This window comes from Lactuca virosa, chromosome 5 (genome assembly GCF_052849685.1).
Source record: "Lactuca virosa cultivar CGN04683 chromosome 5, Lactuca_virosa_CGN04683_v6, whole genome shotgun sequence".
Lineage (NCBI taxonomy): Eukaryota > Viridiplantae > Streptophyta > Magnoliopsida > Asterales > Asteraceae > Lactuca > Lactuca virosa.
The window spans coordinates 124751927-124824015 of NC_136430.1; the positions used below are offsets into that span (position 1 = coordinate 124751927).

The 72089-nt window shown below is 41.6% G+C and overlaps 1 protein-coding gene and 1 pseudogene across 1 annotated transcript; both read left to right on the forward strand.

Annotated features, from left to right (window-relative positions):
• The first annotated feature begins 26157 nt into the window (after nucleotides 1-26157).
• Nucleotides 26158-30028, forward strand: LOC145115383 (Cytochrome C oxidase subunit II-like, transmembrane domain-containing protein). Its single transcript, XM_079051673.1, is given in 3 exon segments — nucleotides 26158-26545; nucleotides 27873-28190; nucleotides 29613-30028. Coding segments are annotated over 3 exon segments (783 nt in total). The 5' UTR covers nucleotides 26158-26163; the 3' UTR covers nucleotides 29696-30028.
• Nucleotides 30029-30151: 123 nt separating this feature from the next.
• LOC145111714 (NADH-ubiquinone oxidoreductase chain 6 pseudogene) lies at nucleotides 30152-31307 on the forward strand (annotated as a pseudogene).
• The last annotated feature ends 40782 nt before the right edge of the window (nucleotides 31308-72089 follow it).

The following is a 72089-nucleotide window of genomic DNA, read 5'->3' on the forward strand; positions in this document are numbered from 1 at the left end:
ATATAGTCCAGGATTGTTAGAATGTTCTCTATGTCATACAATACTGGGCGATCACTAGCTGAGGCAACCCAGCCTATACTACAGATCAAACGGATAAAACATTCCATGTTATGAAACCTATCTTTCCAGAACTCAAAGCACAGTTTTGCAATCTGAAAGCACTCCTTCGGTGTCAGGAATCTAGAGAGACTCTCCTTTATATCGTGAGCTGTGCTCATAACCGTCTTCCCATCGATTATAGGCATGAAGATCGATTTCACTATCTTTCTATCGAGTACCTCGATAAGGGTTTTGGAGAGATTTCTATCTTCTACTTTTTTCACTATATGAATTTGCAGTTCATTTAGGATAGATATATAAATATCTTCTATTTCACCTTTAGGAGATTGAATTAGATTCGTCTTCCTCGCCATCCATTCATCTAGCAAGAAATAAGACATGATTTGATACGCACTGGCTGAAGCATCTTGGGTAATAGGTATGTGCATAATAGATTCTATATTACAATAATAGACAGGGAGAAAACTAGATAAGAACTGAAAGGGATGTTTAGCCTTAACAGCATGCTTGATAAAACACTTCGCACTATCTGAATCCGATAGTATGAAATCTCTTCGGGAGACACAATCCTCCTGCATTAGTGCGGTGGTTTTGTCCTTAAACCAACTCAATGCACCCTTGTCAAACATGAAGGACTGAAATTGGAAGCATGCAGCAACTACTGCAACCCTGTAGTCTAACTCTTGTGATTCCACAAATTGGATCAGGCTTTTAGAAAAATCACACTCGTGGAAGTGTAAGACTCCACAACGGTAGATTCTACCCCGGAAATCCAGAAAGGCTGGTAAATAAAATGAATAACCTCCGTACGCTAACGCCAAGTCAAATATCATTTTCTCATAACGAGCACGCTGAATATCTATTTGTAATGTTTGTAACAACTCATTGAACGTAAAGTTCTCTTTTATATACGCATCGCTCATGTATAATGAACGAAGTTTTCCTGATACTTCCAGTATATTAATATATCCCACAAACTCAGGCGTGAGCAATCCAAAGTCTTCAAAGTGACTTTGGTGTGTTATTAAATATAAAAGCCATTCTTTATTTATTTGAAAAGCTTGACTTTGTAGACAGTTCATTATCTCGCAGAGATTCTTGGGATTATTAAGCTCTATATATAAATTCCCCGGGTTACTTGAACTTAAAAGCCTGTAACGATCATACATTTCACTTGTAGGGCTACTTAGGTAACCACCTGTTAGATCTGACAGACTTACTGCTTTTTCTGTAGTACATTTCCAGTCTAAACTCTATAGCTCAACAGTCTAGTGCAGCTAATGTACGAAGGAAGCAAGAAGTCAGCTAAAAAGTATGAGAATCTCCACTATTCAATCAACAACAACAGGGAGGGATGTCCCCGAGGGCATCCCGATCTATTCAATCAACAAAGCAAGTGTTGTGAGCCCACCGGCGAGTGAGGGCTAAACAATATTTATAGATTGAAACTAGAAAACCTTAATTCATGAACTAGCCTCATGAACAAGCCAGTCTCAACTTTCCTGTTCAACTTTCTAGTGCGTCTATCTATGGATAGATCTCGGTATCTGTGGAGAGGAAAAGAATGAATCCTACTAATACGTCAAAATCTAAAAAACATTTATCTGTATTCCCCTTTCTTTATAGGTCTCGTGTTCCCCTATTGAACGAAATGCAAAAACCACATACCCACAAACTTGTCAATAAAGAATTCTATGTTCAATTTGACTACAAACAATTCTATGTTCCACTTGACTCCTACCCATATCGTGTTCAATTTGTATAGTTCTCATACCGTGTTCAGTTGTACAACTACCAATTCAATCTTGAGATTTAGTAAGAATAGCAGACGGTATACTAGTTAGGACTCTTCTTTTCTACGAACAAGTCAGTACTCGCACTATTGGGAGAACATGCGTCAAAGAAGGTCGTTTTCTTTTCCGTCCTCGCACTATTGTACGAATTTATCCCTGTACCTAAAAAAATCTTTATTTCACGCTGGAGCATTTGTAAGCGACGGGATCTTAGCAGCTTCTTCCCGAGTTGCATTAGATAAAGTGGATCGACGATCACGGGAACTAATCAATCGGTCTGTTCTGCCCCATAAGCATCTGGATGGTTTACGATCAGTGCAATTCGTACACCCTATGCCTGATTTCGCAACTTCAACCCTTTCCCGCTGTAACTGCGGCTTATTGGCTTCTTTTCAGGCTTGAACAAGCAAGTACGCAAACAGCCTTCGGTTCCTAACAAGCTAAGCACCTACCCCGCTGGCCTGGGGAACTACGAACTACTAGTTTAGCCTATCTGGCCTAACTAGCTTGTTAAAACAACTTGATCAGGACCTCTACCACTCTTGTAGATCACTGAACTATGCGCCTATCTTCGCTTTTCGATCATCTGTTGCTCCCCGTTCACTTAGCCTACGAACTCCGGCTTACTTCCAGCTTGGATCACTTCTGGCTCGCTTAGCCCTAGCTCGAAACAGCCAACTCACTTCGCCTACACAACGAAGAGAAGTAGTTTACTTGCTTAGCTCGAACATGCCAACAACATTCCGTTCACTTACGCAAGATTCACTCGTTTACTTGTTAGCTAGCGCTATTCCACATCTTAGCTTTCAGGGAAGCCCACGGAGCGGTTCTGAAAGAACGTAGTGGTGAACGAAGTTGACTTTGACTTATAGCATTTCTCCTTCTCTTAGCTGAAGGCTTATCCATGAATCCAGACTTGAAGAACTTGAGGGTATAGGATTCAATCCAGCCACAGGTTCTCCCTATGGCTACCTTGTTGCGAACGAAAGACCGGATCTCTATTCTTCCAGCAATCATCTTTTGATGATAAAAAAGAAAGAAGAGAAAGAACTGGGAGTTGGCGCCTACATAACTGCTTGCTTGCTTACCAAGCCATCCTGGCAAGCTCCTCCAGTTCGATTATGATTCTTGACTTGACTTATTATAAAAACAACTCACTATCCAAATGAAAGACGATCGATTATCTACCCAAGAAGATAGAGAGTCCCACATACGAGAAAAGGTCACAAATAGAGTTGAACCAAGTAACATTGCAAAGGCATAATGATAGTAGGGTCGGGATATCCCCGCCCTCCGAACCGGACGTGAGGGTCTCCCCTTATCCCGCTCTCTGCAGGGGAATCTCCACTCACTGCTTCCCCTAATATCCTCCCTTTACCACATCATGCGGGTTTACACGAGATCCCAGAGGCTCGCTCGGAAAGGCTGCTATACCATACCTTTTGACTTAACTCTACTCTAGTAGTCACTAGACTCACTATAGTAGTCCGTCCGGCTTCTCTTGCTGAAATCATTACTCTTCATTCTCCCGTGCTCTAGCAATTGCGCTCTCTAGACCACTACCATGTAGTTAGGTAGGGACAATCAATCCGGGAATCTAGGAATGAATGGGGATCCCTATCAATATCAAAATGAAGAAAATAGAATGAAATAGATTACCTTTCTCTCACTCAATAGCTGTATCTGGTCTGATACGGTATAGTACAATATGAGACAATGGAATGCAATAGGATAGATGGTAGAGGGCTGCCCGCGCCCAAAAGCGATGATTCACTTGTCCCCTTGTCCATAGGGACCTCGTGGCATACAACCGAAACGACTCCCGCTAGATAGCCGCCCCTTTCTCTCTTTTTACAACCTCGTGGACGGACGAAAGAAGGTAAGTTACAGAACGGGGCAGTGAAGGCTCGCGAAGTAGACAGCAAGCAAGAGCTTCCCAGCCCCCTATTCTCTTAGTCAAGCGCTAGCGTGCCCCTCTCTCTAAAGGGGCGTAAGCACTTTACTCGCTAGGGGATGGGATTCATTCACTTGCATTCCTGCTAGCACTACAAAAAGCTCCGGTCTTAACGCCCCTACTACTGCTGTGCAGCCTTTCCTCGGATTCATAGAGTCGGGTTTCCCGTTTACACACAACGGAGGAGCCGCCCCCACCAGGCAGGCGGCCACGGGTCATAACGCACTCTTCGCACAACAAATCCACTTTGAAGTTGACTTATTCGCTCGACCAATCGTCGGAATGTGTACGAGATATCATAAGGGCCCAATATCTCAATAGCACCTTTGTCTAAAGCTTCGAATGAAACTTCATATCCGAAACGCAGGAACGATCTGACTAGAAAGTCATTAAAAACTTGATCGAAGAACCAGCGTTTATTGAAGAAGCTATAGAGTCGATTAAAAAAAGTACTAGTTTGAAAGGCTCGTTGGAATTGATCCGCTACTGGATTTACATTATACGCAATAGAAGCACCTAAAGTACTAAACGGAATAGGTATTAGTTTGGTAATGGTTGGAGCAGCAAACTCGGATTCGGCAAGAATCTCATTTTTTGGTAGTACGAAGGGGGAATTGTCTCAAAAATTGGATAGGGGTCAAGACGCTGTCGGGCGCCGGCGGCTGACTCAAGTGCCCCCCGAACCGCGCGAAATGGTCGCCTATTACACGGCTCACTAACTCTGCCTGGAGTGGTGGTACCTATTATTCGTCGGCGGGGGTGATCCGGCGATACGTATATGACTTTTGGCTGGTACAACCACTCGATTGTCCACTTCTAATAAACGTAATTGTGCCAATTCCAGTTTTGAACTACCGCAGACTTGTTTCATAGTTTTCAACTGAGCGGCAGACCCAACACGACTGACAGATAAGCCGACGTTAATTAAACTAGGAGTCTAATTTGGTAATGGGCGGTTCATTTTTCTAGTTGATTTTAGGATCGCAACTTCCTGCGCAGTCCGTGCCAGTAGTGATATCCTAATTCGGCTACCTCTCCCACTCATCAAGGCAGAACATTAGAAAGGTAAACTATTGCCAAGAGAGACCGGGGAACGCTCTGCCCCTTCACCTGCAAAAGGATCCGTTACCGGAGTGTTGCGCTTCTCAGGGCCGTCTGAGTCAGAGGAACCCCGCCCGGGCGATCCAGTTACCCCGTTCACTATTATTCTAAAACCATTGAACCGTAGTAGCTTCGTTACAGACTTGATACTGAACTGTTCACCGTCCGAACATTCGCTAGCTGGCACCACAACTTTCACCACCCAAAAAAAGATCTCAAGTGATTAGGCAGGGACAGGATTCGAACCTGTAGTCTTCAGATCATGAGCCTGATGAGTTGACCATTCCTCCACCCCGCTTGATGAATTCCCATTCAAAAAAGGTCAATTAGCTAAGATCAATCAGAAGGTGTGTTAAGCATATAGTCATTGTGGTTACAGACGGGTTCAGTTTGCGATTAGACTAAGAACCTTCTCCGTCTAAGAAAGCTGCTTCACTTCTCCCCCCTGTCATGTATTGGCTCTCTCTCTTTCCGCTGATAGAGGAGTTAGCTAGTTTGCATTCCTCTATCTTCATCTCTAATACTAATTGGCGACAATCACCAACCTCATCACTACCTTCTTGTGACACATCGATTGTGTTCCCACCCAGTTCACTATTTCAGAGCTCTATCCCTTTCTGGGTCTAGTTTTCCTCTCACTCGGAAGGTGGCTAACTCCTTGGTCTTACGATCCGCTTCCGCTAACTCAAGCAGGTACCGGGAGGGACATCTTAGGCAGTAGAATCGAGCGGTGCCGTTCATTGACTACATACGAGTTTATGAATAAATGAAATGGCCTCATCTATTGTAGCGATACGAACTAAGAAGCAATAGTAAAAGAAGCAATCATATCCGGGGAGTAAGATGATAGTCTAGACAGGTTCTTGGAGGCCTCTAAATAGCACAGGTCGAAGCTTGATTGATTGATTCTTTTCAAAGAAGCTCCTGTAACCAATCTAAGCATTAGCATTTTCACCATTCTAATGGTAACACAATTCATTGGATTCAAGCCCTTCTTGAAAGAAGTCCTCTAACTAGATCATCAAAGTAGGTAGCATCGCTCAATTGATTCTATAACTCACCATAGCAAGGTAAGCAGCTATGTCTGAGTCGTTACTAACAACCGAGAAGCCAGTATCTCAGCTGATAGCTCATCGGATCATGCAGCTGCTGATCAGGTCATAGAAAAAAGGAAGTCCGAACTCAAAGCCAGTGTTTGAGCCAGTTGTCCTTAGTAGACTGGAAGCCAGATAAGGAAGTATGGTCTAGCTCTCGAAAGTGGAAGGCGGAAAAAGGATAGCTGAAAGTGGGGAAAGTAGGGCTACTCACATTGATTTACAACCAAAAATCCTATCTTGAAAATGACATCTTCGTGAAATAGAGAAAGCCGCCCCGTCTCCAACTGAGGTCTTCTCGCCCGCTGCCAGGAAGATTCGATCCCAACGACCGCCTCGCAAGACCTCTGTACTTTTTTCTTGCCTTTCCTTATTTTCATTTAAGGAAATCCACTTCTTTACTAGAGAGAACTCGATTTGAAGCTTTCATTCCTCGTCGGGTGGTTTGCTTTCTCTTTATTTAGCTATTGAGCAAAAAGAGTTCGCTACCTTTCTGCGTCAATCTTGTTTTTGGGGGGTTCATAAGCTGCAAGAAAGGAGGGAGAGGCAGGCTATCTCTTTTTTGAAGTCAGTGCTTGTATTTGGTCGTCCAGTTCTTCTGGGAGGAAAGGGGCATTCTTCACTCCTTCGCGACGCCTCTATGTACTACATAAGGGGCGGACTAAGGACCCATTGGTTCTACCTTCTTTTCTTTGTCGGCGAAAAGGGATCTCTCAACCCCCGCTAAGCATCCATAGCTAAATGGTTCAACATTTGAAGTTTTTTCCAAATGGTTCAACATTTGAAGTTCTTTCCAAATGGTTCAACATTTGAAGTTCTTTCCTTGGTCTTCATTCAGTGAAAGGAGTGAAGCTTTCCGCAGCTGGAAAGCGGAGACCCACGAAGGCGAGATGATCCCAAAGCGAGAATGAAGCTAGAGACATTACTTGACCAAGAATGTGAGAGGATTGAACACACCTTCCCCGAACCGGGTGGATACACTTTTTGATCCTTCCTAGGATTGAACTACGGGATCGATCTCTTATTTACCCAGATATGAAAGCCACGAGCCACTTTCTTTCGATGTGCTGTCATGATCACATTCTCAGTTTCGTACGAGATTCCCAGTTTAGCTTACGGGGTCAAAGTCTTCTTTGGACTTTTCCAATTCTATTTCTTTTTCATCAATCGGGGCGAGAGGGAGCTGCTTCGAGGAGGCGACACCGACTCCCTAAAGCAGGTAGGTGAGAAGGGCTCGACTCCATGCAGGTGTTTCACCAACGGCTGGCACTGAATTAGCGCGATGCGAAAGAGTCCGGGCTTAGTCGGCGTGGATAAGATTCTATTCTCAGAGTCAGACTACTACTCCTATGCAAGGCTGTCGTCTCATGCTACTAGGGCAGCTCCCTTCTCTTTAACCAATTAGGGGTGGTAGGCGCCTGTAAAGAAGATCGCTTCTATTACTACACAAGTCGATAAGTCCGAAATCTAACAACTTCAAGGACTAGGAAGGCCCCTTTTTACTCATCCGAATTTCCCTTTCATATAGGTGCTCCAGAAAGAAGATTGGATTCGACAAGAGTCTCAGCGAGAATAGGCAGCTTTAGCATCAAGCACATCATCATACTGACAATCATCCGAACGAGAGTCTCCCATTTGAATTCCCTGAGCAAGCTCTCCTCTTCCACGTTGCTGGAAAGGGCTTAGCCGCCTTTGGACAAGGACCCTTGGAGCATTTACCCGGCCTCTCTATCCAGCTTTTTTCCTTCAATGACTCTAAGAAATAATGGTCTCGAACATAGGGGAATTCAGATGAAAGCTCCGGTCCTTGAATGAACGACTTAGCCCCTTGCACACTAAGGTGCCTTAGCCTATCCATACACAAGAACACCCAAAGGGGAGCGCCTGCCCAACTATCCGATCTTGTTTTCCCTTTCCGGGTAGATCTTCTCATTGACAACAATAGGTATCGGCCATAACGAAAGAAATTCTTTTTCAAAGGAGGTAATTCGTTCGCTCCAAACATGACTTGCTTGTAATTTATCCTTCAATCCCAAAAAAGCAAGAATGAATGACCAAACCCGACCTAATTTCCTTATTTTCTTATTCCCGCCAGGCGCTGTTAAGCCCTTCACCTCCTTCTGATGATCATTCCACCTCTTCGCCGCGGGAACATCTCTCTACTTAAAAGAGGGAACGAAGGCCCCGACCAATCATCATGAAGAGAACCAATAAGAGCCAAAGGAGGTGATGAAAAGACCTTCTCTCTGGCCCCCTTTTCTTGCAGCTTTCGGACTTGGCCGATCATGAAGAAGATCATCCTCGCTCGGTCACGGGTATATAAATAAAGGAAAAACCCTTCTCTGGAGCATGCTCATGACAAGATCCCGAAATCCTACTTTGAAGGTTGGCAGCTGCAAGACCCAAGTCAATGTCTTAAGCCGGGGCTTCGACGGCGGCATGGAAGAAAGGAAGTAGTTTTGTTCTAAAGTCGAGATTTTTAAACTATAGAAGACCATCTTCGCGAGAAAGGTCTCGATCCCTTCCCACCTTAGATCGAGCTGGCATGGCAGCCGGGGCTTCTTCCCTGGAAATCATTCCCATCCAACCGGACTTTGAAAGTCGATCTAGCGGTGCCTTTCCCTATCGCCTTCTTTTTAGATAGTCGTAAGCTAGAGCCCCTATGGTATGGTGGCATCAAAAGCTAACCATTAGGTTCGTATTGCCAATTTGAGTACTTTTTCCATTAAGCGAGAAGGGCCCTCAATCGGACGAGCGCAAATCACTCCTTTTCTCAAGTGGGAAAGACGCAAGTAGCATACTCGGATCAAGCAGCATCTCTTTTGGTTCAAAGCGAGTCCAGGAATATCTGACAGGTTGGGCGGACGGTCTCTCAAGAGATTCTTCCAATCTTTTGCATCTTGTGGTGAAGGGAAGCCCAGTTATTAGTAGCAAAAAGAGAAAGATGAAGGTTCTCGCTCCCAGATTGATCGATCAAGAAATGAATGAAAGGTTGGAAGATCCTGCCCAAGGGGAGAAGTCTCAATGGGATGCATGTGCAGAGAGAAAGAGAGATGCCGCTGCTACCAAAGGTGCACCCCGACAAAGCTACACTGCCTGAGGAATCATCCCATTTTCTCATATGAAGTCTATCAGCGGTGCTATTTACTATTCTTTCTAGTTCTGACTTGGGAAGCTGATCTCGATCTTAAGAGAAGCGTGACGATCATTCAAAAGGAGAAGGATCGGATAAAAGAAGGTGGTGACGACGGCCCGGGTGGATAGGATGGGATTCTGACCTCCACACCTGGACGGAGTGGTGACTTTGAGTGATAGAGAGATTTTAAGCCTCAGCAGAGATCTTTCTTCAAATTCTTGGTCTTGCAGGTTGCTGACCGATCAATCAGTCTCTACGACCGGATCCAGTCTGAGAGATGAGCTAGCTTTCTTTCGGGCATGAGTGGAGTAGAATGAGTCTGAATTAAGGGTGTGATTGCTTTGATGGAAAGAGTAGCACTCCCTATAAATCGATATCCGCAGGAAAGAAATCCATATCCCTCTAATAGTAGCAGACTGCGAAGTTGAAAATCGAAGGGGAACCAGAAATCTTGATCCATGGTCCCCCGACTTGAAGTTGAAGCAGACGTCCAGAGGTGCCTTTCTTGATGGAATGAAAGAAATGTCGACCTATAATTCCTGGTCATGAAGTAGAAAAGAAAGAAGTAGCATGGAAAGGAGGTGCGCTGGAAGTGGAAAGATTTTTTATTTCAAAATTTCGTATTAAGATGGATTTGATTTGAAGCCTTCTCTTTTCTTTGCTTTACAGAATTTATCTTTCTATCTATCAGTGAAGACTGAATTTAGGATTTGGCAATTATTGATGGAATTCCTTCCTTCTTTCTTGAAGTGACAGAATTCTTTATTTATTTCAGGAATTTCTTTCAGATATGACGGAATTGATATCGCCAAGAAATCTTTCTTTTTTTATTGCTTTCTTCTAAGTCCTTATGTATACTTCACTCGTTGGGTTCGGCTGTCAGTTTCAAATCTTGAACCAGAATTGATCGATAGAAGTGCTTAAGCTGGAGGTGGAAGCATGAGTTCAGAGTTAGCATTGAAGGATGAAAAAAGACCCCCGGTTGAAGTGCCATCAAATCCAAAGGGCACATGTAGCCATGCCATGAAATACAAAGGGCTAGCCAACAAATGATAGGAAGGGCACGCACGTGAAGCAAGGGGATGGAGGGCAGCCGTCCTGAGATTGAGGACCGCACATATCAAAGATAAAGAATATGAAAACCGAGACTATTTAAGTAGAACTCGTATATACTGACCGGGAGGCCGAGTTGAAAGTAAGGCTTTAAGCGAATTAAGATAGACAATACAATAGATGCTATCTAACTAAGATTTTCAGTCTTAAGCTAATCAGTATTGGTAAGACGGGTACGTAGACGCACAAGAGAGGTTTTCTAGTCTTTTAAATGAATATATGGGGCAGGGGAACCTAGTAAGAAAGAAAGATAAAAAGGATAGAAGTCTTACACGAATTCGATCCAGCCCCGTTTTGAGCATCTCCCTAGCCTACCTACTTTCGAAGCTATCCTATTGTCTCTCTGTCCTTGCTAACGAGAACCTGTGAGACGGCTAGTATACAAGAGTATTCACCACTAATATCTCAGGCACGGTTGTGCGAGATACGTGAATCGTAATGCTAGTCGTAAGAGATCATTTCTAGTTTAGCAAGGAGAAGGAAGCCACCGGAGAGATCTTCTTTTAAGGACAAGAACGAGCGTAGACAGAGGAGAGAGTTAGAGTGACTCGTTAAAGACAAGAGAAGAAGCAGTCAACGGTTACCAGTTCCGTTAGCCGATTAGCAAGCGGTACCCGAGGAACAGGCTTAGTCAGAGATTCAAAGAGTAGGGTTAGCGATCCTCCTTAACAGAGTCGGGAAAGGGATAGATAAACAGAGTCGGGGTCATAGTACTGAGCCGGTTTAGTTAGACCTTACCTTTAATTTACTCTTTGTCTTTTAGCTAATGGTAATAGTTTCAATGATAGACGTGTCACATAATCACAGAAATAAGGAAATAAAGTGAGTGAAGGAGTGACTCTCGGGGATAGGCACGACTGAACAGACGCAAATGCATAAGTATAATTTAGGAGTTCCTATGGAAAGACAATAAGGCGTCAACAGTGCCGTCTAGCACCTTTTAGGCTTAGTCACGTCTCCCCAGATAAGGAAGCAAAGCCATAGCACGAGAGAGAAGGCGTTCCTTCGCCGTTTTATTTCGAGGAAGCGCTCAAGTCGAGACTATTATATGTCAATAGAGAAAGCGGATTCAGAAAGAAATCGAGTCCTTTTAGTCTGTAATCTTGTAAAAGAGGGTTTCAACTAGACTATGGGTTGTTATTCTAGTAGACATAACCCGAAAGCCGCGCAAACCAGATCACTCTAGACTTTTTACACTTGCTCAATCTCTAAGGCTAATTCGGAAACTTTGGAATGGGAGTAAAGCCCGGCGAACCAATCTCGATAGTAAGCATTGGGCGGGCGATAGGGATGACGGTCTCTGGATTTCTTTCTGCTGGCAAGGCATAAGAGCCATTACCTATGGCCTGTCTGGTCTTGGAATTACCCAATGAATGTCTCCTAACACCGCGACGGGGACCGGTAGAAGCAGACACAAATTGACTCACTACATGAACTGCATAAGCGGACGAATAGCAGTAATATATACCAGACCCTTATTACCTCCGTAGAAGTCACATTCTAGGGAGGCTCGGCTTCTACCCAGGGCAGAAGGTGGAAAAGGCTGGGGCGTAGCTACTATACTAGGATAAAAGTATGACCTCTTTAAGATCTGGGATAGATCTTTCCGATGATATCCATGGCCCACCCTCGAAATGGCCAAGGCTTTATAATCGGGTATAACTCGGAAGCCGGCTTGTGCTGGATTCCTGCATACCTCTGGCAGGCATCGCAACTCTTAGCATGTGCTATGTAATCTGCAAGGACCGTAGGCCAGGAGTGGCCATGTCTCCGGATCTCTCGAATTTCCCTCAGCGCGCTCGATCTACCTATCTTTCTGAGTTTGATTGGTTTTCGCTCCAGCTGACCTTTCCATTTAATCACTGACAAAACCTACCTTTCCATTTTTCTTAGCCTATGAGCTTTCAACAAAGGACAGATTTCTTGGTCCATTGACATCGATCAACGAAATAGACCTCCTTCTTTCACTTTTGTCGTTGTCTTTGAATTCAAATAGCCCCATTAAGTGAGTGTTTCGCGAGAAAAGAGAGGCTGGCATCTGTTCTTATCTATCTATTTTCGTAAATGAAGAAGATAAGTGAGAGCTTACTGACTGCATCTTCTAAGAAGAGCTTGGAAGAAGAAATAGAATCTCCTTTCTGTTTCGAGAAAAGGCCCCATCCTTCAATATCATGATTGGTTCGACCAGGCCAGATCATGAGTGAAATATCATGATCAGGTCGACTAGGCCAGATCATGAGTGAATAGAAAATTGAAAATGTACATAGCAGTTCCATCTGAAATACTTGGAATAATTCTACCACTTCTACTAGGAGTAGCCTTTTTAGTGCTAGCTGAACGTAAAGTAATGGCTTTTGTGCAACGTCGAAAGGGTCCTGATGTAGTGGGATCATTTGGATTGTTACAACCTCTAGCAGATGGTTTTAAATTGATTATAAAAGAACCTATTTCACAAAGTAGTGCAAATTTCTCCCTTTTTAGAATGGCTCCAGTGGCTACATTTATGTTAAGTTTGGTCGCTCGGGCCGTTGTACCTTTTGATTATGGTATGGTATTGTCAGATCCGAACATAGGGCTACTTTATTTGTTTGCCATATCTTCGCTAGGTGTTTACGAAATTATTATAGCAGGTCGGTCTAGTAATTAGGGGGCGGCCGTTCGGTCGCCTATGATACTAGGACCAATAGGTCAAAATGGGTTTGTACCGCAGGTGTTGAACGATCCACTCTACACAGGTGTGGGCTTACAGGGCTCATAAAGCCTTTCATTCATCAATAGGGCCATGGTCTGTCACTTTTATGGGCCGGGATCGATAAGTGGAATGGAAGTCATAAAAAAAATATCTTGATCTTCGCACCTCAGATCAAGAGAAAGGGTAGCTTGTCAAGCTGGCCTAAAATTTTAATTATTATTAATTATTATATATATAAATATATATAATTAATATATAAATAAAAACGTTGTCTTTTAACCGGCTGTTCTTCTTTGTCAACGCTACTAAGGACCTATAGGTTCGCAATAATTCAAATTGGTTATTTTAAAAAGAAAAGGCGCTATTTAGCCCTACATTAGTAGAAGTAAGCGGCTGAGTTAGCCTAGCCTAGCCTAAAAGTGGTATAGTAGGGTATAGTAGGCGAGCGAGTTAGCGAAGACGCTTAGGCTAATAGAAAAGAGAGCGTCGGTGCGTAGCCTTCATCCTACTACGCTACGAAAAGGTTACGAAATCACTTAGCTCGGCGTTAGGATAGTCAAGGGGGAACGCCATACCTACATAGAAGAACCGCTGTTCGTTGACTTTCTAAGGTATAACCTTTCGCCCCCTACTGAAAAGGGGCAATTAGCTTTGCACCACTGATAGACTATTTAAGATTCAATTCAAAAGGCCCTACTTAGTTTCGCAAGCCTTTGTCATTGTCAATCTACTAAGTAGGGCCTGAGGCCCCCTGTGAATCCGTAAATCTGAGGAGCATGCCGCAACAAAAGGATGGTCCCCTATGCATTTCATTCTTTCCGGAAGGGAAAAAAAGAAGTACCCCCCATCATAGTGAACCCCTCCTTGTGATCGGGATGAGGTAGATGCCTCCCAGCCGGGGGGCGGATCGAATCAGAGTTTCCTTAGGTAGCCACCGACCTACAGTTATCCTTAAACTTTCGTGCTTGGTGGAGAAGAAGCGAACAAAGGTACGCTCGCTTGCTGTCTTGTTCTAAGTCGCGAACTGGGATCGCTCGCCAGCTAGGTCAGATTGGAGCAACATTGTATGAGAACATCTTACCCATATTCGGGGACAAGGGGCGAAACGACCTCTCGATCTACTTACTGCAGCCCAGGAAGAAAAACGTCGTCTAGGCGTTACTTGTTGCTCCGATCTCCCCTACGCCTAGGACGTTGTCTGGGCCCACCAAGAGCCATAGTTAGTTGCTGTTTCCATTTGGTAGTTTTTTTATCGTTGTTGATACCGGCAAGACCCAGCCAAATGATGTCTGCTGGTTGGTAGTGAGAGGACTCTTAGTACCTGCATACCCAAAAGGGGGCGCTGGTTCAAAAACAAGAATTTTTATCTTTCTTGCTCTCCCTTAGCAGCGGGAAAGGAGTCTATCTATCTGCCTAGCTTTGGTAGATTTCCCCCAACGCAATCCACAGAAATTCCACGAATCCCTTGGTGGATAAGTCCGACGACTCAGCAGCAGTGCAGAATTTTCTTTCTCGTTTGCTGGATCTGATCTATAGTTAGGGGGCAATACATACCAAAAGGTTCGAAGAAGGATAATGAGTGAAGATCTGCCCTAGCCAAGTCGTCGACCGCTGCGGTACCTGAACTGAATGCTCTGAGCTTGAAAGGCAAGGAGATAAGCAGATTCCTACCTATATTTTTCTTGTCTCGATTCGTCCACTGCTGCTACTGATAATGGAAAAGGTTATTAAGTTTACTTCTTTGCCTTCTTGAAGGTGGTTGGGCACTAACCAACACAACAGTGAAACCCGGTCCAACTTTTGCTCCCTCCGCTTCCTCAGGGCCCTCACTTCCTCACTCAACTCACTCAGATGCTCGCCTCACGTCACTTCGCTCGCCTTGGGAGGAAGGCTACTGACGGTAGCGAATATTAGAATACGAAGAAGATCAGAAAGGCCATCATAAGAGCAAAGAAGGCAATGGCTTCCGTGAGAGCAAAGCCTAAAATGGCATAACCAAACAATTTAGTATCCAATTCTGGACTCCGTGCTACTGAATGGATCAACGAACTGAATATCTTTCCAATTCCGACTGCTGCTCCAGGTAAAGCAATTGTAGCAGTTCCAGCACCGATTTGAAACCCTCCATAACATCTTTCAAAGTTTTCATTTCATTCTATTAATTGGAAGCAGTATTTTTCTTCTTGAAAGCGAGTTAAGTGGCTCTGAGGGGCACGAACGGTATAACAATAAGTACTGATTCGACTAGCTCGAACGTGGGGAACGAATGCTTGAATGTGAACAAATAGCTGACTCTTGCAAGTTTGTGGCCAACGATCACCCTCTAAGCTGCTTGATAACGAACTAAAGGGCTCGAAGCTATAGAAGCTCTACAAATAGCAGTGCTTATGAGTTTATGGCACAGTTCTTTAAGCTGGGTAAAGGTAAAGTAAACAGTAAACAGCAAAGACTCCCTATATCGAACCCCATTTTTTGATATGCCTTAGCCTAAAGAGCTGGCTTAGGACATATCCATAAATATATATTTTTGACTGCGGCATAGCTATCCCGTAGTTTTCCTTTTCATAAGATAAAGGATAGCCGTATAGGTATAGTATACGTAAGTTTACCTATATGTATGTATTTACCTTATATGCCTAAAATTGACAGATGAGTCGGGATCCTAATCTTACTATTACAATTAGAGGATCAGCTCTTATGTGGAATCTTCCTTAAAGAAAGTCTAAGGTAGTTGCAGGTCCATTTTACTTTTTTTATAATGTGCGGGATTCCTACTCTGAGTAGGCTTCTTCGTGCGTGCCATTCTAGGAGTCTTCATTTACTCCGGTATAAAAAGGGTTATATCAAGGTCAATAATTTCTTTCTGGTCCAGCAATAATTTTTTTTCATCTAAGGTTTATTTAAGTCCGCCACAGCATGCCTTTTCCGTCTATAGCGGATAGGTAATTTAGCTACCTCCGCAGCAACAATTGCTTCAGCGGGAGCTGTCGTCGTGGGATCCGTAATAGTGAGCATTGTAACTGATACCGGGAGTTTCATATCTAGTTTTTTCTTCTTACGAAATGCTTACGCTTACCAAAAGGACTAGGGCATCTTGTCAAAAGCAAAAACGAGCGGTGACTCTATCGGAATCTATAAAACTCGACTGGAAGCGGGTGGAACCCACAATTGAATCTGTCCTATCTAGAGGTCTACGCCCTTAACCACTGCGTGTTTACTGACACACTATCCCACCTTAGGGCAGCCCCCTTATTTCAAATAGAATACCTATCCTATTAGCTCTGAATAGCTCTAAAGCAGGAAAGATTCTTTGCTTTTCTACACTACATTTTGGACGGAAAGGAGATGGTTGTTGAACATCTTCCTAGGCCCCTTCCATTGTACTCTTCCATTCTTCTTCCCCTCCGACCTGTGCTATCCATTCTGCATGCAGTATTATAATATTAGTAGGTCTTGGGTCTAGGAAATGTCAATAGAGAAGCAAGTTGAACCACCATAAGCGGATCCTGAGCATGAATCAGTACGTCAACAATCATAAAAAAAAAACTCCATATAGCACATTTCCCGATATAAGGATTCTTTGTCAGGTCTTTCCAATGCCGGGGACAGCAGCAAACCACCTTTTTTATTCACAAATGATTGTGATTGTGGAGTTGAGGCAGGGAACGGTGCTAGACGACTCGGCGATTCTACCATACCTTTTTCCCAGGATTTGAATGCTGCTTGACGAGAAAAAACCGCATCTTTGGCTCTATATTCAGCTTTTTGGCTTAGTAAGCTCTTCTTTCTCTTTCAATCACTCTACCTCAACAAAGGACGCGATGAAGGAGTCACCATCTGTCACATGGGTGATCAGGGCGGACATTGTTCTTTCGTCAGTGCAGTCAGATTGTATCTGAGGCAGAATGGATAGATAGAGTCTGGTTTCGCCAGGCGCTCCTGTCCCTTTCCCGAGAGGAAGGCTCCCCCCTTGGGCTAACTCAATGACCCCACCCACTTATCGTTCCTACCCGACCTTACTTCTGAAGGCGAATAACTCATTGTCGATAAGAGAAATTCATGATCCGAGCATTAAGAGAGAGTAAAGCACACAAGCAACTTAGACAGAAGGAACTGGAACAAGGTTTACTCAACTCATCTCGACACGCATCTTGACTCAACCAGACTCGTGACAACCTATATAAATTTTTTTTAGGTTATTTAATGAAAAGAAATTATCTGATTCATTGAACGCTATCTCTTCGCCTGCGGTGCCACTTGTCGTTCAGGAAGTAAATTTCCTTTTCGGGGGAAGATAATTTGAGCTTCCTTTCCCTTTTTTCTCGAATGACAGCTTTAAAGTCAATTGTGATAGAGCTCTTTGAAAGGAGGTTAAGGTATCTGGATTAGGTGTAGGACTAAGGGACTGAATTGGCACCATCTTTTCAGCTATGTCAAAGAGTCATTTCCACGCCACGGATGCTGGAGTTGTCTAAGCCTGGGCTGTCTACTATGGAATGAAGCTAGCATTGGAAGCTTTCTTTTACCGAATAGATGTGGAGACAGGTAGTGCAATGTGGGAGTCGTGCTCCAACAAGACCCGAGCCTAGCATTGGACACATTGTGGATGATATTCAAGCTAGAATTTATTCTTTTTAAGTTTCTAATTGAATACGGATACTCATAAGAATGGTAAGAGGGCGGCACATCAATTAGCTAAACTATCCATTTAATCATCAGGGATGGGGAAAATATGGTTATAGGAGATTCCGGAATCTAATAAGCAGTCCTTCTGTGTAAAGTTAGCTAGTGTGGATTCGCGGAAACTCTTAATATTATCGGGCACAACAAACAACCAGAAGCCATATCTTTCGTCGCTTGCTGCCAAACAACCTATTGCTATTGACAAGAGTCGGTCAACGCCATTCAATGTCCAGCCAATAACCAATTGAGGAAGCAAGCCGAATCCTTATATACGAGAGAATAAAGGGATCATAGCGGTGAAGGAGGACGAGCGGAGAGAGAAGCTTACGAAAATAAGCTACTAAAAGCGACGAGGGCATCATGTCTTTATTGGGGAAAGCTGCCAAATCATTCATATTACCGGAAGCTCTTGTCAAAGGATTTTACCTCTGTTGGACCTAAAGCTTTCAAATCGGAACCTGAAAGGTAAGGCGCGTTGGTTAAGTATCTCATTCCACAAAAGTTGCACAAATCTCTTAAGAAATGAGAATAGGAAGGCGTATACCTTACGTACTTTTTATTAGCCGGTGTGTTGATGATCCTCGTGTTATAATTTCTATCTATTAGTTGATGATCGAGCTCTTTATGATTGAATGAAGTGAAAGATCAAACTCAAAGGGCTCTCCCTTTATCGTCATCGTCGCTATCATAGTTTCTATCATCGTCGCTAAAGCTCCTCCACTTTCCTCCTTCCTTTGCTAACGCTCCTCCCTTTGACCAAAAACACAAAAGACGGTGCATGAGGGAGAGAAAGATGTTGCTCTAATACCAGATGCTTTGAGCAAACTAGCTTATCTCTCGGCAGGATGGTGTGCCCAAACTGTCATTTCATTCGAGGCGAGATCGGAGTAGGGGGCGAAGTCTCGAGCATCGATACTCGCAGCCTTTAGGTTTAGGTAATCGTCAGATTTCCAAAGCCGACAGGCCTTCACGCCCCGACCCTCAGATGCGGGGTTCACTGAGCAAAGGAATCGGCAGATGTTACATTTTTTTAGACTCCACCTTCGCGAAACTACTAAAGACAAGGATAACAGTCTTTAGCGCAGCTTATTAGGGATTTCCCAACGGAAAGGCTTTGTCGAACCCTCTTACGTTAACCTACCTTCTTACCAGTGAAATAAAATTTGAGGTCGCGCATTCAATGACTGCTCTAGAGCCGACTAATTCGGGCATTTCCAACGTTGTGAATAGAAAGAGATTTTTACCCTTCTCTCTCCCCATATCTGTCTGTTTCGACCAAGCGAATAAAGCCGGTGGCTGCTGCTCTACTATATAAGTACCATGCGTGAGGAGAGGATCTCGCGTGGTAAAGCATCTCGACGCTCAATAGTCGTAGTTGACTATAGACCTTCACGAGTTACTTGTTATCACCCGGAAATCACAAATCTTTACCAAGTGCCAGAGATTGGTTTGGAACTTTCTTGAAGCATCAAGCCTGGCATCCCAAAGCCAGCGTAGTCCAGGCGAACTCAATAATCCGATTTTCAAAACTGTGCCCAGCCAGCCTATCCCAGATCGGGCACTTATCAACGATCGACGTGACATGAGTCAAAAGACAAGGCTTCTAGTTCCAAGCGCTTGCCCTCATGCCTGGTAAGGTCCTCCAAGGAAGAGGCACGAGCTAATCTTTTACTGGATGAAGGCCGGGGCGGTATAAAGGATATGCAAGTCCAGCTAGATTCTCTCAAGCTAAAAGGGTAATTTACCCGCATTGGCATTTGTAACAAAAAGAAAGACTTTGAAACCAGTTAAGACTTCAATGATTTATTTCTATATACAAAAAAGTAGGTGATAAATAAAAAGAAAGACTTACAGTATGAACTGTAAGAAAGGTTTAAACTATTGATTTATCCCACCTAAAGAAAGAAATTATAACACGAGGAAGAAAGCCTACGGACAGCCTAATCTTCATCTCTAGAGGTTTGGAAGGAGATGTCTATGCAGTGACTGGAGTTCAAGAAGGAAGGAGATTCTATTAAAGTAAAAAGAAGGGAAGCAAGATCATAAAGGCCAATGTCAGGTCTTTCTCGCCAACTCTGATTCGGATAGTTGATTCCCGATTGGTTAAGCTGTGGACATCCAAAGGAAGATGTGACATTAGAATCTTCCGTGGCAGAAGCCTATGGATGGAGATCACCTTCTCCGCTCTACGCTGACTTGGTCAAGGTACTAAAATAAAGTAAAGAAGATCATTGAAATCAGTGCCGTCTTCTAGGGTCAGAATTAAGGGAAGATAATTACTGAAGCTGGCTGGCTTGAAATTGAAAGAAAGGTCGCTTCAAGAAGCTATGCCGGATCCTTTCGTTGTTCTCTCGCCCCTCTCTCAGGACTGTAAATGGATTAGAAACCTTTGGCATTACATTCAAACTTGAAACAAGGCATGTGTAACCGAGTCAGGGTCGTAGCGATAGGACTAGTAAAGTCAAGCCTTACCTTACTCTTGCAAGTCTTTTCGTGTGCTTGGTTGTTCTCAGATGCTATATAACGGCTCCTATAGCAGAATAACCGCTATTAGTACGAATCCCCTGCTAGTATGCCATCCTTTCGTACCGATCGTCACTGTCTTTCCTTGATGACTCAAATCAATAAGACAAAGAGTTACTAATAGCTGTAGTTAGGGCCTTTGCCAAAGAAGAAAGACTAACTTCTCCGATTTCTATTCTAGAGCCGAGAGAAGAATGCACACTGCCTATCATGCTTGAAGATTGCGAGATTTGCATTTGCAATAGCAAGACCCTTATATTAAAGTAAAGATATTGGTTGTGTTTGTTTTGTTTGATAAGTCTCTCCTTACTAGACTCCTGACCCAGGAACTCCCCCTTAAGGTGCATTCATGGTGAGTAAGCCGAGTCCCTTTTTTTGGATAATCCTTTAGTGCACTATCAAGTAGTCGATCAAACAGTCCCTTTATGACTCCGCTTTCTGAGTCGTCCACTAATTCAACTAGATCAAGGCGTCTGAGTATAAGTTAACAATCCTAAGAACGTTCTAAAATCTTGATTTAGAAATTCCGTCAATTAATGGCTAGTTAAACTAAGAAAGAAAGCCTGAACCACCATGACTAGGACAAAAAAGACGAATGGAATCCTTGCCTTTTGCCTCTATGGCCATCCAACCCTCTCAAGAAGTCCATTAGTTAGAGTACTTTCTTTCTTTGTAGTTATCAGGCATGTGAAGATACAATCAACTTAGAAGGAAAGTTGTTGTTGCTCAACTTTAGAGCACCATCTCACCATGTCATAAGCTTTCCAGATGTCAGTCCAGTGCCAATTCAAAAGAAACGCTCTTGGCCGATTAGTTGGCTTAAAACGACCGATATGAGCTGAGATATCGGTCCTATGAATCTGTTCCCGAGGGTCGAGCTGTGTTAAGCTCTTATTCTCCGATTCTGTTAACGCCGTCAACGCAAACTGCCGATGCGGCTTTTGACCATGCTTTCTGCGGTCTTCGTTTCGACTCTTCCGCTGTGAAAAGAATAGGTTGTTCTCAGGTGTAAAGGAAGAGCTGCTAGTAACAAGTGAGGGAAGGAACCCCAAGGAAAGAAGAAATCAAAGCTCTCTAGCCGGGATATCAAGATTCACGTGCGAACGGACAAGCGAAAGGCTTCCTGGTATAAGAAAGAAAGTAGAGCTAGGCAAGGTCTTCTGTGAGTGAACGAGATGAGGATCGAGGCAGTTAAGTTCCACCAGGGTAGGTGCTTTCTTCACGAGTATGTCTCTTGATGGCGCAGTGTCCTATCTGCTCAAGGAAAGCTGCCCAACTCAATGTGTTACGCATTAGCGGCATTTGCTACATAATCTGCATCTGTTGTCAGATATTTTACTATAAGGTAAGTGAGGACTTCTTCCAAGAACGGATTCTTCTTTATCTTAATTAAGTTGATTTGTTGCTGCTGATTTCAATAGCCAATTCAAGCTTTCCAGCAGGCGAGACAGATGCCGATTCTACCTCCGTCAACTAGCTCTTTATTTTATATTTTGATCACTTTTTTTCTATCAACGATTGCCACGTGAAAGCTCTAAGTCAAGAAGTCAAGCCAGCAAGAAAGTCCGAAAGTGTGAAGGTACGGTTTCATCATCCTAAGCTACCTCACCTCACTAAGTCCAGTCTATGCGCCCTTATCCCAAGGATAGAGACAGGGCTAATGCTTTGGTCATACTAGATGACGAGGCTTACCGAACTACCTTTGCCGTAACTCAGAGAGAGAAGGCCGCTCAAGCAGAATCTGAATACGACTCTCGCTAAACAAGAGCTCTTTACTGCTAAGCTGACCACAACTTCATATTCAACAACAGCAAGAAGACGACTCTAGCCCGCTGAAAGCTTTGAACATTCGCTTTTCTCGGGTTCCTAGCCCAAAGGTTCTAGGGTTCGAGAGAGAAATTCCTACTATAAGGAAGGGAAGAAGGTAATCCAATTAGTAGAATGCTGCTTTCTATCGGTTGTTCACATTCAAGCATGAGTTAGTTCATAGTCGGCAAGGGGAATCAGAGAAAGGGCAGTTTAGTCAACAATCATGACCATGGGAACATTTGTTCGCTTTATAGGTACCCCCGAATCTACTAGTCATCGCCTTTGAGCTGGGAAAAGCATTTACCTAGAGTCGGCTATTCCTGATTCAGCAAAGGAAAGAAGCCTTGATCCCAAGACTAGCTGCGTCTTTTTCGACTAGTGAGTTGTTGCCTAGCCTTGGTCACTGAACTCGGTCACTGAAAGACCTTTCGAGTCGAACTATAGTGGATAAAATAGCTGCTTATTCTTCTTAAACGGATCCATCTTCTTTCGCTCCTAAATCAAGAAAAAAGCTTTTGTCGGCTCTGAGGCTGAGGAAAGCCGCTGACCAAAACCTAGCGTTCGCACCCCTTTTGAAGCGGACTAAAGGTAAAAGTGAGTTGCAAGTCGAGAAAGAGAGAGAGAACTGCCTAAAAGGAGAAGTAAAAAAAGGAGTCCTCGTAAAGCCTAAGGTAAGGAAGGCTATTCACCAGGTAAGGCCTCCCATCCAGTCGAGAAGAAAGGGATTCCTTTAAAAGAAAGGGGAGTATACGAAGCGAAAAGGGAAGGTGGGAGGGGGTAAGGTAAAGTTGAGATAGGATCGTAAACCGCCACCCTTCCGCATCCGGTTGAGCCGATTGATCGAATGGCCTCATCAACAATAAGGCGGACTTCAATTGACGCGATAAGGTGTTAGAAGCACCTTGACGGGCCAGGGTATGCCGATGGTTGGAGGGCTACTTAACATCATTCTCTAATAAATCAGCCCCATGAGATCATCCCGTTGCACCCCTCATGCAACGTTAGAGGGCTGGGTCCCCTCCCAAGTCAAGTTATAAGGTAAGCGTTGTGTTAAGTTTAGAAGTCCGTCTATGTCGATTCAGTTGCAGTTATTCGCCTTTCTTGCGAGCCAGAAGTTTGAGTTGTTTTTCTTTCATTCACCCTCTCCCGCTATCCTAAGCCTTTCTTTCGTCCTGCCATTCTTTCTGCTAGCTATCTAGTGGGAGAAAAAAGAGAAGCCCCTCCTGTTGGCGTGCTATAAAATTGATTTTGAGTGATAGGCCAATGCTAAGTGTTCCATGTCGTTGGATAGTCGGTTCGAGGGCAAGGAAGGAAGTTCTCATTTTTAAGCCTGCGAGCTAGTAATTCCTCTCCTCGATAAAATGGGCATACCTTTAGATTTCCTTCGCTTTGTAAAGTAAACGACAATGGAAAGAGTGAAAAACAGAGTGAAAAAAAGAGTGGAAGTTGCCCCTCCTAGGGTTCTAATTTTAGTTTTAGGTTACATTGGAGTCTCTTACTAGTCCATTTCTAATCCCTTTTAGCCAGTTTCCTTCTATCCCATTGAAGCAGTTGTACCAATTGTAAGAGTCTTAAGGCCATTAGTTGGAGTGCTAAGTGCTGCTTTGGCAGTCGAGTTTTTTCTTACATCCAGTGCTACATCTAGAGGTCCAGTCCCCTAGGTCATTTGATATCTCTAGTCTGAGTTCCGTTCAACAAGCCAGTTCTGTTAGATCGCTTACAGTCCCCGTAGTGTCCAGTAGCTGTCTCTTTTTCTTACCTTAACCTTAGGCAAGCGAAAGACAGAGGCTTGAAATCAAAGTTAAGATATCTCCATCTGGTGGGAGTTGCTATCCATATAGTTCCATGGCAGTTCTACTTGCAGCCATTGATAGTTCTCTTGCATCCGCTTTCAATCCAGCATAGTAAGGGGTAAAAGGATCTGACGCAAGTTGGAGGATCGACAGAAAGCTAGGGTTTTTCTTCTCCCTTATTATCCTTTTCTAAGGAACTAAGGAGTTAATGAGATCTCGCTTAAGGAGATATCTAGCCAAGCGATTCACCTGATCCAGACACGCCAATAGGCGGGTTTGAACATAGTAAGTAAGAGTAGTGGCATTCTCATCAAAAGGATAAGTAAGTTCGCAATCCAGTGATAAAGTGAAAAAAGGTGCTTTTTTCTGCGCATATTCCCTGGTGAGGATATGCATATAATATTTTAGGTATTAGAGTGCATCAAGATTATAGGTTACAGTTTCTACTCTATAGGATTGATTCTGGCTTCTGTAGGACTACTAACTAGATTATGCTTTCTCTCCGGGCCTTTGCTAAAAATGTTGGAAGGAAATCTATGTGAAGGCTTTTTGCAGGTAAGGCAAAGGTAGATGTAATATTGCGATATGTGTCTTACCTTGGTAATTCCTTTATTTACCTAGTGGGTCTAACTTTATGTCTAAGGAAGAGGATAATCGCCCTAAAGAGCCTGCCTAGTCCTTCTCGAATCCTGAGAGTTCTGTTCCATTTTGTAAGCGAGTGTTCAGTGTGAAGTACTTCCATTCGCCCCTCCTCCAATTGCGGACTCCTTGTCAGAAGTGTTATCAAGCGCAAGGGAAAAGACTAGCAAGCCAATTACAGTCTTAAGGGTTGGTGTTCGAATTCTCTTCTCATTGGATCCAGTTGGAATTGTAGATCTCTTTGATGTTGTGCCAAGCGAGGGAGTTCTTTGATAACTCTACCAAGAATTAGGGTGCAGGCAAGTTTAGTGGCTTCTCCTCGAATTGCATAAGAAAGATGGTTCTGGAGATAAATCCTACTCGCAAGCATTTGCTTATAGAATGGTGGAGGGAGGAAGAGGTAGCAAGACATTCCGCCTGATGCTTGATCACTGCATTCGTGATATATCAAATGAGCTCTCCGATCTATGATGAAGAGTTCCTGTAGATAGGATCATATTTCTTTCTAGTCCTAAGCGTTTTAATTGGACCTTTCTCCTTGACTTAAGTTTTGGAATATTTTCATCCGGGATTGGAACGACCTATGTTGTAACGGAGGAGAGAAGGTGAACTAGCTTCCTTTGGTCGCCTCTCCCGTCTGGTCGAGTAGCTTTCGCTCCTTCCTACTTACTTTATTATAATATAAGCGGGCGGCCTATTGGGAGCTTTTTAGTCATAGTGGGAGCTTTCGGAAATAACTTTGCAGGTCAAGATCATAGGAAGAGGGAAAAACAAGGGAGAAGATCTTTTTGAAAAGAAGACGATTCCAAAAGAAACTCAAAACGGAGAATAGGATGCCTTAAAGGTAAATAAGAAAGATCATAAATAAAAAAGAAAGAAAATAGCTTCCTAGCCCGCGGGAAACAGAAGGTTAGGTTAGGAAGGGAGAAAGGATATTTACCAAGACTACTGAAATAACACAGATTCGGCTTGGGAGTTCTCACTCGGGCTACTAATCTCCTCTTCTCCTACTCATAAGAACCAGAACAAGCACTCGTAATCGTCCCTAACCTCTGTCTCTAACCTATTCCTTTTCCTCTGTCCTTTTACCCTTTGAACAGCAAGCCGGAACTGGATTACATTTCAATAGAGAAAGCTATCAATGGTCACATTGAGACGGGAACAGATGGGAAGTTCGCCCTCCAGTTCTATTCCTTTGGATGAGACGGCGGTGAGCAATCGATAGAGAGCAAGGGATGCTAGCGCTCTTCTACTCATATTCCTTGCTTCAGTTGGTTCAGGAAGCTTTGGCATCGAGACGCATTACGATAGCTATAGCTAGGCCGGGTGGGATTCTCTCTCTATCTAATGGTTATGAAAAAAGTGATGAATCAAGTGGATCCTTTGCCCCTTACCTCAGTAGCTGGGAAGGCAGGTCGTTAGCTTCAACTAGTTCAGTTTGAGTCTTTCTCAGGAGTAGTTACATTGCAAGTAGGCAGAAAATAAGTAGTGCGTTAGCTTACCTGTTCATTTTCAAACAACCCTTGTTTGTGCTCCTTTATCTTTCTAAGCCGCTCTCGCTAGCAGGGAATCTAGTTCAACAAGGTCCATAGGGTGATCTCGCTTGCAACTGGGGCGCGTCTGGTGGTATCGTATATAAGATCACACGGCTGCTTGCTTTTAGGAGCGATCTGTTCATCCAACTTGAAATATCGTAAGTAAGAGAAGAAGAAGAATCTGACGCCCAAAATTCCCATGTCTTTCTTGGTTGGACCAACCGGCGAAACAGATCAAATGATTGTTCTAGAATGGCTATTTCTCACAATTGCTCCTTGTGATGCAGCGGAACCATGGCAATTAGGATTTCAAGACGCAGCAACACCTATGATGCAAGGAATAATAGACTTACATCACGATATCTTTTTCTTGCTCATTCTTATTTTGGTTTTCGTCTCACGGATCTTGGTTCGCGCTTTATGGCATTTCCAAAAAGAAAAAAATCCAATCCCGCAAAGGATTGTTCATGGAACTACTATCGAGATTCTTCAGACCATATTTCCTAGTATCATCCCGATGTTCATTGCTATACCATCATTTGCTCTCTTATACTCAATGGACGAGGTAGTAGTAAATCCAGCCATTACTATCAAATCTATTGGACATCAATGGTATCGGAGTGCGCCTCTTCACGAGGGTGATTTAAGTGCAACGAAATGCCTTAAGAATATGGTTCGTGAAGCATCTGGCTTACCGGTAATCTCCCATTCCCGCCGTCGAGAGACTTAAATAACTATAGCATGCCAGAAATAGGGAGTTGAGATGGTTAGACCTAGACCCCGAAATGCTCCCAGCATAGAAGCCTATGGTTCCATCTTGTTGTTGCTGGAGGTACACATCCCTCTTCTCGGTGTGGAGCGATATACGAGAAATAGATGCTCAGCCTGAAATGTCCGATAACGACGCTGAAGTAGTGAATCTATCGGCACCATAGCTGTGGCATACAACTTTGGACCTAACGGCCGGCCCAGTAACCTTTCGGAATGGGGGATCCCCGTTGGCAACAACCATGGTAGTAGTTGCGGAACTTCTGGGCCGGGAGAGGACAACCTCTTGTTCCTTCTCCTCTTTCTTCACTTCGGGGACGGAGGTCCTACGGTAGGTAACAACAGGTACAAGCAACTTGACCGAAGGGGACCAGCGCTTCTACTCTTCCATCGAGGAGCCGTTCGCAGCGAGAAGCAAGGGATGTCGTAAACGGTGGGAGGTCACAGAGAATTTACCTATTCATAGAGTGATCCTATGATCGATACAGGATATAGACTATCTCTTTCTTTATTCGATTCTTTTTCTGAAAAAAAAAAGGGTGACTCAACTTCTCAGCTAGAGTTGGGGGTGGGACTTGTTGGCATAATGCAAGCTGGAACGTGGGAATTCGAGGTATCATGAACTACTACTAAAAACCAAATTTTTTTTCTTTTTGGACAAACGATATCAGGTCAGGTCTATGGATGGATCCAGATCTACGGGCCGGCCGGCCTCGGCCGATGAGCATAGGGAATCTATACTCAAGCGTTCAACTGGGCCCCTGACAGGATAGGTGAGGAATCTTGATATTTTTTATTGGGGCCTACAACTTCTCCGAGCCGACTAGCATCCCTTTCCACTGTGCATTTCTCGAACAAAGAAGACGACTATAGGATCGAATTCGCTTTCCATGGTGAACTGGTCGTCCCATACCTTCTGCCTGTCTCATATGTGTGGAACCAGGTCTTTTTCGGTTCCAACCCCCCCCCCCTGAATACATAGGGTAGGTAGGACTGGGTGAGAAAGGGTTCCCTGTTGCCAATAAACTTTCCCCGACCTTCGATTCCCCTTACTCATAAAGGGTCTTACGGTCGGTACTAACTAAAGAAAAAGAGTCTTCTTTCTAAGAGTAGGCGTGGAGAGCTTTTTGCGGGGAAACTTGCAAGTATAGTTTGGGGGGAGACGGGCGTCGACCCAACCTTATGAGTATTCGGACTATAACAGTTCCGATGAACAGTCACTCACTTTTGACAGTTATACGATTCCAGAAGATGATCTAGAATTGGGTTAATTACGTTTATTAGAAGTGGACAATCGACTGGTTGTACCAGCCAAAAGTCATCTACGTATTATTGTAACATCTGCTGATGTACTTCATAGTTGGGCTGTACCTTTCCCAGGTGTAAAATGTGATGTTGTACCTGGTCGTTTAAATCAAACCTGTATTTCAATACAACGAGAAGGAGTTTACTATGGTCAGTGCAGTGAGATTTGTGGAACTAATCATGCCTTTATGCGTGCGCCCGGAAAGATAGGCCGAGTGCTGAGCCCACTCTGGCTCAGCCACACCACCCAGGATGCGAGCCACCCAAGAAGCAAGCTATTACAGCGAGCGGATGGAGTAGTATGGAGCCGAGGAGCAAGGCAGTAGATAAGATAGAAGAAGGGGTCAGGCTCCCGGTGGAGCAGAGGATACGGTTAGGATAACGAACTTGAAACGCGGAGCCCGAGCGTCTGGCGAGCGAGTGGTTAGTGGCCAATAGCGCCCTAGTTGATGGCATTCCTCTCTGTGGCTGGCACTCGAGGAACCACGAGGCACTCCATACAGAGCAAACAAGTCTTAGGGATGAGACGCCTGCACAAGGACCTCAATTCTCATTAGGAGGTCGAACCAAGGACCTGTGGAAGTGAGGGCTAGCCCGTCCCCATGGGCAACGCAACAGTGTCCTGAGGGAGGAGTTTAGAGGCCTTATAGTAGCACGGACTTCTTTTTATTTCTAGGTCATGCGAAGGGGGCCAGTCCAAGAGCGTACTGTTCCTCTACAAAGACAACAGACGCTCTCAACGGCTAGGCGCCACTCTCTTTCTGAGTTATTCCAGCTTCTTCATGATTTCGTGCCGCGGTGAACAAACAGAACAAAAAAGAGGGCCATCTCAGCGGAAGGAGAAGGACCTGCAACGGCAGAGACTACTGACCCTAGTCTTGTTCTTAGCCGTCTTTTATGAGTCCGGAAACCCTCCTCAGAGGGATCCTAAAAATAGAATAGAGAAGGGCGGGCAGGGCTTCCGCAAGAGCCTCCCCCCTCTTCCCGGTCAAGATAGATGGGAAGGAGCCCTATCAAGGCCATAACCAGTCTCTTTATTTATGTACGTACACCTTTATTTCAGGGTGGGGCCGCCCTTCCTCCTGCTAATCCGGCCATTTCCGAACCTGTCTTTCTCATCCCATTCAATGGAGGACTTTTCAATTCTTGCGATTCCCAGCCCCCTTAGCTTATTATTTTATATATATATATATATATATATATATATATATATATATATATATATATATATATATATATATATATATATATATATTATTTGAAAAGGGTTCCGCTCGGCTAAATAGGCTCAATGATCTCTTTCTTCGTTTCGTTCGATAGGTCGGTACGGCGCTCCGCGTGGTTATATTCATACATGTTCCGACTCGCCGGTCATTATGTATCTAGTGGCATGGCGGGGCAAAAGAAAAAAGGGAGGGGGGGGGAAGCAACTACGAAGCTTCATAGACTCGACAAGTCGCTCCGCTTATAGAATATAATGAAGTAAGCTAGCGACACTCCTAGTAGCGAAGGAAAGGGGCATTCGGGAAGCGACTAGTCGCTTCTGGCGAAGCTTCTAGAAGGCTGACCACTACACAGAGAGATCCATAGATTGCAAACAAACCTGACCCCTATCTATCGTCGTAGAAGCTGTTCCTAGGAAAGATTATGGTTCTCGGGTATCCAATCAATTAATCCCCCAAACCGGGGAAGCTTAAGCGGAAATGAAAGGGTAGGGTGAGGGAAAAGAAAAGGGGGGAAGCAACTAAATTGAAGGCTTCGCTCCCAGATCGCTTCGTGAGCTCATTTAGTAGACAGCACGTGTGCGCCCCTTTAGAGAAGAGATAGGGGCGAGTACTACACGAGCTCGTACGTCAAGTACGGAACGAGCCTTGTCTACGAAGCAGAGCGACCTCGTCTTGCTCGCTTCTGGCGAAGCTTCTAGCACTGGATAATAGGCATGGCAGGAATACGACTTTTTAGGTCGACCACTACACTACATAGAAGCGATAGCGAAGCCAAGCCGTATAAAGGCGAGCAGCCCTTATAGGAATAGCAAACGACCTACTTATAGCCCTTCCCAATTTCCAGTAGTAAACTTCCCAAGTTTAAGCAGGATAACCCCCTCTCTATTCTTCTCTTCATGTATGTGGGCTGCCTGCCCCATCCCGAATAGAGGAACAGGAACAAGCTGAAGAAGCGAGAGAGATTTGAGATTCCGTAAGTAACTCAGTGCTAAGAAAGAAGGGCTTGGAAGAAGAAAATGAAATACGAACAACCGCGCTGGTTGTAATAGATCGACTTTCATGCTAGTTCTTGCTCCAACATGAAAGTTCCATTTCAAGGAAGGACGACGTACTATGATACTTTCTGTTTTGTCGAGCCTTACTTTGGTCTCTGGTTTGATGGTTGTACGTGCTAAAAATCCGGTACATTCCGCTTTGTTTCCCATCCCAGTCTTTCGCAACACTTCAGGTTTACTTCTTTTGTTAGGTCTCGACTTTTTCGCTATGATCTTCCCAGTAGTTCATATAGGAGCTATAGCCGTTTCATTCCTATTCGTTGTTATGATGTTCCATATTCAAATAGCGGAGATTCACGAAGAAGTATTGCGCTATTTACCAGTGAGTGGTATTATTGGACTGATCTTTTGGTGGGAAATGTTCTTCATTTTAGATAATGAAAGCATTCCATTACTACCAACCCAAAGAAATACGACCTCTCTGAGATATATGGTTTATGCCGGAAAGGTACGAAGTTGGACTAATTTGGAAACATTGGGCAATTTACTGTATACCTACTATTCCGTCTGGTTTTTGGTTCCTAGTCTGATTTTATTAATAGCCATGATTGGGGCTATAGTACAGACTATGCATAGGACTACTAAGGTGAAAAGACAGGATGTATTCTGACGAAATGCTATTGATTCTAGGAGAACTATAATGAGGGGGATGACAGATCTACTAAAGGAAAGTAGCTTGATATTGGTTCAAATCCAATTCGTGAGATGGCCATCTTGGTCATATAGATGTTTTGACACCCTGATTTTCTTTTCTCATTTTCGAATGACTGTCCCATTCCATTTTTGGTAGAACTTCAAGCCTGGACCCGCTATACGATGTATTAGTAGAAACCCTGGGATACGACGACCTGCTCCTTGAGTATCCTGGGATTGAATACCCCGACCTCCCGGAGGCTCCCGAGAAAGCTATTTCAACCTTCCAGACAGTTAAGGGCAATTCCTACGCCCCTCATCGGTCTGAATCCCCACCCCCGCATAACACTTACTATATTTTTCAAGAAAAACTGAAAAAACGCTTCACTTCCTGACCTTATTCTCGAGTAGGAAGGGTTCTCGCTACTAAATGAATTTCTTCAGTTGAAGTAGCTCTTTCCTGAGATGTCTTTCAAGCTGAAGAAGTAAGGGCTTCTCCAGCATAAGCAGGTTTAGGAACAAGGGAAGGGTCTAAGGCAGTATCGATCGAAGGTGCCCCTAGGGATATGGCTCTTTCTTCTCGTTCAGCTTCTCCAGTATCCATTGTTTTAGGACTTGAACTAGATAGGGAAGTTTCCTTATTTTTTGTTGAGGCTCATTCCGGAGCATCCCGCGCATCTCTGCTCATTCCGGAGCATCCCGCGCATCTCTGTCAAGCCCTCCAACCTCTTCTTTCTTGGTATATGTTGTCTTTCCTCAAGGCTAAACCCAAAGGTATCTAAGGCAATCAAACCCAGCTTTTCAGGTAGCTGCTTCAATTGCATGCATCTCACCCCCACGCTCGTTCGTTCCCCACGCTCGGTTGACTTACCATATTAGTCTTACAATACGCTCAATTCAAATGAATATGATAAAGTCTAATGACATCTCACACCACCGTATAAAAGAATAGCATCTCACACCACCAAAGGTAGACTGTCCTCAAGTAGAAGTCTTTGCTGCTGAAGCTGGTTTTATGAAGAATCCCGGGGAAAGGTGCTTAGGCTGTTTTAGTAAAGTAAGTCAAATAAGTACTCGGATGGGATAAGTTCCATATAAAGAGTATTCTCACTCTAAGTAAGGAAGTACCTTAATTATATAAGTATGTTCCGCTTCTGCTTTCCCAGTTAGTTTGAAGTTAAACTTTTTGAATCGAAACGAACAGATGACACAACGTTCCCAACCACGTCATGAGAAAAGAGTTCTAGTAAAGAAGAAATGTCGTAGAATATGTGAACTAAGACATTCAAGCTAAACCTAGTTTAACGGATATCAGACTTTCAAGTAGAATGTCAGAAGTAGAAGAAGGGAGTGAGGCATTAACGAGTATCCTGAAATCCTGTGAGTAAGAAAGCCCCTTTTGACTATCTATCTATAACTGGGGGAGTTCTCTGAAAGCAAGGGAGTGAGCGGATAATAGCCCCCGGCGATTGAGGGGAAAGAGTCTGTTGTTGCGTCCCCTGCATTGTCATTAATGCCAGTAAAGGTAAAGAGAGAAGGTGCCCTTGTTGATTATTCATATTCGAATGAGAAACTAACTACAGACGAGTCTCTGGGATATGAGCAAAAGGTAAGAGATCAAACCGCTTCTGCCGCTGCTTTGGGATAAAGGGATTCTCACTCCAAGTAGGGAATTTTCTCAGTAATAGGATAGATGAGTCTCGGAAGTCAGAACAAGGCCCTGGCATCTATGCCAAGTGAAGCCTCATGAATAAGTATAAGGAGTGATGAAAGCCAAGTAAGTAGCTGCAGTTACAGGTGTCTTTTCTGCGTTTAGGAGTTCTTCTTCATTTAGTTTCGGAATCTGGTTAGGGAGTTTCACTCTGGTATGGGCCAAATGCTGCTAAGGTATCGCCGTTTGAGAGGAAAGAGTGAGAAGAACTAAACAAGAGAGAAAACCCTATCTATCTGGAGATATACCTGAAAGCAAGGAAGTACATCACGGGTGTGGGGCACTACCGCTTATCCTTTCACACACCAGTAACACGGGCTGCATTATGTCCTCAAGTATCTGCTCTAGTAAGGAAATAGTTGAACAAGTCTGCTATTCTTGACTTTCAAATAGGTATAGAAGGAAGAGAGTAAGGAGTTGAGTCCCGTCGATGTAGGCTAGAAGAACAATCCGTCTCATATGCAGGACAGTCTAGTATCCATATCTTGAATAGGAGTCAGTGTGCATGGTCAATTCCATCTTTCTGCTGAAGGAGAATCCAATACCAGTACTCAAATAGTAAGTACCGAGAGTACGATAGTGATTAGCTGTCGAAGGCGATGAAGAAAGGAATTGGCTTGCTAGAGGACTTGCTATATTTTGTTGGCGTTCAATGAACCGATCCAGCCTTTGTTTGAGCCGGTGGGTTGTGATTGAGCTTAGCTTGGTAGATCTCGCACCGTAATGCTAGTGCTTATTTACGAAAAATAGATTGTTGGTATGGCAGCAGCTACCAAAAGCACACTAAGTTAGTCACAGGTAGAAACCTATGAGCTCTACTAGCTCTCCGACTCTATAAACTTGTCTTTCTGGTACTTTTACCCCATCTTTCTTGCTTGCTATGAGCATTGTTACTGCTACTCAGAACGGTCTTTCTTTGCCGGTTGCCGAAGGCTCTTAAAACCGACAGAATGACCCGGTAACGTTGCACTTCATCGGCTGATTTAGCAGCAGTAGCATTAGTGGCTTGGCTTTTCGGGCTGAAGGAAGAATCCTAGGGTGGAACCAGAAATCAACGGATAGAACCGATTCAACAGGGACTGAAGGTGACAAGCGATAGCCAAGTTAGGTGTAGGAAGGAAGATAAGCATCCAAATCCTCTTTTTATTCCTTAGCTTAGTCTGCTCTTAACACTTCTCGCCAAGTCCAATAAAATACAGACTCTCTATGACTCAAAACCCCCAACCTACATCGTACCAGATCAGACTAGTAACATATCTTAGATGGCTGCCTTCTACTTACATTTACATAAGGACTCACCCTAGGAATGGATTTGATTCATACCTATACTAGTCCTACCTCAGCTTCTAACTTAAGGAAGTAGCTAGCCGCTGTTGCTATGCCGTGTTTGACGATTGTTGCTAGAATGAATAGCCAAATCAAGGGAATGAATCAAAGTTTTTTTTCCGGGTATAAAAGAGGTTTCAGTTCTGATTTAGACTACGTACGGGGCATAGGATGGATAGGCACCAAAGACCAACAACAAAAGAATAACCTAATTCTCTTAGTCAAGGTAGGGGTTCAGATCTCATCATGCCTTTTTTTTGCATCATTTCACCAACCCTACTCACCTTCCTCCTTCTGCTCTTGCTTGCCACTCCATTAATTATTATCAAGCGTAATTCGACGGAAGCTATTCGAAAACTATTGAACTTGCTCCGAAGTTTATGATTTGGCTTTTGTGTGTCACTGATTACGGTTTACGATTGGATTGCTATCTTATCAAATGAATGCTATAGCCATTGAGGCTAGAAAAATCCATTAAAAAAGGAAGGGAAGATTACAATTTTTTTTATAAAGAGGTACCCTTCATCAAGAAAGCTTGCATAAGAAATCCTTCTTACTGCTCTATCTAGAATGAAAATCTAAAGATAAAAATCAATGTTAGGCTGTGGGGCCACAAGGGCTGGGACCCCTAAGGAGAGGTCAACGAATGCTCTACGAATTGGTCTATAGCCGATGAACCGACCAGGACACCCCCCTTTCTGCCATATCTCTCACCGCCTCAGACTAGCAATCCCTAGCCGAAAAAAGTATGAATAGAGCAGTTGAGTGTCTTTCCTTCCCCTATCTTTGTTTGCGACCACCCAACTTAATGGTAAGAAAGCCCGCCTCCTAAGAATGAAGGAATGGATTAATCACCTTTGGGGCTGGTGGATGGATCGCCTTTCCTTAACATAGATGGTGGATGGGCTTCACTTAACAAGCAAGAGAATGGGCCATACGGGTGCCTACATTGTTAGTCTATTTGATTTACAGGAAGAGATATTTATTGAATAGAAAGAATGAAACCTGTAACAGCTTATCGCCAACCGTGCTTCCTACCAACTCCGCCTATCCCAGACGGTCGGTCCTATTGATTTAGCCGCACTTGAACCCGCAACAGCTGCCTCTAGTCCGAAAGCAACTTACTTTTCTGATGAATCTTAGCTTGCTTTTTGAATACAGTCAAAGTGGGACATCCCTTGTTCTCGCATTCGTTGCCCTTCACCCTCAGCTAGTTGCCTTCTTTCCTAGGGAATTCAATCACATCGGATCAGTGAGCTAAAGTTAATCCCTCAACAGCTAAAGTAACTGCTTGATCTGTCACCCTCCGTGATTCAAGCCTGTCACCAAGCCTTAAGTCAAAAGCTCTGGTTTCAAGCCCTTTAGTTTAGAGCACCAAGTGAATCAAAGCAAGAGCTTACTCAGAGCTCGAACTCTATTTAAATCAAAGTCAAGCGAAGCAAAGCAAGCCAGCCAAAGAGGGATAGGCATGATCATTCTATTCTAAAGGTAGAGATCCTGAACTAAGGACTGAAAGCTAGAAGTTCTCTATGTGAACATAGGATCCTATATAAGCACCTGAAAATGCTAGACTAACTGCTCTAGAGGCAACCTACTGGAGAAAGCCAGAGGATGGAAGTTACTCGGTTAAGAGGATTAGGGAATAAACGAAGGAAAGAAAGCTTAACTCGCTCGAACTTCCGAGGGCCAATGAACTCAATCTTGAACCCCTGTTTAGCTTTCTCTTTAGCCTATGAGGTTTGATGACAGACCGTGGTAACTTCAGAAGCTGAAGAGGAGATGACCTTAGAAGATTCTATTAGAAGTAGAAAAGCCTTCAACAAGAGAAGGAGACCCAAGCACAGCCAACCTACCTTACTTATCGAGAAGGGGGTATTCTATTAGATTAGTAAAGCAAAGCACCATTCTTAGTTCTTAGTCATTCGCTCGCTTAAAGAAGACAGCCTCCTTGCTTCTTTTCTTTTGCTATTAAATCTGCTATTGAAGGAATAAGTTGCGCCCTTAGCATGCTTTTGCCCAGGAGTGGGTGCTGACACCATTTTGCCTTATCCGCTCTTGGTGGTTTAGTTAGGGCAGTAGATTACTTAGAGGTTTACTTTATTCTTGACTGCTTTCCAACTATCAAAGTGGATTAGCCTTGGAAACCTTTGAAATGCTTTAACTGCGGGGCATTCAACTGTCAACTGCCCGAATCATACCCAAACCCTTACTCAACCTCTAAAGAAGAAGAAGGAAAGAAAGCGGTCCCTAAAAAGACTGAGAATGCTAATGACTGGAAAGTAGTGCAGAGACCTTCAGGTATGAAGCAGTGAGCTGATATGATAGAAAAATCCCTGTCAAATTGTTGGGTCTGCAGCAAATAGATTGAAAACTTGCCCCAAAGAAACTGACCACCAACTAAGAATAGTGCTTTCCTTTACTAATCTAATAGAATACCCCCTTCTCGATAAGTAAGGTAGGTTGACACTTCCATTCTCGTACGACAAACCCAGATAGATATAACCACTTCCTCATAGCAGACAACAGAAGAGTCAAAGAGGAACAATAGCAGGTTCATGAGAAGTTTTCAAAGGGTGATCAGCCAGAGAAACTAAAACGTCTTATGCGTCACACTAATAAATAATACCCATGAATGACTTAGTGAGCTAGTGAATACACTACTCACACTATGTGTTAGGGTTATTTCTTTTTCGTGAAACTAGTATCAGTTATTCAATTCACAGATATTCATTCGAGGATAGCCACTTCTGATTCATAAAGTTTATTTTGTATAGACTCCTTTTATGAATTGTTTTCCAGAATCCTATGAAAGTCAGAACCAGATACACTCAGAACTAGGATAACTTAGTCTTTCAGCTTTCGCTTATAACCACTGCTATCGACTTATTTCCATCTCATCTTTGTATTCTTTTAGCAAGATGCCTCCTCGTAGATCGAACATGCGCACTACTCCGATAACTCCAGCTCAAACTCCACTACCTCCTCCACAATTCGATCATGCTGCTCTCCAAGCAGCGATATCAGCCGCAGTAGCAGCTGCCCTAACTCACATCAGCGAAAGTGATACCTATAAAACTGGTAGCGGTACCCACTTAACCAACCCTGGAGCTACCCACGGACACCCAAGGGAGTGTTCGTACAGGGACTTCATGAATTGCAAACCCAAATCCTTTAACGGAAATGGGGGAGTCATTGCTCTAATGCGATGGTTCGAGAAAACAGATTCATTCTTCGAAATCTGTTCGTGCCCAGAAGGGAGCAAAGTGAAGTTTGCTACCTGCACCTTCTCTGACAGAGCCCTGACATGGTGGAATAGCCATGTTAAGTCACTGACCCTATCAGTGGCTAACTCAATATGTTGGGAGAACCTAAAAGAGATGATGTTGAAAGAATACTACCCTAGGGGAGAAGTTAAAAAGTTGTAACAAGAGCTATGGGACCATACCGTGATCGACTCAGACATAGTGACCTACACTGACAGGTTTAGCGACCTGGCAGCACTATGCCCCGGGATGGTTACCCCGATTCAAGGAGATGTACTGTCTTCTAACCCAACCAGATTCGATAACGCCAAACGCCTGGCCCATCGACTCATTGACCATGGAGTCCGCCATGGCGTGGTAGTCCCAGTTCCCGAGCCTTCAAAGGGAGGGGACTATAAACGAAAGTCGGGGAAAAAGAGGAAAGAACGAACAACACAGGAAACCGCACAGGAGCAACAAATGGGTACTATATATGCCGCCACAACACCTGCTACTCCAGCACCGCCCAGTCGGTATGCTGGAACTCTCCTGAAGTGTGCAAAGTGCAACTATCACCACACCAGACTATGTCGGGAAATGCAATGCCTGAATTGCCACAGAGAGGGACACACTGCCCGGTTCTGCAGGGCACCGACACAACCGATCTCCCAAATTCCCGGTGAAGAAGTAAACCAGGCCTGTTATGGCTGTGGTGAGACAGGGCACTACAAGAGGGACTGCCTGATAGTGAAGAACTTAGGAGCGGATGGGCGAATTCTGATGATCACCACAGGAGAACCAACCCCGGAGTCCCCAGCGACCAGCGGTACGTCCTCGAAATAAGAATTACTTTAAACTTTAATTTATATCTTTATAAGATTAAAACTTGGGGAAAACATTTAAAAGTAACTATAATAACTCACTCATATGAGCAAGACACAACATGCATAAGAAAACTAAAGATCCGTTCAGGGAAGCTATGATGGCTTAGTATGTACACCAGGGTTGTGCATAGCTAAGATTTTGCAGACTTAGAGTGAGTGATTCCGCCTCAATTCTTGTTCCTTCTTTGGTTGTGGATTTAGGGCAGAGTCACTCAGTCGACCGTGTTATTCATCTTAATTATACATAACTTGTATATGTCGGGGGATCATAGTGGTACCGATGAGGATCGTAATATAGAGTATCGACACTAGTTATCAAAACACTTCCACTATTTGTACTCGCTCATCACGGTACGATTTGTGGCAGTGTTAACATCAAAGAGAAAACAGAAAGCACTAGAAAGTTTACATAGAGTACATTGTCGAGCACACTCGGGATACACCATCGTATAACAAACGTTTCCTTCAAATTGGCCTAGCATTTGTTTCTGTAAAGAGTCTGTTGTCATCATTCGTCATGAATTGGTGTGGTCCTCACCATACTAAGTTCATATATTTCAAAATTCCATCGCCTTAACCGTCAAATTCACGAAACCCTCGTCATTCGTAACGACAGCCCGACCCAGACCTCAAAATCGTCTACCTCATATTCTAAACCCCGAAGTACTCATGCGAGGAGTACCTTGTCCTCCGAAACCTTAACGCTGTATATTCAGCAGACCTTCCCGAACTACCACTCGTCCAACAGATCAAGTTCAAGCACAGAGGCTAAGGACGAATACAGCCCACCTATCACTATTAAGTGTATACGCGAGGGTAGTATTTAATTATGATTACGCAGATTTAGTGTGTGTATTTCCGCCCTATTTCCTGTTCCTTGTTTGGTTGTGGACCTGGGGCAGAGTCACATATCCGACCGTCTTACTAATCTTAATTATATACGACTTGTATACACGAGTTGATGATAGATGGACAAAGTATGAATCCTATAATGAACGTCAGGGCAAAGATGCCCAGGTCTACGATTCAGTATTCTGCCGATCAGAGAAACACAACACCAGGAGTACGGCTGAGAAAGCTAATTTCGGGACGAAATTCCATCTAACGGGGCGATGATGTGACAACCCGAAAACTTCTATCCAGTAAAGTCAATCAATCCAATCCAAGGTCAGACTTGCCTCTGCTATCTTTTAGCATTGTTAGGAGTCTGTTTGAGGGTTCTAAGCCTAGTACACTTAAGGATTGGGTGTAGGGTTGTGTCAGCTTAAGTTCATTGAGTTGAAATCGAACCAGAAACTCCATCACAAGGGGTTTACGGCCATAAACTCTTGGCTGGCCGTAAACTCCTCCCATATACATGATATTCCTTCATTTTTCACCACTTCTCACACTTCCAACTCAAGAAACTCGATTTTCTCTCAACTATCATCAAGAGTTTTCATCTTGATCTTCAGATATGTAAGTGTTTCTTCCATTTGTTAGTTGATACCTTGCTTAATCTAGTGAAACCCTATGATTTCATCTATGATTTCATCTCTTTTGAGTAGATCTTCAAATCTTCATCACTTACACCAAGAACACCAAGAACATATACTAGTTCTTGGACCGTTAACACCCCCTTCAAGCTTCAAAACGTAAGTAATCTTCCATATACTAGTTATCCAATAGAAGCTCTTAACATACACCCTTGAAAACAACCATGTCCCAAGAACAATAAGAGTTTATGGCCATGAGCATCTCCCTTCGCCGTAAACCCTCCTCAAGTTCTTCATTGACTGTAAACCACCATGGCCGTAAACACCTTGGCCATAAACACCAAGGTCGTGAACACACTGGTGTGGCCGTAAACTCCTTTTAGTCAATCACATGTGATTGTAACACTTCATTCCAAGTGTTTCCTAGTCCCTAAGGTTGTTTCCTTGCATGTTAGTTGTTTTAAACACTAATTATATGCCTATATATGCCATTATATGTCATTTAGGACACGTTTGTATTTCGGGAATTCATTCGTGGAACTCCTCGTCCTTACGCGAATCATCAATTGAATCACCCACATAAGGTGAGTTCATACCCCTATAATCAATCTTTTAAATGTTTTAAATGCTTTTAAGGTGGGGAATACAAGTTGAACACAATGATAATTGTGTAAATGTTATTTGTGATAACCATCACATTAAAGGATTTCTTATGCTTTTATATGTAATCAAATCATTTCAAAAACTCTTTTAAAGTTATGTTACTTTATTGTTTATAAAACTCTGTTTTTAAAGTACAATCATAACTCAGTAAATAATCGAGTCTTTTCTTCAAGTCAGATACCGTTCAAGTAAACATACTAGTAAACTATAATAGGTATAGTTTACGGGTTCAGTTCATGCTATACACTAGAACAGAAGGAACACACTATAACGAGAAACGGAAAGAACATACTATACACTAGAACAGAGGAACATATTATACAAATACAAGAATACTATAACATTAATGTGAAACCACTACTTCACGGCTTAGAAATATACTTGTTAGGTCGCGTTTTGTAACCAGAGTCTCCTGGAGGGAGAGCATGAGTTTGTGTATAGATCTATACGGGGTTGACACCCCACACCTTGCTGCTAGCTACAGTAGGACTTGCAAGTCTACGGGTGACAAATATCACATCAGTCCGGCGCCATTGGGTGTTCGTGTTAAACACGTGTCGTATCAGTATGGTTATAACCACATCACATTTTAAAACCTTAATTAACAAACTGGTTTTAAGGTAGTTAGTGCTTCAGTAGTCACTTTATACAATATTACTGAATACTTTCTTTTTCCCATTACATTCTTATTGTGATCTCCTCATATATAAGGTAATGCCAACTATTAAAAATAGTCTAAAACTTGGGAAAACTTACATCATTACAAAAGACAAACAGAGCAGTCGAGTCTTAGTACATTCAGTTAGAAGGGGGCCTATAATGCTAACTTTATGATTCCTCGGTAGATATATCAGGGATATATATTAATCGGGTCCAGTAGACAGTAGAATGTGTGCTTTCTGCTTCATTTCCTGTTCCTTGTTTGGTTGTGGGCTTAGAGCAGATTCACCCAGTCTACTATCTAATCGATCTTAGCTATATATATATATTCTGTATACACCAAGTAATCATAAGGAGTACCAGGTGTGGGTCAGGTCATAGTATACTAATTCAATACACCGATTTCTAGTACAAAACATACTTTTCAAATACAACATTTGGTAGACAAAACTAGAAAATTATCCAGTAAAGGGTTTAATCCATTTTTTTAAACCAGTATAACTTAAAGGACCTTTAGTGGTTAATTCTATAATACCTTAGTTTATACATCAGGGTTATATAAAATTAATACCCGATAGGTAGTTGGATGTGTGCTTTCCGCCTTACTTCCTGTTCCTTGTTTGGTTGTGGGCTTAGGGCAGATTCCCACAATTAACTATCCGTTCGATATTATATTAGATACGGCTAGTATAAACTAAGTGATTATAGAAGGAACTATTGTGGTTACCATTTTTACTAAAGAAAATAAGGGTTTTTCTTAAAGAATGTTTTCATCAAATATAAAGGAACTATTACAGTTAACTCTGTGAGTACCAAATGAATACAACAGGGTTATATACAATGAAGATCTAACAAACAATGGGATGTGTGACTTCCGCCTCATTTCCTGTTCCTTGTTTGGTTGTGGGCTTAGGGAAGATTCACACAATCGATTGTGTGTTTGATTTGGATTCTATATAACATGTATCCATTTAGTACTCATAGAAGGGATTGTAGAGTCATTTTTACTTATCTTTCATCATATCAGAAGATATAGGATCTTCTGGAGGAACAGACGAACTTTTCTAAAAAGAAATTTCAACTTTCTGTACATCACTAAAATACTTATGAACTCACCAGCTTAAATGCTGATCTACTCTTTCAAAATAACTTGTATTCTCAGGAAACTAGTAGACAGATACGCACACTGGGATTCAGAAGACGGAGCATAGTAGCTTCATGTCTTGTTTTGTTATTTACTTTTGGAGTTTATCTTATGTGGATCACATACTTTGTAAACACTTTAATATTAATGCAATGGTTGTGTGTTACTTTGATTACTATGATGCATGTCTTGTGATACTAAACATGACGTCCTCCACCCCCGAACGTTTCCGTCGTTCCGGTTTGGGAGTGTGACAGGTTGGACAATAGATTGATAAAGGATGAATTTGTTATGATATTTTGAGTTAGGTTTTTGATTTTGATGGGTATTATGAGGTGGTGGTGGGGGTTGGTTGTTTTCGTGAATATGAGGAGGAGGTGGGTTATTAGGAAGAATAATAGGAGCACCAAGTTCATTATTATGTGGTATTTGGGCTAACTGTAGGGAAATTGGGGAAGTGTGTGATGGTAAAGGAATGTGGTAGACTTCTAGCCATGTGTCTGGATCAAGGGGAGGTGTGGATGTGTTAGTAAGTGATATGTATAGCTCTTATAAAATGAACATTTAGAGAATTACTTTCGTACCAGGAATGGAGCATTACATCGACATCCTGGTAATTTAATATAAACATATTAGGACCGAAAAGTTCTGAAATGACATGCTCAAACTTGAGAAATTATATTTAGACAAAGTGGAATACCTAAATGAGAAAATTGTCAAAAATAGAAAAAATTATTATTATGCCCTTACGGAGCATACATGAATACTGAAATAGAAATCCAATGCTAATGGAATGAGTAGGAATGAAGCCAGAGATATAGTTTCGAATAGTGAGTACGCACTAGCAATGCATGAAGTATCATTTGTATCAATAGGAGGAGTCAAGTGATTCACTCAAGTCTGCAATCTTCCAATGAGCTATACTGCCTTTGCAAGCTACTCATCGCCTTTACCTCATGTTTGAGCATTCTCGCTCTGGGATATGTTGAAGGCCTGTATGGTTAGTATATATAGTACATTTAGTTTCATATACGTGTTGTCTCTAGATTTTTAGGGAAAATAGAAACGTTCCTAACTCTAGGTCGTGTGTGGTATAGTTCTGCTCATGTACTTATAATTTACACGACACATGTGGAATAACATTGCTCTTTTGCATCAATATGCAATCCAATCCTTGGTGTGATGTATCACAGTACACTATGGAATTTTCAATACCCTCCGGTGGAGTCAGTCTGGAGTATCGCACAATTCTTCAATTTAGGGAAGAGGTTATCAATTTTTATTGTCTTTCCCTCAAATGAAGTTCCTATCTTTTTTTGTTAATTCATTTACCGGTTAGGCGGTTTAGGCAAGTATCAGGCGTCTTGCGGCCGTTCGTATAATTCTTCAATTTAGGGAAGAGGTTATCAATTTTTGATCGTCAACTTGTTCAGTTCTCTATAATCAATGTACATTCGATCGATATATCTTTCCTCTTGTATTTCGGAAGGATGCTGAACAGTACGACGCATTAGCTACAGGTGTTTCGCCATGAATTAGGTCAATTCTGAACTCGACTTGACTAGGCACAGAAAGTCTAGGGAAATCCTCTGTATTTATTTTTGGGTCGAAGGTAAGATATCTAACATGTGGCTTTTTGGGTCTACATGTTGGGGATTAACAGGTTGGAAAAATAGTTCTCTAGATTGGTTGAGGAGAAGGACCTAAGGATTGCTATGAAAATATTAGGAATGGGCTTAGAGAGAAATATAGTTTATGTATTCTAAAACTCGCTTGAAAGAAGTATGTCCGAAAATTCATAAGAAGTTCCTATGGATAAGAGCAAGCCTAAACATACACATTTGAGATGTCACTTAAGACTTTTAGAGAATCAATCTCTAAAGAGAGAGAATGACCTACAAGAAGTGGTCAATGATTTTTTTCATATTATTAGTTGGCAACATAACATATACGACAATATGCACTAGACCAAATGTTCCCCGTACATTGGGAGTAACGAGTCACTTTATGTATAGTCCAAGGAGACAACAATAGGATGGTGTCAATTAGTTGCCATGGTACATGAAGGGTATTTCTAAGGTTGTTGAAAATAACATATCATAGTGGCCATACATTCTCCAAATGTGGTTGTATAGATATCAAGCGAGGTTTAGATATGTACCTGAAATAGGATAAGAAGACTATGCCATGGTGGTACCTTCCATCGTGAAGTAGTTCTCTATAATGATGTTCGAGAGGTAATATCTCATATGGATCTTGAATGACGTCATAATGGGTCGATTTTCCTTCTCATTACACCCTTTGAACTGAAACAATGTTGGAAGGGATCTGACCTTAGGGGTTGAGGTAAGAGCTTGGGGAAATAAGAGATGTGGTTGTATGTCGTTTGAAAATATTTTGTATTTAACTCTTGAAGCTCACAAGGCGTTTTCATTTTATACATTACGTTATATTCCATGTATATCAAGGGGTTTCTAAAGTTAGGAGATACATATGGTTATGCTAGCAGTACACTACAAGACAACTGGTCTCTCTAGGATGTGACTACTTAGTACACACTAAGTTACACTACTTGTTCTGAGGGATCTATTAATTCACAATCTAGCTCAACTTGTTGCTTTTAAAGCCAAGTTATGTGAACGCATGGAAATGAAAAGGTTATAGATGAGTCCTAACCTGAGTTTTGATGGTTGTCACAGTCTCCCCCAGTTGTGGGAATTTCGTCCCGAAATTCAACTGGCGGTACCACTGGTTCATACGTAGAAAATAGTTGAGGATGTTTATTCCTTATGAAATCCTCCTGTTCCCATGTTGTGACAACCCGAAATTTTTTTTGATTTTAAAGCTCAGTCAATCAACTTAAATGAGGTTCAAACTCATTAGTACTGAGTTCTAGCCCGGTTAAAGGTCATTCTAAGGAGTTTTGAGCCTAATACACTTAAGGAATAAGTGTTAGAAAGTACCTGCTAGAACCACAGTGTAGCAAATCAAACCTTAACCTCCTCAAAATGAGTTCACGGCCGCAAGACCATGAGTTTACAGCCGTAAACTCATGTGGCCGTAAACTCAAGTGCATATATATGATACTTGGCCATTTTCCCATTCTTTCCTTTCCCTGGCCGATTTTCCTTCAAATCCTCTCAAGTATCATCAAGTGTTCCTTCCAAGATCTTCACATAAGTAAGTATTCTTCATAGATTTGTTGATACATCACTTAATCTAGTATCCTTCCATGATTTCATCCATAGAAATCACTCTTTTGTTAGATCTTCAAGTTACACCAAGAACACCAAGAACACACACTAGTGTTCTTGGCCAATATCAATCATTTCAATCTTCTAGATCGTAAGTACACGTCCCTATACTTCATATCTAGTTAGTATCCATGCTTAGAGACTTGAACCATGCCTTTTCCCCGTGAAGATCATGAGTTTACGGTCCAAGATCGTCCAGGACCGTAAACACAATGTTGAAGCATGTAAGGTCCATAAACCCTATAAGATGCAAGGCAAGTGACCCAGAACACTTCCTTGATGATTGTAAGACTTTAAATTACTCTCAAGTTCATAATGACCATGACTTTATGGCCGTAAACTCCTTTGGGCCGTAAACTCATCAAAAGCCTCATTTGAGGTGGTCTTTCTCATACAAGTATAGAACAAAAGTCCCTAAAGTTTCCCTAGCTTTCAAACCAACACTTAGCCATGTTTGACCATGAGTTTACGGCCGTAAACTCATGAGGAATGGTCCATGGGCCGTAAACTCTAAAAGGTGGTGCAATGGTGCCACAATTACTTTCTAAGGCTTGGACTTGATCATAGTATGCTTAACCTTGACTTGTTAGACCTTAAAACACCAAATGGTAGAAGTTACCATGGGTTTACGGCTGTAAACCCATTAGCACCGTAAACCCATGACCGTAAACTCATGTTAGTGCCATTTCACTTTCCTTTGTTGAATCACATGTGATTCCAACACTTGGTCAAGGTGTTTCCTAGTCCCGAAAGGTGTTTCCTTTCATATAGTTGTTTATAAACACTATATTCATGTCAATATGTGTCCTTATATGTCATTTAGGACCTATTGTGTCTCGGGACTTCATTCGTGGAACTTCTCATCCTTACACGCATACCCGTTTGAATCACCCACATCAGGTGAGTTCATACCCCGTAATGAATCTTTTAACTGTTTTAAGGGGGGGATACAAGTTGAACACAATGATAATTGTGTGAATATTTGTTATAAACATCTTTAAAAATGTTACTTATGTCATTTATAAGTTGTCAAAACATTTCAAAAACTCTTTTAAAGTTATGTTACTTTATAGTTATACAAAACTCCATTTTTAAAGTACAAACATAACTTAGTAGACAAACGAGTCTTTTCAGTAACAGTCCAAGTAGAACACTAGTAAACTATAATAGGTATAGTTTAGGAGAATGCTATTCATTACTTCTAGTACAATGAAGCACACAAAGAGTCAGTTTATACATGAGTCAAATATATAGTGAAGAGAATCAAGCAATACCATACAGAACGTATAGTGAAGAGAATCAAACAATACCATACAGGACATATAGTGAAGAGAATCAAACAATACCATACAGAGAGAACACATAATTACGAGAAACAAACAAAACGTACAATATACAGTACAAAACAAACAAGTTAGGTTGCTATAGCATGAGAACACATATAGGATCTAATTATACCAATGAATCACTAACTCATTGTTTTGAAAAAAAAGGTGATAGTTATATTAGGTATACATGATCATATACTTTAATGTGAATTACATGGCTTGCAAGAATTTGCAGAGGTCGCGTTTGGTTCCCTTAATCTCTTGACAGGGAGAGCGTTTAGTAGGGGTTCTAGCCTTCACATTATAACCGTAATAAAACAAATATGTTTTTAGGTTATTAGTACATCCGCATGTCATTATAAACGACAACTGTATACTTACATTTCCCATTACTTTCATAAAGTGACTGTACCACTTGAAGGTCAAACTCAAACTATTTTCGAGTCAAGATAGTTATAAACTAGGGAAAATATACATTTTTACAATCGACAAACTGAACAGTCGAGTCTAGCACATAGCAGAAAGAAAGGACCATAATGTATACATCACAAGATATATATATACCAATAGAGTCCGACAGGTAATAGGATGTATGCTCTCCGCTTCATTTCCTGTTCCTTGTTTGGTTGTGGGCTTGGAACGTATTCACCCAATCTATTTTCTACCCGATTTTATATATATGTATGCTTAGTATACATTAAGTCATCATAAGGGTAACAGGTATGGGTCAGGTTATAGGACATAGAGTCAAAGCACAGTTTTTCTAGTACAAAACATACTTTCCAAAATCAGTACTTTTGGTATACAAAACTAGAAACTTCCCAGTAAAGGGTTTAATCCATTTTATTAAACCAGTTAAATTTAAAGGACCTTAAGTGAGTAACTCTATAATACCTTAGTTTATACATCATGTTTATACATAAAACTAATACCCAATAGGTAGTTGGATATGTGCTTTCCGCCTTACTTCCTGTTCCTCGTTTGGTTGTGGGCTTAGGGCAGATTCACCCAGTTAAGTTTCTATCCGATATAGGATTATATATCAGTAGAAACTAAGCTATTATAAAAGTAGTCACCGTGGTCACCATTTTATTATCAGAAATATGGGTTTTCTTAAAGAACTTTTCATTAGATATAGAGGAACCATTACAATTAACTCCATGAGTAACAAGTGTTTACACTAGGGTTATATACGACGATGATCTAACAACCAATGGGATGTGTGCTATCCGCCTTAATTTCTATTCCTCGTTTGGTTGTGAGCTTAGGGCAGATGCGCACAATCGATTGTTTGTTTACTCCGAGTCTTATATAACTCGTATCCGCTTAGTACCCATAGAAAGGGTTGTAGTGTCATTTTACTTAAACTTCCATTAAAGTAGGAAATATAGGTTTTTTTTCTAGAGGAACAGGCGAACTTCTCAAAAAAGAACTTACAACTTACATCGTTTTACAACTACATGTTACAACTACATTTTAACACCATTTTACATCTACATTTTCAACAACACTTTACAACTTACTCACATCACTAAAATCTTATGAACTCACCAGCTTAATTGCTGATCAACTCTTTCAAATAACTTGTATTCTCAGGAGACTTTTAGACAGGTGCTCGTGCTGGGGATTCAGAAGATGGAGCATTATAGCTTCAAGTCTTGTTTTGTTATTTGTGTATGAATTCTATGTTTTGTGAACACACACATTGTAAAAACTTTCTTTCGAAATGAAATGGTTGTTTATTACTTGCTTACCATATACATATCTCGTGATACTAAACATGCTGTCCTCCACCCCTGAATGATTCTGCCGTTCCGGTTTTGGGGTGTGACAGAATGGTATCACAGCATTGTTTATAGTGAACTAAGTATATCAGCCGATAAAATATATACAACTATAAATACAATGGGGCTTAAGTGTTCTGGATAATGATATATTTTTTATAATATAACTGCAAGTTATAAAAATATACCTACTTACTTATACATGTACATAATAGAACTAGTGTCACGAGGAGAACATAACTAAAGTATTTAAAGGTTGGACACTGTCGTCAACCTGAACAGTTATGTAATCATAGCTAGGATCAATATAGCCTGATCAACTATATTCATTCGAGATGTGACCGACATGTGTTTGGGAATGATGTGGTGTTGCAACAGTGTTAAAACTTACCTAAACACCAGAACAAGTACATTACGTTAGAATACTATATGAGTATTTTAGTCCATATAAATAACCTATGTGATAACTTAAAAGTCCCTTACGGATAGGTCTATAATCTTGCAAGGTATATTCCTAAAGTTTTATATATAATCAAGATCTTATAGACTTAGAATCTGTTGTCTACGCTTCGCTATCCATTCCTCTTAAGGGTGTAGTTTTGGAGTAGGATCACTTATTTGAAAGTCTATTTAATCTTCAATTATATATACAGACTTGTATACATTGTACAATTATAGAAGGACCCCGTAAGGATCACCCCATAAAGTTACCTTAAAGCTCATAGATTCTTTAGTCACTTTCATTCTCGCACGACAAGCCCAAATAGACGTAACCACTTCCTCATAGTAGACAACAGAAGAGTCCAGGAGGAACAAGAACAAGTTCATGAGAAGTTTTCAAAGAGGGATCAGCCGAAGTAACCAAAACATCTTACACGTCACACTAATAAATAATAATCTGGTTAATTTAATGAGTGAGTGGAAACACTGCTCACATTATATGTTGAGATTATTTTCTTACATGCAGCTGGTAACAGTTGTTCAGGAAACAAATATTCATTCGAGGATAGTTATTTCAAATTCATAGAGTTTATTAGGTATAGAATCTTTTATGAATTGTTTCTAGAACCATGTGGAAGTCTGGACCCGATACATCCAGAACTAGGATAACCTTGTCTTTTCAGCTTTCGGCTTGTGTCCGTTGCTTTAGACTTATTCCGTCTCATCTTTGTGTTCTTTTAGCAAAGATGCCTCCTTGCAGATCTAACAGACGCACTACTCCGATAAATCCAACGCCGCCTCCTTCGCAAATAGATATGGCAGCTATAAACGCTACAGTGGTCGCGGCTGTGGCAACAGCCATGGCTCAATATCACTCCATCAGTACTAATGGAGGTGGAACGCCTACTGATTCTACACGAGGTGAGGTCCTCATGCGCTCGAGAGAGTTCTCCTACAAGGAATTCACCAATTACCAGCCATTGTCCTTTAATGGGACTAAAGGAGTCATTGCCCTCATGCAATGGTTCGAGAAAACAGAGTCGATTTTCGACATCTGTTTATGCCCAGAAGGAAGCAAAGTGAAGTTTGCTGCCTGCACCTTCTTTGGCAAGGCCCTAACAAGGTGGAAAAGCCATGTTAAGTCACTGACTCTATCAGTGGCTAACTCAATAGGTTGTGAAAAACTAAAAGAGTTAATGTGGGAGGAATACTGCCCGTTAGGCGAAATTCAAAAACTAGAACAAGAGCTGTGGGATCTCACTATGGTCGGCTCAGACATAGTGACCTACACGGACCGGTTCAACGAGCTAGCAGCTCTATGCCCCGGGATGGTTACCCTGGAGAGCAAGAAGATAGAAAGATACATTTGGGGTCTGACTGCTCCGACCCAAGGAAATGTGTTGTCTTCTAACCCAGCCACGTTCGATAGTGCTAAACGCCTGGCTCAACGACTCATCGACCTTGGAGTCCGCCATGGTGTAAAAGTCCCTATTCCCGAGCCATCGAGGGAAGAGGACTATAATCAGAAGTCGGGGAACAAGAGGAAGAAGAAGCGAACAACACAAGACACCCCGCAAGAGCAACGAACGAGTACTATGTACGCCGCTACAACGCCTACTGCTTCAGCACCTGCCACTCGCTATGCTGGAACCCTCCCGAAGTGTGGAAAGTGCAACTTTCACCACACCGGTGTATGTCGGGAAATGCAGTTTCTGAACTGCCACATAAAAGGACACACAGTCCGTTTCTGCAAGGCACCGGCTCAACCGATCTCCCAAGTCCTCGGAGCTGAAGAAAACCAAGCCTGCTATGGCTGTGGTGAGGCTGGACATTTTCAGAGGAACTGCCCGATAAATAGGAACTCAGGCGCGGATGGACGCATTCTGATGATCACCGCATGAGAATCTACCCCGGAGTCGTCGACGTGTAGCGGTACGTTTTTGAAATAGTAATTACTTTTAAAATAAATTTATATTCATATAAGATTAAAATTTGGGGATAACACTTAAAAGTAATTATAACAACTCACATGTTGAATTAGGTCACAGTATTCAAGAGAACTAAAAGATCCCTTAGAGAAGCTATTATGGCTTACCATATACATTAGGGTTGTGCACAACTAAGATGTTGCAGACTTAGAGTGAGTGACTCCTCTTAGGTCCCCATTCCTTAATTGGTTGAGGATTTGAGGCAGAGTTACTCAGTCGACTGCCTGGTTCATCTTAAATATTCATAAGTTGTATATGGCAGGCGATTGTAGTGGTACCAAGGTGGATTATGATATAAAGTATCCCCACCGGTTATTAGAGCACTTTCGTTTGTATGTATGCGCACATAGCGGTACAATATGTAGGAGTGTTAACATCAAAGAGGAAACAAGAAACACGGGGACATTTACAAAGAGTACATTTTCGAACATACGAGGAGTACAGTATCGAGCATACAAGGGATACATTATCGTATATCAAACGTTTCTTTCATTTGACCAAAACTTTGTTCAGTAAAGAGTCCGTTCCTTTCATTCGTCATGAGTTGGCGTGGTCCTCACCATACTGAGTTCATATGTTTCTATCGCCTCGAGCGGCAAGTTCTCGAAACTTTCGTCATTCGTATCGAAAGTCCGACGTAAACCTCGATTTTATCTTTCGTATTCTAAACCCCGAAGTACTCGTGCGAAGAGTACTTTGTCCTCCGAAGCCTTATCGTCAGATATCCGCAGACCGTCACGAAATACGACTCGTCCAACAGACCAAGTTCAAGCACAGAGGCCAAGGACGAATACAGCCCACCTATCACTGTTTAGTGTATACGCGAGGGTGGTATACGATTATGATTACGCACATTTAGCATGTTTGTTTCCGCCCTATCTCATGTTCCTTGTTTGGTTGTGGACCTGGGGCAGAGTCGCACATCCGAACGTCTTACTAACCCTAATTATATACGACTTGTATACACGAAGTAATGATAGATGGACCAAGTATGAATCCTATCATGAACAGAAGGGCAAGGTTGCCAAGTCTACGAGTGGGTATTCTGCTAATCAGAGGAGCGCAACCCCAGTACTAATGCTAAGAAAGCTAATTTCGGGACGAAATTCCATCTAACGGGGGGATGATGTGACAACCCGGAAATTTTTTTGATTTTAAAGCTCAGTCAATCAACTCAAATGAGTGTCAAACTCATTACTACTGAGTTCTAGCCCGGTTAAAGGTCATTCTAAGGAGTTTTGAGCCAAATACACTTAAGGAATAAGTGTTAGAAAGTACATGCTAGAACCACAGTATAGCAAATCAAACCTTAACCTCATCAAAATGAGTTCACGACCGCAAGACCATGAATTTACGGCCGTAAACTCATGTGGCCGTAAACTCAAGTGCATATATATGATACTTGGCCATTTTTCCCATTCTTTCCTTTCCTTGGCCGATTTTCCTTCAAATCCTCTCAAGTATCATCAAGTGTTCCTTCCAAGATCTTCACATAAGTAAGTATTCTTCCTAGATTTGTGGATACATCACTTAATCTAGTATCCTTCCATGATTTCATCCATAGAAATCACTCTTTTCTTAGATCTTCAAGTTACACCAAGAACACCAAGAACACACACTAGTGTTCTTGGCCAATATCAATCATTTCAAGCTTCTAGATCGTAAGTACACTTCCCTATACTTCATATCTAGTTAGTATCCATGCTTAGAGACTTGAAACATGCCTTTTCCCCATGAAGATCATGAGTTTACGGTCCAAGATCTTCCAGGACCGTAAACTCAATGTTGAAGCATGTAAGGTCCATAAACCCTATAAGATGCAAGGCAAGTGACCCAGAACTCTTCCTTGATGATTGTAAGACTTTAAATTACTCTCAAGTTCACAATGACCATGAGTTTACGGCCGTAAACTCCTTTGGGGAGTAAACTCATCAAAAGCCTCATTTGAGGTGGTCTTTCTCATACAAGTGTAGAACAAAAGTCCCTAATGTTTCCCTAACTTTCAAACGAACACTTAGCCATGCTTGACCATGAGTTTACGGCCGTAAACTCGTGAGGAATGGTCTATGGGCCGTAAACTCTAAAAGGTGGTGCAATGGTGCCACAATTACTTCCTAAAGCTTGGACTTGATCATAGTATGCTTAACCTTGACTTGTTAGACCTTAAAACACCAAATGGTAGAAGTTACTATGGGTTTACGGCCGTAAACCCATTAGGACCGTAAACTCATGTTAGTGCCATTTCACTTTCCTTTATTGAATCACAATTGATTCCAACACTTGGTCAAGGTGTTCCCTAGTCCCGAAAGGTGTTTCCTTTCATATAGTTGTTTATAAAAACTGTATTCATTTCAATATGTGTCCTTATATGTCATTTAGGACCTATTGTGTCTCGGGACTTCATTCGTGGAACTTCTCATCCTTACACGTATACCCATTTGAATCACCCACATCAGGTGAGTTCATACCCCGTAATGAATCTTTTAACTGTTTTAACTGTTTTAAGGGGGGGGGGGGGATACAAGTTGAACACAATGATAATTGTGTGAATGTTTGTTATAAACATTTTTCAAAATGTTACTTATGTCATTTATAAGTTGTCAAAACATTTCAAAAACTCTTTTAAAGTTATGTTACTTTATAGTTATACAAAACTCCATTTTTAAAGTACAAACATAACTTAGTAGATAAACGAGCCTTTTCAGTAACAGTCCAAGTAGAACACTAGTAAACTATAATAGGTATAGTTTAGGAGAATGCTATTCATTACTTCTAGTACAATGAAGCACACAAAGAGTCACTTCATACATGAGTCAAACATATAGTGAAGAGAATCAAACAATACCATACAGAACATATAGTGAAGAGAATCAAACAATACCATACAGAACATATAGTGAAGAGAATCAAACAATACCATACAGAGAGAACACCCAATTACGAGAAACAAATAGAACGTACAATATACAGTACAAAACAAACAAGTTAGGTTGCTATAGTATGAGAACACATACAGGATCTAATTATACCAATGAATCACTAACTCATTGTTTTAAACAAAAGGTGATAGTTATATTGGGTATACATGATCATATAGTTTAATGTGAATTACACGGCTTGCAAGAATTTGCAGAGGTCGCGTTTGGTTCCCTTAATCTCTTGACAGGGAGAGCGTTTAGTAGGGGTTCTAGCCTTCACATTATAACCGTAATAAAGCAAATATGTTTTTAGGTTATTAGTACATCCGCATGTCATTATAAACGACAACTGTGTACTTAAATTTCCCATTACTTTCATAAAGTGTCAGTACCACTTGAAGGTCAAACTCAAACTATTTTCGAGTCAAGATAGTTATAAACTAGGGAAAATATACATTTTTACAATCGACAAACTGAACAGTCGAGTCTAGCACATAGCAGAAGATGCCTTGGTAGAAGGCTACGCTTAAAACAAAGGACCATAATGCTAGTCTTATGATTCCTTAATGTATACATCACAGGATATATATATACCAATAGAGTCCGACAGGTAATAGGATGTGTGCTCTCTGCTTCATTTCCTGTTCCTTGTTTGGTTGTGGGCTTGGAACGAATTCACCCAATCTATTTTCTACCCGATTCTATATACATGTATGCTTAGTATACATTAAGTCATCATAAGGGTACCAGGTATGGGTCAGGTTATAGGACTCAGAGTCAAAGCACAGTTTTTCTAGTACAAAACATACTTTCCAAAATCAGTACTTTTGGTATACAAAACTGGAAACTTCCCAGTAAAGGGTTTAATCCATTTTATTAAACCAGTTAAATTTAAAGGACCTTAAGTGAGTAACTCTATAATACCTTACTTCCTGTTCCTGTTGGATGTGTGCTTTCCGCCTTACTTCCTGTTCCTCGTGTGGTTGTGGGCTTAGGGCAGATTCACCCAGTTAAGTTTCTATCCGATATTGGATTATATATATCAGTATAAACTAAGCTATTATAAAAGTAGTCACTGTGGTCACCATTTTATTATAAGAAATATGGGTTTTCTTAAAGAACTTTTCATTAGATATAGAGGAACCATTACAATTAACTCCATGAGTAACAAGTCTTTACACTAGGGTTATATACGACGATGATCTAACAACCAATGGGATGTGTGCTATCCGCCTTAATTTATGTTCCTCGTTTGGTTGTGAGCTTAGGGCAGATGCGCACAATCGATTGTTTGTTTACTCTGAGTCTTATATAACTCGTATCCGCTTAGTACCCATAGAAAAGGTTGTAGTGTCATTTTACTTAAACTTCCATCAAAGTAGGAAATATAGGTTTTTTTTCTAGAGGAACAGGCGAACTTTTCAAAACAAAACTTACAACTTACAATGTTTAACAACTACATGTTACAACCACATTTCTAACACCATTTTACATCTACATTTTCAACAACACTTTACAACTTACTCACATCATTAAAATCTTATGAACTCACTAGCTTAATTGCTGATCAACTCTTTCAAATAACTTGTATTCTCTGGAGACTTTTAGACAGGTGCTTATGCTGGGGATTCAGAAGATGGAGCATTATAGCTTCAAGTCTTGTTTTGTTATTTGTGTATGAATTCTATGTTTTGTGAACAAACACATTGTAAACACTTTCTTTCGAAATGAAATGGTTGTTCATTACTTGCTTACCATATACATATCTCGTGATACTAAACATGACGTCCTCCACCCCTGAACGATTCCGTCGTTCCGGTTTTGGGGTGTGACACATGTAGCTCAAGTTCATGCTTAGAATTCCTATGAACTTTCACAATAAGGATTTTAAGCTCCTTAACTTCCCAATTTATGATTTCTATGGGTTCATCCATGAATTTTAGCTAATCATTAATTTGGAGGTCCTCTAGAGGTACGTTCAGGGATTCCTCCACCAAGCACTTTTTGAGGTTCGACACATGGAATATATCATGTATGACACTAAGTTCTTCAGGTAACTTGATCTTATATGTCACTCGACCGATCATTTCAATAATATCGAAGGGTCCTACATAGCGAGGAATTAGTTTTCCTCTTTTTCTGAAGCGTACAATTCCTTTCCATGGCGATATCTTTTAAGAGTACTTTATCTCCCACTTGAAATTCCAATGGTTTCCTATTCTTTTCAACATATCTGTTCTTACGATCGCAAGCACCTTCCAGTCAATCATATATTTTCATGATCTTGTTAGTGCTTGATCTTTACCAAGCCTCATTAATTGCTATCGCTAATTTCCAGCCAACAAAGGGGTGTTTAACACTTAAGCCCATACAGTGGTTCATAGGGAGCACATTTAACACTGGCGTGATAGTTTATGTTATACGAAAACTCAACTAATCGTAACTGGGAGCTCTAAATACCTCCTAAACTAATCATATGGGCTCGGAGTATGTCTTTCAAAGTGTGGATAGTTTATTTGCTTTTCCATACATCTGAGGATGGTAGGTACTACTTATGTTTAATCGTGTACAAAGGCATTCTAAACTGACTACCATATTTGTGGCACAAGGAGACCGCCTTTTCCAAAATAATGGAAATAGGTACTCCATGACGTACTATAATCTCGTCTATGTAAATCCAGGCAAGATTTTCCATTCGTTAATCTTCTCGAATGGGAAAGAAGTGTGTAGATTATGCCAATAGACACACCTCTACCCAAATCAGACAATGCCCTATAGCAGTTCTCATCAATCTCCAATAAAATAAATTGTAGCTACCACCCGGTGGTTTGAATACCATATATATATATCGCAAGAGGATCGGAAGCATCGGGACCATCAAACACTTCGAGTGCTAAAATTATTAATGGGGAGGGATGTGCATATATCTTTGCCTAAGTCGAGACAACCCAAAATTTGATATGAGCATTGTCCAAAATGCATGAAACATCCTCTACTGAAAACAAGGTGCACTTGATTCGTTGGCTGTGGAACATGAATGTGAAAGGCTTGCTCTGTGACGATTCTTGTGAATAAGCACAACTTAATTACCTCAAGACTAGCCTCTGTTGACGTTGGATGATAAGAGGTAGTCTTGTAGTTGCTACAGTTATCATTTACTTGATATTTTTCCCAGCTTTAGGAACATTATTAGAACCTGTACAAATTAATTTGTGAATTTTTGCGACTCTTTACTATTTACTTTGAATTTTTCTTATTATTTAGACTTAAATTGCAAATAAATAACAAATTACCTTCAAAATTCTCTATCAAATTTTTAGACACTTATACCCTCTGTTAGAACCAGAATATAAATTTTTACAATTTTTGGAGTTCATTTTCATGCCTTTATGGATTTTTGAACACAAGGCACCGTGAATTCAATATTACCAATAATGAACCGAACAAACTTTGGGCACTTTACGACACCACTAGTAGGATAGGTAGTTCTTAGATAATGGCTTATTAAATTGTATCTCAGTAGAAACTATTTTTTCCGTAGGGCACTAGTAGAAATCAATCTCTACAACACCGAACCGCGAAGCTCGAACCACAAACTCTCCCCAGTGAGTATTCACAACCCCTTTTTTAGTGTTTTCATTTTTTGGGGGTGGAAAGAATGCTATGTTTTTATGAGCTATCCGTACTATTTTCTGAACTTGTGGAACTTTGTTTTATGAACTTGCTGAACTCTATTTTGTGAACTTGCCGAGCCTTGTTTTATGAACTTAATGAACTTGGAACAATATTGTTTTATGAACTTAATGAATTTGGAATGATATTGTTTTATGAACTTGATGAACTTGGAATGATACTCTTTCATGAACACCTCTGTTATGAACTTGTGCTATGGACTTATGCTATGAACTCTTTATATGAACTTTGTGACATGAACTTGTTATGAACTTTGTATGTTAAGTCCCCAAGAACCGAACTACAACCTATTAACTTGTATTTCGAGCCGACGGTCTTATTGATTGCGCTATTTGGGGTAGACAGCCCCCACTCACCCAGAACCGTGAGCGCATATTTCCGTAAACTGACATCACAGGAACCATGTAGATGATGGAATGGGGCAAGAACGGTCGTTAGGCTTGGTTGTGAACGGGGTGCTTTGGCATTCAACACTCATTCTGAGTTGGAACTTTTGTTGAACAAATCTATATTTTCTTACTGAAATGATGTACCTTTACAAACCTGTGAACTCACCAACTATTTTATAGTTGACCCTCGTTTTTGCATGTTTTCAGGGAATGGTCAGTGATCTAAATTAGACGTCAACATGAATTTGCACCAGATGTTTCTTTTGTTATGCATTAGACTTTGTAGTAGGGAACTAAAATGTAATTTTTTTCGAATATGATGTAAACTTAAAATGCTCAATTTTATGGTTGGTAATCCTATGTACCTTGTGTTGTGAGAACTTAGCCTGTCACCCTTCGTGCTCGGATTAAACGGGGTGTGATAGTTACTGACTTGGTGCCACCCTGGGGGAAACCTATGCCAGCTGCGGACTTGTATGGTTGTAGTGAGTTTCCTGTTTACGTTCTCTTTTTTGAGGTGATTTCTTATCCTCTCTTCTATGGTACCGGTGGCTCCTTGTTCGTGCCTCCCGTCGGGCTCCGTGATTTTGCGTGTGTGCTCCTTCGTTCCTTTCTTTTCCATTCCCTGTGCTCTTTCTACCCCAAGACGTGCAGGTATGATTAGTAACGTCCAACCTCGTTTGGTGTTCTTGAGGCCAATCCTTGATGGTTTTATAGTGGTGACGTTGTTGTTATCACGCTCTTCTCCCCGAGCCGGTCGTTAAGGGTTGGTGCCCATTCCTCTCGTTTTGAGCGCGAATGACCTATTTTTTGCGCTTGACCATTTGGATGGTAGCTATCGGCGTGCGCCGCTTTCTTGGGATGTGTGCAGTAGCCCAGGCGGTGATCGCCCGTAGTAGTTTTGCTCGTGTGTTTAGAACTGTTACTCTCGCTAAGCCATCTGTCGTTCTGATCTTGACTGTACCATGTATTGTTGATGGGATGGCTTGTAGCCGAAAGAGAGCAGGTCGCCCTAGGATCATATCGTCTTTGGATTTCTGCTTAACTGCCGAGAACTCGATTATCCTTTTTACCCTTTCCTTTCCATTGTGGCTTAGTAGTGTCAACGAGAGGTTTATGGTTCCGAGTGGCCATAATTTGTGTCCCGTGAAGCCGAATAGTGGGGATTGGGTTGGTGGTCTTAGGATTTTGTTCCAGGATAGTAGGAGTCGTTCGAGGCAGTGTTCATAGAGGATATCAGTGTTGCTACCTCCGTCAACCAAGACTCGCCAGATCTGATGCTCATGTATGAAGGCGGGGATTATGATTGGATCTATGGGGTCGCTGTTGGGAGCTCATGGATCTTCCGACGAGAAACTTATGTTGAGAGTATCGTCGGCTAGGCCGTCAGCGCCATTGGCTGGTAGTCGACGTCTGGCCCTGTTCACAGGGCTTGCGATTGCAAATATTTCTTCCTTTTTTATTGGTTGTTTGTTCATCTCCCTCTGGGTTCTCCTGTCTTTCTGTTCGGCTTCGAACTTTGACCGTAGAGCTTTCATGATTTCTCTTAAGTCTCCGCTCAGCCGCTTGTCTTCAACTTATTTTTTGAGGATAAAACACTCTTCACTGTCGTGGGTTTTGCTCCTGTGATATTCGCAATATTTGCTTTTCTCTTTTTCTGTCTGCTGAGGGGTTTTCTCCACCACGTGCACTTCCATCTTATGGCTGCTTGGCTCATCCTTGACGAACAGGCGGAATTTTCAAGATGAGTGTCTCGAATGTCTGTGATGCTTATCATGGCTTCCATCGTTTCGCTTCTTGTTTGAGGTAGGCGTTCGCTATTGCTTTTAAATTGGCTTGTTTTTGTTCTTCTCCTTCGAACTGCCTGATGTATTTTTCGATCATGTATTTGAGCTCGTCCTTGGATTTTAGCATTGTTCCTTGCATTTTCCTTGACAGGGGCCCTGGGAGTAGCCCTTGGGCGAAGGCGCCTGTCACTAGAAATTCCTTGTGGCCGGGGACGCTCAGGGTCGCAAGGGTAAATCGATCATAGTATGTCTGGATGGATTCTCCCTCTTTTTAATTGCATGCCTTGATAGAGTTGGCATCTCCTTTAACTTTCCTCCATTGCATGAAGTTGTGAACGAAAAGCTACCTCAACTGTTCGAATTTTGAGATACTTCCTGGACGTTGTGCTTTGAACCATTTGCTAGAATTTCTTGATAGTGTGACTAGGAAGTAGGTGCAAGTGAATCTCTTGTCCATCCGGAGGGATGTCATCGTCCACTCGTAGGTATCTATATGTTCGTCAGGATCCTTCGTTTCATCATACTTTGGGATATTTGGTATCATAGCTGAATGTGATATTTCATACTATAATAGCTCTTGGCAGATTGTCTAGCTGATTCTTGTTACAGGGTTGTTCATATGTGGGTAGTTGAGTGATCTGCCGGTCGTCGCCTACTACGCGTAGTATGGGCTGTTGTACCCATGGTTATACATGTTCACTTGAGGCATATAGGATGCCTGCATGGTGTATGCGTGCATTAGCTGATTCATTTGCGAATTCGACTCTGTTAGTCCCGTAGCTTGTGCGTTCGTCCCCTGTGTTGGCACGCTTTGATTATTGTAGGTTTGTGTCTGTGTGTAAGGGTACATGCCTTGGTAGTGGTATGAATATGGGTTGAACAACGGTTGCTGGGCAAAGAACGGGATATGCGACATGGCGACCAGTGGAGAAGGCTGGTGGCCTGCATGTGGTGCGAATAACAGAATGGTGTCGGGGGACCAAGCGATGGTCCCTGCCTGTCATTTCAATGGTGGTGGTCGATTTGCTGTTTTTTGCGATTGGGTGGTCGGCGCTCTTTGGGGCGCTGTGGTGGTAGTTGTGGCTAATTGTTCTGTTGTGACGGGCGGCGTTCTCCATAAGCTAGCAATGAACTCTGCCTTGGAGCCGACTGCGGGGTCATTGGTGCCTGTGTCAACGGCTGTCCCTCCAGTGTCGATGGATCACTTTCGTCGAGGGGCTGCATTGGTCTCACCGGGCTATACTTGTCGCCTTCCTGCTGCATCAATCCTCTATCTGTCATTTCCGGCGCCTGTTGTTGCGAAGTGTGCTGTGCCATACTGGGTGTACATCTGGATGTCGCCAACTGTTGTGATATGTCTCCAGCTCGATTCTTGCTCCATGAGGGATGGAAAAAGGGGCCTGGGAATCACAGCAAAGAAAAAAGACTGTTAGTTTTCGTCCGGGAGGTTGTCCCGGAACGATACTCTGACAATCAAGTCAGTTCCAGGTTCTGGTGAGAGGGTGAGAAAGTATGAGACAAAAGGTTGGAGTTGAACGTTGGTCCCTTCTCTTGGAGGAGAAGGGACCTTTTTATACCTGGAATCGGGGGGACAGAACCCCAACCATATCTTCTACTTTTTCAAGTCTGGCAGGGACAGATTGCTTCCGATTGGTAGATGGTGCTCCGTGAGTGGCTGTTTGTTATTAGTGCAGGCTTGACAGGAGATCAACGTCCTGAGTGTTACACCTGTCGTTCTGGAGGACGACTGGTACTATTTTGTCTTCACATTGGCTTTGACGCTTGGGCGCCAAAAAACGACCACAGGGTTGTGAAGGGCGAGGGCGAGGACGCGACGTTAGGCATCCACATACTTTTTCCCAGGCCATCTATCGAATTGACGGTTCCTTTATACCTGACGTATTCCTGATGGGATACGTCAACATAAGGTTAATGCGTTAGTGATCTGTTAATATTCAACCTTATCCTGATTAAGTTCGGCTACCCCGATACCTATAATCTTTAATCTTGCGAGAGATAGAAAGATATGTATAGATCTATACGGAGATTGACACCCCACCTGCGATTGCTAGCTACAATCCCTGCATGATAACTTTCTTATTAATCACTATTCGACATCCGATGAAGTGTCGTGGCGGGGAAATCACTAGTCAAATAGTGTCGATTATGGGGGCTCATGGTAATACATTACAAACACCTTAGAGATCTGACTACCATTAGGGACGCCTTATAATGATAGATAAAATACGTTAGGATCATTAGATATTTTGCAAAGATAGTAAATTAGGATTAATAAAACATCCTAAAAGATCAAATATGATAGGATTAGTTAAATATCAAACAAAGATAGTAAATTAGGATTAATAAAACATCCTAAAAGATAATAAGATTTGATCATTAGATATGCTGCAAAGATAGTAAATTAGGATTAATAAAATATCCTAAAAGATAATAAGATAGTATCGTTAGAGATCCTGCAAAGAGAGTAAGTTGGTGTTGATAAAATACTTTAAGAAAGGTTTTTCTAAAAGAAAAAGAATTCTTAATACAACCAAATAAAACTCTAAAAACCTCTGGACTCACCAACATCAAGTTGACGTTTTCAAAAATCGCATGTGTTCCTAGGATGGAGAAAAGATCAAGTCGAAGAAAGGATTATCGGCTTAAAGACCTGTAGATTTTCGTTTAAATAGTATGATTAGCGCTCTAAGATTTGGGAAACTATGTATCGTCACCACTCATCCATTCTGCTATCGGTCGGGGAAGGTGTGACATGCCTAAGTCTCTTTAAGTATCTCATCAGCGAGACCATCTGTTGTCATGGCGTCGAGTCAGCCAATCACGCTGATTGTCTAACATTTTCTAAACTTTCAAAGTTGTAGTTGTTATATATCGAATGTATGAAAAGAAATCAGAGTATGAATCAAACGAGATCACAAAATCATAAATAATTTATGTTTGTATTAATATATTGCTGTTGAAGATACAGAGAAAAATAGAGTACAAGTGGCTGTGACTTTGAAAGATACTCTAACTCTAATATCTAACCCCTATTTATAGGGATGACAAAAGCAAACAAAAAAGACATAAGGGCTTTAACATTCACACTTCGACATTACAAAATACCCTTATGCAAATAAACAAAGCTGACTTCGATACTAACAAAAGACATACGACACTTCCACACCTTACAACTATTTCGAACCCAACATTCTCCCCCTTTGTAACTAGTATCGAATCCTAATTCATCGGCATCTGAGCAGCTTGGTGTAAGACCTTCCGAATTTCCATATACCACAAGATCGACTTACGAACCTCAGCTTGATCTCCTTCTGAATTTTTCTTACAATTGTTGATACTATCAAGTAAATTTGTATACTGAGAATTCGTATATCTTTCCACATCTTCAACCTTGAATAGAAAATTTGTAATCTTGTTGTTTTTGTTCTTCCCAATAAAAACAATTCCCAAAGGCTTCAAACAAATTTCTCCATCATCATAATTCTTCAAGTTCTTCGCACCTTTCAATAAATACTAAGGAATAGTGATTTGTTTTTCCAAAGTAAGTGCAAGTTCCACATCAGTCATTGCAAGACAATCATAGTAATTGTCTAAAAACAACTTTATGTGTGCAAATCCAAGAAGAAAATTTTCTTTGTTGGTCAACTGTAGCTTCGGAGTATCTACTCCTTTCAAAATATTTGCAACACTGATGATATCATTTAGATTCATCAATGGAAGTTAACTACTTAGAAGTCGAATGCTACAATGTTAGCTCGAACTTCATGATATCAAAAATTATGCAAAAAAACCTTCGAACAGTACATGCTTGGAAATGTTTAGCACTCGAACAATTTTGACCAGTGACCAAATCTCTTCTTCCCTTTTACCAAGAACAACATGGAATCTGATTTTCATCCTTTTAAACTCCTCTTTGTCTTAAAACTTATCAACAATCTGATATTGCATAGAAATGAACATCATTTCATTGATTGGAAAGTCAAGTTGATTGAAATCTGAGTTTTCGATATCAAAGCTCTTTTTGGGAACTTTGGCAAACTCATGCATAATCCCACTGAACACATTAGCTTCAATAGTTTCGTAACTATAGTGTTTGGATGGATCACCCTTAACGAGACCAGGAGGATCAGCCTGTCTTTGACTAAGTATGCTTAGAATTGTTCTTCTGCTGATGGTGGTGGCTTCAACCGATGACCCAATGATAATACCTTTGGTTAAAGGTTTCGAAGTCATGGTCGTGGAAGTAGTTGTAGTAGATACTGGAAATGTAGTGGGAATTTGTGTACTTGACACTTTTCCAACTACTTCGCCTTGTTCAGAGTTCTTTGATGCACCTACACCCTTCTCTCCCCCTTGCACTCCTGTGGAAACAGGTGGGGCAGCCGTGGGCATCAAATTAACCAAATTGATTAACGGACAAAGTTAAGCTTTTAATCTGGACTCCAACAAAGAGAACAGTTGGGAGATGGACTTTTGATAAATTGTTGAAGGAGGAGGAATAGAAAGCTTCGAAATCATTTCCTTCACTTCTGTCAACACACCTTTCAAATGCACAAACTCCTTAGAGTTTAGAGAAGTGTGATATTCAAATAGCTTCGTGACTGCATCAGCAATTATAGTAACAATAGTATGAAGTTTCAAATAGTTCTGATCAAATTTCGCAATCTCATGTGTCACTTATTGTCGAAGCTCTTCGATATTTATATTTACATCTATTTGAATCTTCTTGACAGCTTAAACGAATAACCAATGATGTTCCTTTGCAATAGCTCTTAAATCCTTTACCTCATGATTAAATGATTCGAATTGAAACTTCACTCGAAGTTCATTATTTTTGTCCATCTGATCCAACATTGTTTTCAGTCGAAGTTCTTGAGCCTTTAGCATCAAATAAACCTCGATCCAGTAACATTGTGTCGACTACCAGCATCAGCCTGAAACTGGAGGTAAAGAATTAAGTTTTCGATTGAGGATCTTGAATTGCTTACCAGACATTAACATATGATCTGGTATATCTTCCTCTTCTGGATCAAACAGAAAATCAGCAAAACACACACACACACACATCATCATCCACTGTTGTATTATCAAGAATAGATGTTGGACCTTCAGTGGATTATGAAGGAAACAAAGATGTGACTGGTTATTCAGAATGGTATGAAAGGTAGGGGAAATAGTGAATTGTGGTAAGGAAGTAGAAACAGGTGATTGAAATGGTGGTAATGAGGTACTCGTGTCAAAATAAGAAGTTTCGAAAGTAGAAGAGACTATGATTGATTCCGAAGTACCTTGGGCTTGAGAAGTCGACACCCCATCACCCTTTGTGACATTTGCATCCATATCATATATGTTCGCAGTGATGCCTGAAGTTCGCACCTCTTCCATATTGGACTTGGCTTTCGAAACTTCGGGTGGTAAGGCCGAAGTCTGCTCTGGGATGGATAATTGCGAATGATCACCAAGATTGATGGTTGTGTCCACAATAAATGTTTCCACATTGCCATCAAGATCACCAGTTGCCTCGAAAGTCAACTTGACTAGACAGTCCCTCTGTGGTAATGAAAAACCCATATCAACATATGGAAGTGGAGATTGAGACTTACCGCTATCATCGACATCTAATTCAATAACCACATCATCCATTGGATCTTTAACTTTCTTTTGCTTCTTCTGAATCGTCTTCACCATTTCATGAGCTCTTCGTTTCTTAGAGGCTGGAGAAATAGGAGCTGGAATCTCACGAATTGCAACACCCTTGCGATTGAGTTGAGGCTTGCGAATCCTCTTTGTAAAAGGAATACCCCTGGTAGAAGATAGTGACTTTTCAGGAACTTTTTCGACATCAGGCCTATCCGGTGAATGTCGAGGTGTGTGAGCCATCTTCTTTAATCTTTTGTGAACACCAGACTTCGAAGGCATGACCACCTTTGCTGATTGAGAAGTCTCTTTAGGAACAGGCTGAACAACTGCCTGTTGAATAGGAACCGGATCAGGTTTAGAAACAGTAGCCTTCGTAACGTGCTTTGGTGAAGACTCAGTAACAGGCTTCTTCGGACTAGCCTGAGTACCTTTCTTTGAAGTTTTTCCCTTTTTCACATTAACCCCTTTTTTCAACAGAACTCAAGTCTCAACCGAAGGATTGATTGTTTGAAGATAAGCAATAAGAATTGGATCAGCAAGATCTCCTTTACGAAGCATTGCACAGGAATCCTCGCAACAGTGGAAACAGTTTCAGAATCATCCTCGACAACCTTAGGATGTTGATAGATACCAAACTCAGATTTAGGAAAATCAACAGGTACCAAGATCTCTTCCTTTTTGTAAACATACGTCAATATTAAGCTCTAGTAACGAGCACATGAAACTCCATTCACCACACTTATGTTAGCAATGCTATTTCCAAACTCTTGCCATAGTTGGTTTGCATAATCAACCTGTAAATCTTAGTATAATACACCGACCATAACATAAACCTCCAATTTTGCTTGGTTTAAACCAACATTTTTTCCTGTCAAGCAACGAAGGAAGATGCCAAAAAAAAAGTTCCAGATGCAAGAAAGAGCTGATTTCTTGAAATCACTCATTCTGGTAAGGGTGGTTGATGCCCCATCTCGTTGATGTAACGCTCTGTTCTGAATCGATTCCTAGTCTGAGGCTGTGGGCCGAAGATCAGTCATCACCAAGGTTAGGGCTTTTGAGAAGGTAAAATATAGGCCTATTTGGGTGCGGGTGATGTATTAGAAGTGATCCGGGTGTTCGGTTCGTGTTTTGAGGCCTAGGGGTATTTCGGTAAAGTGACAGTTTGGGCTTTCGTGTAAAATTGACTTTTGTTCGGAAGGTCTTAAGGAAGGTATGAGTTGATAGAAGTGTAGGGATTCTCTTCACCTTTTTGTGGATATAAGTGATGGGTTTTGAGCATTCTAACACTCCTAAGGTGTACATGCAACCCTAGAAACCTTGGATCTATGTTTTACTAAGATACATGAAAATTTGTTTTTCCAAGGTTCTTAACCTAACCAGCATGGCATGGGGAACTTTGAAACATAATAAGCTATTAGAGTTACATACCTTTTAGTAGTGGTTGATTGCTTGGAGTTTGAGAGCCTAGCAACAATAATGTGGATGCCTCAAATGGAAGTCACAAATCACCACAAACCTTGGAAACTTGAGAGAATAGTAGAACACTTCTAGAAATCGGGCACCCTTAGTTCTCACACACAAACTAGTGTAATTTCAAGTGCCAAGGACTCCTTTATATAGTGTGGTCGATTAGGGTTACATCCATGTAAACCCTAATACCCATGACCTTTCATTTCCATGAGATCCATGGGTTAAAGCTCCATGGTCTATCCATGGACTTTCCATGCAAGCCTAGCCCATTCTAAATAAGAAATAGCAACACTATATAAATACAAGAGTCCATATTTAATTAGTCACCTTTTTATCACCAAATTAATTCTAAATTAATTCTAGATCAATACTAATTAAATAATATGATTTCATATTAATATATTAGAACTTATAATATATTAATAAATCATAACTTATACTATTCTCAAAAGATTATCCATATAAATTGTTCGGGTGAAGTGCAACCCAAATGGACCATGCCGGGTCGGGTCAAGTACATCTGAAATATAGTTATGGACTTAGACACCTTATCGAACAGTCTGCCACTTGGATATGTCTAATAACTATCATTGCAATTATGACTTCAGGAACCGACCGGCAATCGTAGCTCTTAAAACTTTGTTGAACTATGAAGCGCCATTTTAGATAAGGGATCATATAATCCTCTGTTCTAGATATCGCTTCTAATCCAAGAAGTAACATATAAACTTTGACTCATATGCTTGTTCTACTATTTTTTGAATTATACACAAAGGCACGTTTTATAACATCGAGTTACCTATGCGTTTCGTACAATCAATGTATCACCAACTCATAGTCAACAACTCATATCTCTAGGTTTGAAGACTTATATGATATTACCGTCTCACGATCACTCGAGTTAAATTCCATGAAGTGATACAAGTAAGTGTGGGTTGAATCCAATACTCATAACTTAGTGAGCACTCATGAATGTTGCAACAACTCTTGCTATGTCCAACACTTTAGACATCTACAAGCCAGCTTCATGACAGTCTTGATTTATATCTACTTCCAACATATGACTGACTGTGGAGAATTTGAATAATATGATATACCATAACATAATTATTCTGGAAGTCAAAACATGCAAAAATGAAATGATAGTAAACGATTGACAAAAGATAGCAACACTTTACTCATAAATAAACAACAACTTTTATTCATCATCAAATGTCAATTACACTTTACAAATTTCAAAGCTATCTAATTTCCAAAACTAATATCATCCTTTAGCCCTATGTGCCTTGCATGCTGAAGATGCTTAACCCTAATCAGTCCCTTCGTGAGGGGATCTGCTAGGTTCTCATCCGATGATACCCTCTTTGCCACGAGGAGTCCTTCTTCTATTCGATGTCTGATGAAGTGATATTTTCTGTCAATGTGTCTGGATCTGCCATGATCTCTCGGTTCCTTGACTAAGGCAACCGCACTATTGTTGTCACAGAAAATCTCCATACGCTCCTTTATAGCTGGTACAACTCCAAGGTCTCCAATAAAGTTCTTTAGCCATATGACCTCCTTTCCTGCCTCGCTTGCTGCTATATCCTCTGATTCGCAAGTTGAATCAGCCATTGTCTCATGCTTGGAACTTTTCCAAGAAATTGCTCCTCCGTTTAAGGTAAAGACCCAACCTGAATGAGAGCGGAAATTATCCCTATCAGTCTGAAAGCTAGCATCACTATACCCTACTACTCTCAAGTCATCACTCCCACTGAGGGTAAGGACCCGGTCCTTAGTCCTCCGCAGGTACTTGAGAATGTTCTTTACCGCAGTCTAGTGATCATTGCCAGGATTCCCATGATATCTACTGACTATGCTCAATGCGAAGGCCACATAAGGACGAGTACAAGTCATAGAATACATGATTGAGCCTACAGTGGAAGCATACGAAACTCGACTCATCTCTGCTATCTCAGCCTCTGTACTCAGGCTTTGAGTCTTACTCAGTCTGGCGTTACTCTGGATCGGTAACTCACCTTTCTTGGAGTTCTGCATGTTGAACCTTTTCAACACTTTATCCACATAGGTGCTTTTACTAAGTGCAATTAGTCTTTTACTCCTGTCTCTCAAAATCCTTATCCCTAGGATATAGGCAGCTTATCCAAGGTCCTTCATAGCGAAACACTTCCCAAGTCAGGACTTCACTTCCTGCAAAGTTGGAATGTCATTTCCTATGAGTAGTATGTCATCCACATACAATACCAAAAAGCTAACTATACTCCCACTAGCCTTGACATATACACAAGATTCATCTTCGCTCCTCGAAAAGCCAAACTTTTTGAATTTCTCATCGAAACAAAGATTCGATCTGCGAGGTGCTTGTTTCAATCCATATATGGATTTCTCAAGCTTACACGCTCTTTTAGGGTATTCTGCGCTGACAAAACCCTCTGGCTAACTCATGTAAACATCTTCAGCCAACTTTCCATTAAGGAAAGCGGTTTTGACATCCATTTTCCATATTTCAGAGTCATGAAATGCAGCAATGGCTAACATAACCCTAATAGACTTAATCTTTGCTACTGGTGAAAAGGTCTCATCATAATCGAAGTTTGAGAAAAGCCATTTACAACCAGTCGCGCCTTATAAGTGTGTACATTACCATCCATGTCAGTCTTCTTCTTGAAGATCCATTTGCACCTGACTGTCTTACGACCTGGTACATTGTCAACCAAGTTCCAAACTTGATTGTCATACATGGACAGTATCTTGCTGTCCATAGCCTCTTTACATTTAGCAGCCTCAGGGCCTGCCATGGCTTCCGTGTAGCTGTTAGGTTCATCCACACTTACTAGTGTGCTATCACTGATAAGTGTATCACCTTCCGCAGTAATATGGAAACCATAGTAGTGCTCAGGTGCATTCCTAACTCTCGTGGAACGCCTCAGAGGTACATACTCTTCTGTCGGATCAACATGAGTTTACTCCTCAGGTTGATTGCTAGGGTTTGAGGTTCCTTCACCACTTGACTCTTGAATTTCTTCAAGGTCAATTTGCCTCCCACTGTTTCCTTGGCTTATGAATTGTCTCTCGCGAAAGACTCCACTCCTTGCTACAAAGACCACATTATCACTGGGTCTGTAGAAGAGGTAACCAAAGGATCTCTGTGGGTAGCCGATGAAAATACACCTCTCACTTCGAGGTTCGAGCTTATCGTGAGTCTCACGCCTCACAAAAGCCTCGCAACCCCAAATCTTGATGTGGTCTAGATTGGGAACTTTTCCAGTCCACATCTCATGAGGTGTTTTGGCAACCTTTTTGGTAGGGACTAGATTAAGGATATGGGCGGCAGTCTCTAAGGCATACCCCCAAAATGAGATTGGTAGCGGGGCTCGACTCATCATGGAACGAACCATATCCAACAAGGTTTGATTGCGCTTCTCAGCCACACCATTCAATTGTGGTGTCTTGGGAGGTGTCAATTGTGAGGCAATCCCACATTCCTTAAGATAGTCAAGGAACTTTGTACTAAGATACTCACCACCTCGATCAGATCGAAGCATCTTAATATTCCTGCCCTACTGATTCTCCACTTCCTGTTTAAACTCTTTGAACTTTTCAAAGGTTTCTGACTTATGCTTAATTAAGTAGACATATCCATACCTACTAAAATCATCAGTAAAAGTCACATAGAAGTAGTTAGCATCTCTTGTGGTGGTTCTGAAGGGTCCACACACATCAGTATGTATGAGGTCCAACAAACCCTCACCCCTAGCACAAGTACCAGTGAAGGGTAACTTTGTCATTTTCCCAAGCAAACAAGATTCACAACTATCATTTGACTTTAGGTCAAATGACTCCAAGACTCCATCCTTTTGGAGTTGGCCTATACGTTTCTTGCTTACATGTCCAAGACGACAATGCCATAATGATGCTTTATCCAAGCTAGTGGAAGAATCGATACACAACACATTATTTCCTAGGTTATCTATAACCGACACAGTTTCATACACACCATCACAAGGTAATTCCTTAAAATAAAGAACATTATTAAATAAAGCATTAATACCACCACATTCATTATCAAACGAAAAGGTAAAACCTTGTTTGTACAAACCATTAAAGGAAATAATATTTCTTGCCATTTCAGACGAGTAACAACACTTATTCAAATTTAATGTAAACCCACTACTTAGCAACAAAGAGTAAACTCCAATCTTGGAGACAGGTGAAGCTTTCCTATTCCCCATGATTAAGTTTATCTTCCCATGCTCCACATTCTCACTTCTTCTTAGTCCCTGCAAATCAGAACATATGTTAATACCACAACCTGTATCAAGGACCCAAGAATTAGAATAGGGTGAGTTATTAGACAATATAGTGTAAATACTTGCATGGTTGGGTTTTACTTTCCCATCCTTAACATCTTGCAGGTACTTTGGGCTGTTTCACTTCCAGTGCGACTTTTCATGGCAATAAAAGAATTCAGCCTCTTTAGGATTAGCAGAAGGAGTGACAAAACCTTTCCTGGTTCCACTTGAAGAGGAGCCATCAAGGGACTTTCCCTTGGTACCCTTCGAAGGGATCTTCCTCTTCTTTCCTTTGCCTTCTCCGATTGCCAAGACAGGGGCTGCGGTAGGAGTAGGAGTAGTAACAACCGACTTACATTTAAGACCACTTTCTGCGGTCTTCAAAATTCCTTGAAGCTTGCTGAGTGTAACTTCCTCCTTGTTCATGTGGTATGTCATTCGGAATTGATCATAACACGAAGGTAAGGAGTGAAAAATGATGTCAATTGCCAACTCCTCGGGGAAGTTCACATTCAGTTTTTAGCAAACGGTCCACATACCTTTGCATTTTCTGCATGTGGCCTGTGATGGGTTCACCATCCTTCATTCGGGTTGTTATCATGGAGGAGATGATTTCATACCGCTCTTGAAGAGCACTCTGATGGTAGCGGTCCATCAAGTCCTGGTGCATCTCAAAAGGGTAATAGTCCTGATAGGACTTTTGGAGCTCGGCTGTCATTATGGCCAACATGATACAAGCCACTTTGGTGGCATCTCTCTCATGTGCCTGGTATTCAACGATCTCCTCAGGAGTAGCAGACGAGTCATCAAGTTTCTTAAGCTCCTTGTCGAGAACATATTCTTTGTCCTCATACCAAGTGACCATCCTGATGTTCCTGATCCAATCCATAAAATTAGATCCATCGAAGATGACTCTCCCAGAAAGGTAAAAGAGAGAGAAAGAGTCGGTAGGGTTTGAGCCAGAAGCAGCATTGCTGGAAGACATCTGAAAAGAAGAAAGACAAGTTTAGATTAGATATAAAGATAGTCCTTAATAAGACACTCAAATGTAATATTAAGGCTAGGAC